Source organism: Pararge aegeria, assembly GCF_905163445.1.
Source record: "Pararge aegeria chromosome W unlocalized genomic scaffold, ilParAegt1.1 SUPER_W_unloc_2, whole genome shotgun sequence".
NCBI classification, from domain to species: domain Eukaryota; kingdom Metazoa; phylum Arthropoda; class Insecta; order Lepidoptera; family Nymphalidae; genus Pararge; species Pararge aegeria.
The window spans coordinates 1,823-73,911 of NW_024396988.1; the positions used below are offsets into that span (position 1 = coordinate 1,823).

Sequence of the window (72,089 nt, forward strand, 5' to 3'; positions counted from 1 at the left end):
CGCGCGACTTCGTCCGCGAATGAGTCGACTTAAAAAATTGTCGTAAGTTGTCGCGGACTGTTTTATAAAACTTTAAAGAAACAACAATTCCGACAATTCTGATGTATTTACTTCATACTTCCGTCGTTTGGCGTAACGTTTACCGTTCACGCATCGCACGCATGAGAATCTCTCGAAAAGGATGCAACATTTTTCATTAATGATATTAGCCATTGGTCGTAGCGTGATGTTGTATAGCCATAATTGTTACTACCAATCCAAAAAAAGAATAAAAATTGAAAAAGCATTTTCTGAGATTAGCGCGTTCAACCAAAAAAAATTGAAAAGCTTTGTAATATTTCAATTATGCCTATCCAAAAATCCACGTCAATCTAAAACTCCGTTGCGCGGATTTTGAAAGACAAAAGCGGAAAAAAATGTTATCCTGTAGAAGCTGTTTTCTTTTCCGGGATAAAAAGAAGTATATGAGCTATTCCAGAGTATATTGTAGGTATCTCATATTTTAGCCAAATCGGTTCATTCGTCGTGGCGTTAAAGCGTAACAAACATCCATCCATCTATCCATCCATCCATATTTAGAATTATCAAAATCGGTGCAAATTTAACGGTGATATGAAGTAAAATTGATAAAAATTTTCATCCCATTTCCCGGAGGAAGCTTACTGTTTATCGGTATAAAAAGTATCCTATATGTTGACCCGGGATATCAGCTACCACTATACCAAATTTGATTTAAATCCGTTCAGTAGTTTTTACGTGATGCCCGGACAGACAGACAGACAGACAGGCAGACAGACAGACAGACATACATACAGACGGTCAGACAGACAGACAGACAGACAGACAGACAGGCAGACAGACATACGGACGGGCAGACAGACAGACAGACAGACAGACAGACAGACAGACAGACAGACAGACAGACAGACAGACAGACAGACAGACAGACAGACAGACGGACGGACGGACGGACGGACGGACGGACGGACGGACGGACGGACGGACGGACGGACGGACGGACGGACGGACGGACGGACGGACGGACGGACGGACGGACGGACGGACGGACGGACGGATGGACAGACAGACAGACAGACAGACGGACAGACAGACAGACAGACGGACAAAAATTAAATAAAAATCAGTTTTGGACTCAGTATCGATTATAAAGCATCCCCCGATCAAAATTTTCAAAATATATTAAATGTACAGAAATCTTCCAGTTACAGTTTTATTATAAGTATAGATAGATTCCAGTTCACTATTGATCGATGCAAAATACACATAAACATAACAAAAGAATGGACATCGCAATTTTAAAACATTTGGCTGAAACGCCAAAGGGCGACCGCTTACACAAAATTTGCCTAGTTATTTTACAAATAATACAGTTCCCACAAACATCATCGTGGTCAGTGCTAAAAACTACAATTGAATTCCTAAAAACTATAGTATAGTATCTTCGCAACCATCCGTGACTTACTGCAGACCAGGCATACTAGACCGCGTGCTGTGTTCCTAGTAGAAAAAAAACTCTAAATCCGTCTCAATATCCTATATCCTATCTAAATTACGCGCAATCTTTGGACGAAAGAAGACGGGCCAGCGGCCGTTCGGTCGGTGTGGTTAGATGATTCAGGTGAGTAAAATCTGCTTGGATGATACTCGTAAATAAAATTACATTTGCTGATAGCGCACGCGCGATTCCGGTGGCAGCTAGAAAATTTTCAAGTCGTCTAACTGTAGTTTTACATATTGAACTGCGTCTCGATGAATAACAAACTGTGGATTCATTTTTGATTTCTGTGCTTCAGTGTATTTTAAATTACACCTTGTAGTTTTCGCAGGCAATCGATGAATGCAAATAGGCTTATAATATCTGCATCGCAGAGTTCAAACCACGTTAGGAAAAAAAAATAAAGTTATATTTTTCTCCGAAGTCTCCGCAGCTGCTGTAATATAGCTGTTATACTACTACTGACCTTCATATCCCAGGAAAAGAAAGACCTGTAACACAAATTAATTTAGTTTTTGTTACGAATAAAAATAAAATACCGTTTCCGAAGTACTTATACTTTAATTTAAAAATGTCACAATTTATACGGCGCAAAGATCAATTTAAAACAAAAAGGAAACTAATCAAGTTTTAAAATATTCGAATATATTAAGAAATAATTAATAATTGAATATTAGAAATAATAATTACCTTTTTAACGGGTTGATTAAAGAATAAAAATTTTCAAGCGCCGCTGTCCTGCTGATTCTTGAAGTAAATATGCCGCTGCAGTAAACAAGGGATTTCCAAAAAATGCGAAATTGTTCATTCCGATAACTGAGCATTTTCATTACTTATTGCTTGCAAAAGATACTGCAGATTTATTGTCCCGTTATGCTCTTCCGGTATTTTCTGTCTGTTTCCGATGTTCACTTATCGCACCGTGGTTCTTGAAAGTGAAGTTTTCCGATAGCAACGTATTCTGCAACATTATGCAGCGGTTAGCAAACAATTTAAACACAACCATTTTTTTGATCGAAATATAAATATAAAACTCAGCATTGTACAATAAAAGAAAAATAAATAACGTTAAAAGTGCATAAAATAAAAATAAAACTTTAAAAACAAAATTATCAAAATTAAAAATTAAAAAAAAAGTGCACATATACTTAAAAAAAAATAATAAAAACACTATAGTTTAATTAGAACATATATATTTATATAAACATACATAAATAGACATAGTAGTGTATATATAATATGTTGTACTTACCGCAGTCCTCTTGATGAAACACGAACTTAACTTTTAGAAACATCACTTATTAAAATTTTCTCAATTCATTAAAATTCTTGACTATTGATATTCATATAAATTATTTGCATAATATATATATTATATATAACTAGGTGAGCTAGTGTGCTTTTAGTTAGTGAGACGTGTTACTCGTTCGAAGCTCTCTTAACGACTGCTCTCGGCTGCTCTCCGGCTGGCTAGGTGGGCGGCACCCTATACGACTATCCGCCCAATGAAGGGGGGGGCGTTTTCCGGCACTTCATCTCGCTTCCCCTCGCTCTCCATCGCTTTCCCTCGCTTCCCCGAAGTTCCCCGCTTTTCCTGAAGTTCAACTAAACTTTTCTAGGCCAATTTGTCGATACGCCGCCGGATTCTTTTATGTGCGTTTTAATATATAGTAGTTTATTTTACACTGAACCCTTTTTTATTTAGTTGTCTTATTATACAAACAATTTTTTGCATTAAATAAATAATTTACTACGACAATACACACATCGCTATCTAGCCCCAAACTATATTCAACTTCAATAACAGAAAACATATAAAAAAATCCCCTTATTATTCTTATTTATTTTAGCACACAAAACGTTTGTTTGTTTATTTAAATATTTCACAATTTGTCATACTAAGTAATGCAAACAAAGAAACGTTTGTAATAAGAATTTGTTTTCGATAGCTCTACAAGGATCAAGAGATATAGAGTATCCGTTACAATACAATTTGGAAAGTGTTTTCAGGAACTATTTGCATCTACCCTGACCTTTCTAAGTTTCTACCACCGAACTCCTTAGGGCTAAAGGAAGTGTATGCGTTACAATATAATATGGAGGGTGTTGGGTAAGCTTAGGAACTATTTCGATTTATTCCTAAGGTAATTTTGGACCTACCAATGCATAAGTTTAAAGAATGTGTTAAAAAACATTTATTACAGCGAGGTTATTATACAACTGATGAGTTTCTTAATGACAAGGTTGCTTGGAAGCATCAGGCTCCGCTTTCATCACTCACAAGATAGAAAAATGAATGTTAAAATGTAAAATGTAAATTTTTGATGTTGGAAAAGAGCAACTGCTGAGTTTCTTGCCGGCTTCTTCTCGGTAGAAGCCTTCCAAACCGGTAGTAGAGTCACTACACACAGACAGACTTGACGTTTAAAAGGTGCTTATATTAGGCCTACTTGAAATAAATGAATTTTGAATTTGGAATTTTGTCTCAGAATTTCAAATTCCTAGGTTGAAGTTCCCTTTTTGTGTTGTAGGTTGTCTGTCTGTCAGTTAGGACACAGCCGTTTACAGTTATTGATAATATATACCCAATTTCTATATCGTTACTTTTGATCATCATCATATCAGTGCTGGGCATAATAATACGTTCTGTTTAACCCTACAGACGGGTATATGTGATATATTGATAATTTATACCTAATTTCAACATCAGCATCATCATCTCGGCTGCATGTCAGTGGACATAGTAAAACGTAGTAAAACTGTCTTCAAATTCAGTCAGATTGGGTAACTTTTCTTTGTACTTTGTCAATAAACAAAATATGGTTTTTAGTTATAAAGTATTCATTTATTTCTTAAGTGGATTATTTGGAAATACGTTTATTTCATACCGACGTGTACGGCAGTGTTTCAGGCCAAGTTTTGATTTCCTAATCGATTAGAAGTATGGCAGTTTTATTTATTCTACACCCCTAATCAATTACTACGCGGCATCGTGCCGGAACACTGTGATAACTTGCCACGGCCGAAGCCTCCCACCAAGACGAAACCTGAGAAAATACAGAAATTATAAATTCTCTGACTGCACTGGCCGGAGATAGAACCCAGAACTTCCCACTTATAACATCACAGCGCTCTCCTCTGCATCACAAAGGTTACACTTCATAGTCTAGTGTTGGTTGTGAACAGCGACTCCATGCGGCTCTTGATGTCCATCTACTGGGGTGGTTAACCAATGCTGGGATTCCCAGTCGTGGGCCACTCCTGCACCTTGGGATCCCAACGTTCATCACACTATAGTTGTTTAATGCTATTTTATCTACAGGCCGCCGTCGGTGCATAAGTTTACAAAACTTTAAAGACCTTAATTTAAGCAAAAGGGGCAATTTAAATGAACAGTTGTGTAATGTAGTCAATTTTTTATGTCGTGCCTTCGAATGCAGTCTATTTGGATAATTTTTCTTCCTTACACAAATTTCAACATATGTTATTCGTTAGTTCCTGAAATCCATCATCGTGAAATGCTTTTACCTCATACCAAAATCTCCACCACATGCGTGTATAAATGCAGGCAATAGCTGTGATTGGATACGATCTAGGATATTTTCTTTAAAAAATCAATTTACATATCATATCAAAGAATATAGTGTAAGATAATACAATATACTGTAACAGTGTCGAGTTAAATTATGAAAAAAATATTTTATTTCTTACATTTGTCAAGCAGAGTGCTACAACTTTGCAGAGATGTAAGTAAAGAAACAGATTTATGATTACAGATGGCAAGCTCGCATGAATTGTAAACATATTGGTTTGTTTTTTATTACTTTTTTTTTTTTTTTAGTTTTATTTGTTTAAGCCTACAAAAGTTATACGTAATATATTTCTCATACAGTCCACAGTTATCTGTCGGATATAGAGTGCGAGAAACTGCTTGCGAATTTGGAACATGACTTTCCACCCACTATGGTGGTGACCCAATGTTCGGCTTTTCAGTTATGCACCACTCCTGCACCTTTTGACCCGAACGTTTATCGCACTAGATGTAGGTCAATTTGTCTTCACGCCGCCGTCGGGAGATGAGTTCGCAAAACTTTAAAAGTTTTGCGAACTCATCTCTCTCTCTTAAATATAAGAAAACTGGGAAATTTAAGTGAAGAGCGGTGTAGCTAAACTTTTCCAGTAAAACTTTTCAATTAATCTTCAAATGCAGTCGGTTTGGGTAACTTTTCTTTGTATTACAACCTTATTTAATCAACAGGATAAGAGATTTCATTCATTATTTTCTGGAATACATCATCGGGGCATGCTTTTATCTCATAACGACGGCAGTGTTGCAGGCCAAGTTCTAACCTAGACCCTAATCTGTTAGAGGTATGGCAGTTGAATTAATTCTATACCCCTAATCAGTTTATACGTGAAGCATAACGGAACGCTTAGTCGGTTGGCGACACGATTTTGTTGGTAGGTTGACAAAATATAGCCACGACCGAAGCCTCCCACTCAGACAAAACCAGAGAAAATTCAGAGATCATAATAATTTTCCAGACATTTGCTTTTTAAGGTTGGTATCAAGTTTTGATTGATGGATACTTGAGAACTTTTTCTTAGTCCGATTCCGGTTTTTTAATACGGACCAAACCAAACCATTTCTGACATGATTGAAAATTCCGTATTTTTTTATATTTTATTTATTTATTTGTGAACAATAACATAACTTAACCGCTAATGAATGAAACGATGATCACTATAAAAGTATGAAACTGCGTAACTCACTGACTTAAAAGTAGAAATATTAAAATAATAATTATTATTTATTTATTTCATGTAGAAATCGCCTTATGGACTTGACATAGTGAAACTATTGATTTATGCTTTTTTGTGTAAGTATGAAGATATTATTTGGGACAGCAATAGATCTTACCTGCTGGCGCTAGACGCCTGCCCCTGCCAGAGATAAATCCCGGAACCCACCACTTATAAAACCACAGCGCTCACCTCTGACTCACAAAGTTTGCCCCATATGTTATATGCTACTCATATACTCCACAAACTCGTGCCGGTTGTGAACAGCGACTCTCTGCGACTATTGATATCCATTGTCCATCTACTAGATGTATTCTTAGTATGAGGATTTCCAGTCGAGCATTACTTCTGCACCTTGAGACCCAATAGTTTATCTCATTTTCTAGATGTGTGATATTGGTAGGCCAATTTACCTACACGCCGCCGTCGGAACATGATCTTAAAAAGTTTTATGACTTAAATTTAAGCGAAATGGGCAATTTAAGTGAAAAGTGGTGTAACTAAACATTTCCAGTTGCGTTACTAAAATTTTCTAGTGAATTTTTTTAATGAAACTTCAAATGCAGTCAGTTTGTATAACTTTTTTTCGTATAACTATGCAACTTTCAACTTTAATTTCTGGAATACATCATCGAAACATGCTTTCATCTCATACTGGCGTGGACGGCAGTATGTCGGGCAAAGTTTCAACCCAGAGAATGCAGTATGCAACCTTTCACGCTATTTTATGATCGGTATCCAGTTTTGATACCATACTGACCTAACTGAATAATTTCTCAGCTAATTAAAAATTCCATATAACTCAACAACAAAAATATTGAAAATAAGAACCATTTTCCGTTTTAGTGTTGGCACTGTATGCCTGCTCCTGCCGGAGGTAGAACCTGGAACCTGCCTTTTATAATACCACAGCGCTAATTTTGACACTGAGATGTCAAATATATATGCCACTCATACACTCCACAGTCTTATGTGGACTTTTAATGTCGTCTTTTGTCGTCACTACGGTGGTGAACCAATGCTGGGCTTTCCAGTTATTCACCACTCCTGCACCTTCGGAGCCCAACGGTTATCGCATTAGGTGTTTTAATATTGGTAGGCCAATTTATCTACACGCCGCCGTCGGTACAAGCGTTTTCAAAACTTTTAAAACTTAAATTTAACAAAAGTGGGCAATTTCAGTGAAGCGTGATGTAACTAAAAATCTCCAGTTAAAGTTTTCAATTTGCCTTCAAATGCAGTCTGTTTGGGTGTTAAATTTAATTCGTTATTTTCTGGAATACACCGGGCATGCGTTTATCTCCAACCAACGTACACGGCTGTGTTTCAGGCCAAGTTCCAACCTAGAGCCTAACCTCTTAGAGGTATGGCATTCATATTAATCCCATACTAGTAAGTTCCTAAGCGGCATCGTACTGGCGATGCCGGTTTATCGCTTAGTGGCACGGCTTTATCGGTAGCGCAAAGTCAGATAATCTTATAGTATCTTCAGTATATATGCTATTCATAGACTTCACTCTTGTGTTGGTTGTGAACAGCGACTTGAGAACACTCCCTGCAAATTTTAAACTCGCCTTTTCTTTTACTATGGTGGTAAACCTATGCTTTAAGCTTTCCAGTCATGCACCACTCTAGCACCTTGAGACCCCACCTGTTGTTTTTTAATTAGGTTACTCCTTAATTTGCATCCTAAGATCTATCGTACTATGGAATTTTGTCTTCGCGCTTGCACGGGAAGAGGTTTTAGTTTTCCATTACTAATTTAGAGAGCTCCAGGTTAAAAGCGAATTTCAATCGATTGCATCTCAAAAATGGATTAAATAAATCCGTATTAATAAGACTACATCGAACTTAAAACAGGTTCTCAAGTATCGGCCAATCTAAATTTAACTTGTAACTCTAAACTCTAGGCTGCTACTAGGCCTGCCACACAGCCGTGCACGTTGGCATGAGATGATGCAATCCAGATAATAACGATTAAACTTTCACATTATGTTGATTGACTGAGTTGTATTACGAAGAAATGTTACTCAAACTGGCTGCAAGTAAAGACACATTTAAAACATCCACTATAAATATTTAGTTACCCCACTTAAGGCTTAAATTGCCCATTTTTGCACAATTTAAATCTGATAGTTTTGAAAACTAAAGTTATAACATCTCATACTCCACAGTTTTGAGCTACTTGTCAAGAGAGACTCCTTGCGAGTCTTGATATCAACTAGGGCGTACTAACCTACTGGAGTGGTTAACCAATGCTGGAATTTCCAGTTATGCACCTCGAGACCCCGATATTTATCACGCCGCCGTCGGTACTAGAGATTTCAAAACTTTTAGATTTGAATTTAAATAAAAATGGGCAGTTTAAGTGTACAGTTTTTTAACTAAACTTTTCTAGTCAAAGCTGTAAATGTGTCTTCAAATGCAGTTTGGGTAACTTTTCTTCGTAATACAACTTTGTCGATCAACAGATTTTGAGATATTAGTTATTATTTTCTGGATGCATCATCGGATAATGCTTTAATCTTATACAAACGTGCGAACGAAAGGTAAAATTCAAGCTGCCGTGTGAACATTTTAAGATCGGTATTAAGTTTAGATTGACCGATACTTGAGCACCCATTCTCAGTTAGGTTTGTGTATATTATTATGGACCTAACCAACTCCACACTCACAAACTTAGCCGTGAATAAACCCAATCAAAAAAGTTTTAGGAATCGAAACCTCGTAATCGATTTAGTTAAACAACATACAGTGAGGTTTTGTATGAGACATATCGAGAACACTATTGATCTAAACCTTTACCCTTCATAAAAATACGAAACGATACATACAATTATAGATGTCTAGCTTTAATGAAATACTCATCGGCAGCCGGAGAGGGTGTATTATGTCAGTGGGCTAGGGCGGGCGAAGGGCGAAAAATAATCGAGAGACAGAACTCTTTTTAACCACCTCCCTGTTGTAAGCGCTGTGGATTTAAGTGGGAAGTCCAAGGTACGAACACCGGCGTGGCATTAAAAATTGAGAAATTATTAATTTACTGAATTTTCTAGGTCTTCCTAGGGTTTGGCGCTCGACTGGCGCAGTGGGCAGCGACCCTGCTTTCTGCTTCCAAGAACGTAAGTTCAATTCCCACGACTGTAAAATGTTTGTGTGACGAATAAGTATGCTTTTCAGTGTCTAGAAGAAGAAGTCTTTATTGCACATACAAATAAATAGAAAGCCAGGTCAACAAAATAATCGCTTAAAAAGATCTCCTCCAGACAACCTTTGTTTGAAGAAACATATAACATACGAGATAACGGGATAGTGCAAGGTATATTACACAAAAAAATATTCATCAGTTATCTTAGTACTTGTAACACAAGCTACCCTTACGTTGGAACTAATTGGCGAAGTGTGTTTTATCGCAGTATATTTATAACTTTCTATCATTTATTGATTTTAATTTTTTTTTTAATTCTAACAATGCTTGAAAAAAAAAGCACTTAAAAATTTATAAGAAAAAACATGTTTTTTTGAATGTCCAATCAACCGGCAATCAAGGCTCCAGAGTGAGGAACCTCCTCACAATACGTGCCGTTTCAAAGACTACTGCCTTCTGTATCCGACCCTTGATCCAACAACCATATATTAACCGTATATTTATTATTATTAAAGACGTGCCGACAGCGGATTATGTATTATACCGCCTAAGCGAAACGATGACTTCATAATCGATTAGGGATACAGCACAGAATGATGAACATACAGAAACAGTGTAAATAAACAATAGGTACTAAAAGACCCATGCAAATCAGTTTGTTTACGACTCTCATCACATCATGATCCTTAATAGACAGACACCCCATCCACCGCCGCGCTCGGACCTAATTGCATTTCACACACGCTGGATAATCTAATAAAAAAAATCCTCGTACACCGAGGAATTATTATGGTACTCCAAAAAGCCAAGCTAGACGTGAACGGGCTTAAATTTTTCTGTTTTTATTTCGTCCGCTTTCATTTTCCTTTTACCATCAGATTTCTGTCGAATGTAACAACCCATTTCAACCAAATATTTTAACAACGTAGCTAGATGGCGCTGTAGCTAGATGACACCGCTTCAGCAATGAATAATGAGTATTTCAATGAATTTGAAACTTTGTGCCGTGTGGTGAAGGTAGATCTGAATAAAGTTGTCACTACCCCTCTTGTTCCCGCTGGTCTCGTACGAGGCGACTAAAGGAATGTGACGGAGAGCAACGTCATCTCTGCTAATGCTACCATTTACTGCGGTTATCAACCCGACTGCCCAGCGTGATAATTGCTAAACCCTGTCGTTGCGACAGCCCTTTGGTCCAGCAGTGATTTGGTAGGTATAGGCGATAGCGCAGTTTCTAAGTTACGTGCATTTTAAGCAATTAAAATGTTACTTTCTTCAACGGTGAAGGAAAACATCTTGAGGAAACCTGCATAACTGAGAGTTCTGCATAATGTTACCTAAGGTGTGTGGAGTTCACCATTCTGCACTGGGCCAGCGTGGTGGACTACGGCCTTAACTTCTCAGTGTGGCAGGAGGTATATAAGATTTTATTTGTGTATTATTTTACTTTGAGCTATTTAAATACCACTTGACAGTGAAGGAATCAGCGTGAGGAAGCCTGAGCGTTCCGCATAACGTTCTCAAAGACGAGTGAAGTCGAACAACTCGACCTTGGGCAACGTGGTGGGCTACGGCCTAAACAATTCTCATGCTGAGAAAAGACCCGTGCCCTGTTAAAATAAACCGATAAAAAGTTGACTTTTAATAAAACTGCAATATTACGCAATAATAATGTGTTATTAAATTAAGCTTCATAAACAGCTCAGGTATTTTACGTGCACAATTTTGAGAGCTTGCGAGTTTCGTAATGCAGCGAATGTGAGGGGAACGGTTCAAATAATTTGAAAGCAATTTCTGTATTTCATACGGTTTCGCATTCATTTAAGCGCATTACAGAATGCTTTGTGATGACGGGAAAATAATATTTCCTATACAGGTGCGCGTTGGAAACCGCCGACGTGTAAGCACTAAGTCCGACTAAATTCCAACAAAACACTACTTACCTATATCTACTAATACTTTGTATAGGTGGTAACTACATTTTTCAGCAGATCTGTGTCTTCGCCAAATTCCGAGCATTACATTTCGCAGCATTGTATATATTAAGAAGCTTAGTACGCGTGTTTTCCCATCGGTCGGTCGGTTTATGCAGTTTTGAACACGCCCGTTCATACTTAGCTGTAAGCTCCTTCATGGATCCAAGCACAAACAAAAAATGAAACGTTTCCAAAATAAATTAACTATTTTAGATATAATAAAATATTTACATGTCTAATAAAAAGTGATAGCCTAGTTGTTAAGGCTTCAGGTATCCTCTCATCGAGCCAAGGAACATTAATATTTTTACGTATTTTGTCAAAGAAGAGTTACCGACACTATTTATAGAGTTATCGACATAGTTCAACGAGTCGTGGCAAGATAGCTCCGAGCATAGCCGATGGACGTTGGAGTCCAAAGGTGATGAAATGGCGATCCCGCACCGGTAAACGCAGCTTGACCGCCGACGAGGTGGACAGACGACATCAAGCGAGTTGTTGGGAGCCGCTGGAAACAAGCCGCACAGGACCGTGGGTTTTTTTCTAAAAGCCCTCAATTGGTTGATTGATGATTTCATTAAATAAAAAAAATCTAACAAAATTCAGATGTTCAGCGCGGCCACGCTTTTGCTACACATTTCTTTTCGGTGAATCAGGAAAAAAATACCGAGCAAAAAGAGGGAAAAAAAACAATAATCTGGACTCGAAATCAACCCGACTGCCCAGCGTGATAATTGCGAAATCCGCTCGTTGTGACAACCCTTTAGTTCAACAGTGATTCTTGTGGTTTGGGGACCGTCCGATTTTCCACCCGAGCTAATGATATTGTCACGAAAACACGGTTCATTTCCTGAAAACACGGGTAAAACGACGTATTACCTAGCAATATCGATTTATCGCCCGCGAAACCCCTGTATTATATTATGTAAAAACCCCTATATATATGTGTATATATATACATATATATATATATATATATATATATATTATACATAATATTACATATTTAATTCCAAGGCTGCTGGGTTTGATACCCACAAATGGAAGATGTGTGTGTGATGAATATGAATGTTTCTCATTGTCTGGGTGTTTATTTGTATATACCTAATAAGTATTTATGTAAATATAATATTCATAAAAATATTCATCTCTCCACTTAGTAGGTACGACAAGCGACGCTTACTTGAGGATAAGATGGCGACATGTGTATTGTTTTGGTATATCTTTATATATATATTTCTTGTGTGCGTGTGTATGTCACTGAACTCCTCCTAAACGGCTGGACCGATTTGAACGATTTTTTGGTATGGGCACCCTGGATGGTTTATATTCACAAATCAGCCCGGCAGTTTGCGCTGGGGTCCGCTAGTTTATTTCTATACATTTTGACGACCTCCCAACGCAGCGGTACCATTTCCCCTAACAGGTTAGCCCGTTAACGTCATTGCGATCAAGGGCTAACTAGTATTGGAACAAAGAAAAAAAAACATATATGTTTTTGATGTATACAAGAACTGTTTGCGTTTAAAGGTATTATATATATGTATCCTGTTTATAAACACGTCCGAACATGATACTGAAACAAGCTTCCGGTGCAAGTGGACGTTACGGACATATTGACAAGCGCCTGGGGCAGCATATTCGATATTGATTGAACGAGCCTGTCGACGGCAGACCTTTGATGTTGGTAGGTGCTGCTAATTGCATATGTAACCCTATGCGTTCTGAAATGAACATCTCGTAGCGATGCAGTAATTATTTTAATTTTAACGCGCCCTTCTAAATTTAGTACACTCAATTTTTTTTCTCTTGTCTCACAATGTAAATCAACTAGTCATACCTTTTTAGTAAAGTATGTATAGAAAATATATAGAAAGAACTTTAAAAAGAAACGTGTGTTTTTATAAATTTTATTTTATACTAGCTGTTGCCCGCCCGCGACTTCGTCTGCGTTTGATTTTGTTTTTTGATGTGGCATTCAATTTAGTTGTAGTTCTAAAAAAAATTAATGTATTCAGTAGCGCCTTAAATTTGCTGCTGTCCGCTGAGGAGTTCTGTCCTCTATCTCCAACCACATTCATCAGATCTACGCAGTTTAAGCAAAATTAAACACATATTATAACCTCTATAGTACAAAAATAATTATATAAATAGGTTATAATTTGTCGGAGGTATGGTGTAAAATCGTCAACCACTTTCAACAAAGGAACCGAGGTTAATGACGGGATAGAAAGTATCCTATATTATTTGTAACACTTCCAAAAATATGTGTACAAAGTTTCATGAAGATCGGTTAAGTAGTTTTGCGTGAACACGTAACAAACAAACTTACATTGACATTAATAATATTAGTAGGGATAAATTTAAATTATAACTTTTATAAATAAAAGTCGAACTAAAATGTTGCAGGAAGATTGGAGTTGTTATATATAGTAACACATACACACATACACATTTGACGGCCGATTGGCGCAGTGGGCAGCGACTCTGCTTTCTTAATCTAAGGTAAATTGGAAACAAAAAATCAATTGTTTGAATTTATAACGCTTAATAAATGAATAAATAATAAAATAAATATACTACGACAATACACACATCACCCTCTAGCCCCAAAGTAAGCGTAGCTTGTATTATGCGTTCTATGATAGCTGATGAATATTTTTTGTGAATATAATACACATAAATACTTATAAACACCTAGACACTGAAAAACATTCATGACAACATTCACACAAACATTTCTGGGAATCGAACCCACGGCCTTAGATGCAGACAGACAGACGTTGCCCACTGCGCCAACCGGCTGTCAATTCAATGTTGTGTTGCATACTGAAATCTTATCCGCTCATGTCAACGCTCATAATGGCGCTGCCATTGTTCTGTACCAAAGATATTGAAAGGGTAAAATATACATTGCAGTTGCTTTTGTCAGAGTTGTAATAGTACTCCTTTTATTTCTAACAAAGCTTATCGTGTTTCCCGAGAGAAATAGTAGTTCATGCCAATCTAACGTTGAGACGTAGTCCGATATTTTGCTTGGAAAAACTCTCTCGGCTTTCATGTTATTTTCGCGCAACAAAGGGGATCATATAAAGTCAGAACAAAGAGCTGGACGTCACGTTATCGACAGGCACTCTCGATCTAAGCACGTCATTCAATACGACGTCGCTGCCGTTAACACGTTTAACCCTGATAGTCCAGTCTCGACTACTTTTGTTACTTTGTCGGTCGAGTTGGGTCTTCGAAACCCTTTTTTGAATTATATATTACTAGCGTACCCAGATTTCGCTTTATTTTATTTAAACAATAAACTTACATCATTAAATTTTTAATTTATGTCTCTTAATATATTTAATCATTTATTTCTCCCCGTATTCATTCTCTTCTATTCTCTTCTCGAGCGGGTGAAGATCATTATCTACACTCATGTACACCCAACAATAGTTTTCATTATAGTAAATAAAAGCTGTATTTGACAGTTCAAAAATCGGAGTGCTCCGATCGTCACCAAACTTTACAGGATTACTCGCCAGGTCAATCCGGAGATTCCCTGAAAGTTTCATTGAAATCGGTTCAGCCGTTTCGGAGCCTATACGGAACATACCCACACACTTTCTCTTTTATATATATATATATGTAGATAGATAGATACAACGTGTAAATGAAAACCGAAATGCAAGTTGTTAAAATTTAAGATTATGAATTGAGAATATGAATTCAGAGAAACATTCTAGCTGTGCGAGGCTAACCGTTTTTTTTACAAATATCTGCAGTCCTACTGCACGGCTGGACTGTGGGTTCTAGGCCCTTTTATAACTGAGACAGAATGACTAACTAATAAGTGACTTTGTTAATCAAACTTTCACGTCTTACTTAACTACTACGCCCATCGTCATGAATTCTTGTTTACACGTTTTAACTTAGAAAAGGACTAGATAAATCATAAATTGACAAAAAACTGTAGTTACGCAAGCGAAGTCATCGGTAAAAGCTAGTATTCAACTCTTAGATCTCACTACTGATAACGACTAAGAGACATGGAGGTATCTTTGTATGGTTCGAGTCCATGCAGAACTGACGGTGTATCGATAATGTCGTATTTATATCAAAATACCCACCAACTCATTACTCAATGTCATGATTTTTTATTGTACAACATAAATTCATGACATACAGACAAATATAATTTTAATTGTTTCTTGAATACTATTTTTTTACTAAATAATAATAATAATAGCGTATTTATAAAAAAACCTAAAAAAAATTATAAAAAATCTGGCCAATATGAATTTAAAGTTATCAAAAGTTACCCACTTTATAAAATTACTGTAACAGTACCTAAATTTTATTATTTGCTACTCCACTCGAAACTAGCTCGTGACTTTCATCTCATCTTAAATGATGATCTTTGCCTTTTGGTTTCTACAAGACATCGTACCGGAACGCTTAACGCTCACTTGGCGACACGTCATGGTCGGTACGGTGGAGACCAAAATTTAAAAAAAGATCCAAATACCCCACCGGGAATCAAACCCGGGATCTCCCACTTATAAGGCCATATCCTACCGCACTCACCAGCGCGCCAAGGAGGTCGACCAATTAAAGGAGTAAATAATTAGATCCAATCCATGTCAACATAATTAATTACCAAACAAATAGACGTCTTTTATTTCCATTACAATTTTCCCGAGAATTTTCCTCAATTACGTAACCTTTGATACCTGCCCTTCGAAAGGTATAAAAACAACTCATTATAATGACAATAGGAGCTTGGCGTTAAAAACGTAAGAGGTGTATTTGTAAAGCTAAACACGAAAAACAAGTTGTATTTTCTCGATCATTCTGTAATTAATCTATTTTATGCGTTAATCAGGTAAGTAAGAAAAAAGTAAGGAAAGTCATTAAAAGCTTTTTTAGAAAGTCGTAATAATATATGAATCCCTGAAAAGTCACGGTAATCTAAGCAAGCCTCATATTATGGGCTTAATCAATAGCATACTAACGTCCCACTGCTGGGACGTTAATTATTCGTACCGGCACGCTAAGTCATAGCGTTCCGGTACTATGTCGTGCAGAAACGAAAACGTGAGACGTTGATAAAAAAAAGATCGTCAGGCGAAGTTTATGAGAGCTTTTTATTAAGTAAGAACACGTTTTGTATACGTTAAAGTTAGTTTTAAGTATACGAACGCAGTTTACGCCGTCGCTACCATGAACAAATATACAGATTTAAAAGATTGTAGGGATGGACGATGTGCACACGTATAATATAATTACACGCAAATAGTACAAGTGGGTTAATACGCGCACCATTCGTAGCGGATAAACAAACATTACAGACATAAGACATTCGCATTAAAGCAGTAAGCAGGGTTATATCGGTCTTTAATTTTTTTAATTCATGAATATTCAGCTCTTCACTGCAATCTCACCTGGTGATGCTATCTAAAATGTTAGCGGCCTACCTGTCAAGAGTACATACAGCGATTTGTCAGCTTCCCTGTTGAGGCGGTCGCCGCCGCTTGTATAGTGACGGGTAGCTACCTTTCATTATAAAAGCTTTTCTACTGCCTCAGGCAGAGTTCAAGCTATCCCAATCCCCATCTCGTTAGAGTGGGAGCACTTTGTTTCTACGCGATTTCGTACTGGAAAGAGAAATCGGTTTATCATATGTCTTGGCCAGAATAGAGTACAGTAATTATAAATTCCCAACTTGCCCCTGCTTGAACCTAGGACCTTCACTTATTATGCCATAGCACACCTTGTGTTCTGAAGGTTCGTCAAAGGTATGTCAGTCTGTTTTAATTAAATTCTGTGGTATCAAACATGTTTACGTAAATTACATAGCATAAAACGCAAATTCACTGCCCCCGATTCGATAGGGGGACTCACCCCTTCTTGCTCGATGTCCGGTAGAAATGGTTTATTTTTTTCAATGATTTTTCGAGTACCTCGTTGGTATAGTGGTTATAATTTTTAACAATTTATAACGACTAAGGCACCATGATGTATCTTTTCATCGTCCGAATCTCACATAAGACTGAAGCGTATCGAAAATGTACCCGTTATTAAAATACCCACCGACACTAAGTGATGATAATTGCCTGTGAATCAAATATAATTTTAATGATTTCTTGATATTACAATTCACCAATTAAAATATAATATTTAGCACATTTGTCATCAATTTATTAAAATATCTGGAAGTTATAAAGCATTTTCTGATCCACGCACCGTAATTAAAAACTTATATTAAACTTATATTATTAATATTATCGTTATTATTTATATATAAGGGTTTAAAGCAGATCCACCAAGCCGTATCAATGCGCGTTGGTGGGTTTTAGCTTGAGGTCGGTTTAGGAATATGCGGCTAGTTATGCAGTGTTTTCTTATACTTCAATTGGGAAAACCTTTTGATGTCAGAGCGTGGAAAAGCACTGTGTAACTATTTCAACGTGATGCCACGTTTAGTAATAGATATTTGGGTTTATGTTTTAAGCTCTATGTCGGTTTATTTTTTTCTCGTGCCTTCCTGAATTTGCTGAGTGTTGGAGTGAAAATTAGAAAAGCCCGGAGATAGACATTGGTTAATTTCATTTCAGAGCCTTTGCTCTTATTTACACTGCCATAGACCTAGATACTTGAAAACTTGTTTTAGCTTGATATCGGTTTTTTAGGGTCGCGCCAAAAGTTGTTTGGTATTTGTTCGAAAGTTTTCAGTAGCAGCCCGGAGGTACGAAGTTCCCTTCTTCCTTCACAATTTACGCTTACTTAAACTGCCAAAGAGCGCACGATCCTTCATTCATTATTTCATAAAATTATTTAAATCAATTAGGCTTACTTTATAAACAATTTTAAAACGCCAAATATACTTACAGGCTTTACTCTACCACCGATTCGGACGGCAGATTCTACAAAGAAGGCTGCAAAAGCTTTACTCTTTATTAAAAAAAACCTTTGTTAAACAACCACGGCTTCGCAGCTAAACTGATGTTATGACGTCGAAAAAAAGTCGCGGGCAAATTTTTTAACGAATGCATGCTTTAAATTTATGGAAAGGTTTGCATTGTGAGCAATTGTTTACAGGGTTTTCTTGTATGGTAACGGAACCCTGAAAAAACATGGGTGGGTGTTAACCAGTTTATAAATCAATACGAACTATACCTACCAATCGGAAGCAAGATACTTGATGTAGCCACGCCTCTTACTGATAATTATCAGTGCTGACTGCCGTAGTATATACCTGAAATACGTAGAGCATTCAGCCATCCGCAGGTACACGGAACAATGTAAATCACACAAAGCCGAAAATCAATACCTGATGTTACCGAAATACATTCACCGACGGCCGAAATATTCACGGTTTTGGTGTTCATACATTGTGCCTACATATTTTGGGTTTCGTCATTCAAATGTAATACTAAAATGAATTCACCAACGAATTTATTAGGGGTTCATTATTAAAATGAGCCATCATATTATAAGAAGCAGGTGTTTTCTATTTTGCTTAGACCGTGGTTTAATATCACCTCACAATTAATTACAGGCTTTTGAGGTTTAACACTCACGCCTCAGGTTTATGGGCACTGGGCGGCACGTTGCAAGACGTGTTCCCAGCATGCCCTACGAAGTCTTGCTATGTTTATGGGCGATGGTATTCCACCAACCATCATGGTCCGCCAATAAATAAATAAATAAATATACTATGACAATACACACACCGCCATCTAGTCCCAAAGTAAGCGTAGCTTGTGTTGTGTGGGTACTAAGATAACTGATGAATATTTTAATGAATACTCATCAGTTATCTTAGTACCCACACATACTATATACATAAATACTTATAATATACATATAAACACCCAGACACTGAAAAACATTCATGTTATTTATGACTACTACTTACTACTACTTCGGACTTCGTCCGCGAATGAGTCGACTTAAAAAAATAGTCATATGTCCAATATAAATGATTCCGAGATTCCAATATAAATAAATCCTAGCTAGATCGATTTATCGCCCCCGAAACCCCCTGTATACTAAATTTCATGAAAATCGTAGGAGCTGATTCCAAGATTCCTATTATATATATGGGCAGGACCCTTGGGCAGGACGGAGGTTATGTGGGACCTCTGAAAGGGGTATACCCAAACTAAACCCACTACGGCATGCCCCTCTTGTTGGGTTTAAACCTAAATAGATAACTGGCTACTAAATTTAAACCGACACCAATTCCCGATTATAAAGGGACTGCCTTGTTCTTCGTGAGTGAAAACGGCCACAAAGCATCCCCAGGAGATGTTGACTTTACAACACAATATTAAAAAGTCATTTGGCTATAAAATATACTTCGGGTGTTAGCGTTTTGGCAACTTCCCTGGTGCAGTGGAGAGTACATCACTTTCCACCAGCAATTACAGACAAAGGGTTAAACTAGTAGTAAAATAAGAAAAAAATATGTCTAATTTTGAACAATCACATTCTTTTTTATATGAATATCTTACTTCGTTATTATTTTTTGGAGTATGGTAGTCATGCTAATCTCTAATCGTGGTAGTGATCTCTAATCGTTTTCCACGCCACATCGCACCGGAAAACTAAATCGCTCAGCGGCAAGTCTTTGTCGGTAGGGTGGTAACTAGCCACGGCCAAAGCCTGCCACCAGACCAGAGAAAATTCAGAAATTATAAATACTTACTTTTAAAACTATGAATTTACCTATTTAGTTTTTTAGTTGACCCTAAAAAAGGAAACGAATGAAGTTTGATCGTTTTTCTTTGTTTGTTCGATAATTAATGTGTACCACTTTTAAAGAAACCTAATGATACCTCAGAAATTATGAGCAGTGAATCGAGCTCTGCCATGTTTCCCAGTATCTGTACGAAAGTGAAGCCGAAGTCCTAACCTAATGGGCTAGCATCGCTTATAACATTAATCGCTATACCTATTTACGTTGCCCTCATCTTGATTAGGACTATGTCAAAATCAATTGTATGCGTATTTATTGTTACATAGTAAAATAAAGGGGTTTTATTGTAACTGAGTCTACACAGGACTAGCCTGCTGACGAAAACAAACGTGGCATAAGGTCGGAATAATTAAGATGTGTTATTTCACGCTGCGCGCTGTGACCTTTTAATCAATTTTTCAGTTGAAGTGTTTAAAAATGCTTCATAACTACTCCGACTTTTTTTATAATATTTTATAGGTTTTAATACGGACGTGCTAGCGCGGTCGTTTTGGTTTGTGTGTGTTGAGTTTTTGTTCTCCTTTAACTACGAGTATTTCAATTCTATATTCACGTTACTTGGTTAGTTGAAAAAAACACCAAGGATTTGTTTTAAATTGTTCTAGATTATTATCCGTAGTCTGTACCTACTAAAAGTGAAATATGAAGAATATGAAATATTACTCGATATTGGTGCACCAAGAAAAATATACAAATCATTTTTACAGTAGTTTAATATGATACAGACTTTGAGATTCCAACATGTATATTTAATATCCAGACAATAAACATAAATATATTGAAATGAAAGTTATCAATTTTGCAATCCAATTTCTTTATTGGTCTAGGTTAACAATGTTATAGATGTGGAGAAAATTGAATTTTGCTCAAGATTGAACTGCCAGAGCGGACATATTAGTAAGACTTGCGGACTGCGGGCCGAGGGGCAAGGATTCCGTCTGAAAGTATTTCAAAACGAATGCGAATTGTTGAAGTACGGATGCAATGTTGACGAGGCGAACGGTAAACATATTTTATCAATTTTCATCCAACTTTTATGCAATTTTTATGCCTTAGGGCTGCGTGGATTTTCATAAAATCCTTTCTTATGATGTTCTCTTTGATCCAGCTGAAGTTCTAGGTTTGAATGCCGGGTCGGAACAAAATTTTTGAGGTATTGTTTATTTTCTGAGAACATTAAGTTAGAAAATTAGCTGCGTTAACCACCGTGCCACGAAGAGCACATTAAACCGTCGGTCCCGGTTAACATCACTTGCGATAATATTCGTGAACCCACCAACTCGCATTGGTTCAGCGTGGTGGGTCCTGTGCCCAGCATTGGGACAAAAAAATCTAAAAATCTACCGCTAAACAATGAATTAAGCTTAATTTGCTATAATACGATAAAACCAAACATATCTGACGGCTTAATTAATAACATCTACACCACACCACACTGAAAGCCCAAAATTCCGTTCCTTTAACGCCTCGAACGACACCCGCCGGAGAAGTGGGGTGGTGACAAACGTATTTTGATCTGCCGCTATCGCACGGCATATTGTTTAAAAAAAATCTGCAGGTTTTTTTGTCCACGAGCGTCGGTGTCTTTTGACGCTTACTTTTTCACTGAACACCCTAAAACGAACTTAATTATTAAGTCACAAATTCGTAGACTTATTCGCTTCTGGGATTTCGTGAATAGTAGGTCGGTATGTCAATGAATCAGTGAGTAAATCTCTTTGTCTCTCATAAATTATCGATACGATATTGGGAAGTCGCAGGTTTTTCTCGTAGGAACAAAAACATAGGTAGGTACCTATGTTCGTGTAAGCATAGTGTTCAAGACATTAATACTGCTTGAAACCAATCAAATATTAAAAAAACAAATTATAAAAGAAAGTATAACTATAGTAATTGCACGTTTCCAGGTAGGATAAATCTGGGATAGACATTCGGTATTCAGAGTGATCCGCCAGCCCTAACTAAAATGGAGGGTAAAAATGTAACGTACACCACCCTCTGCCTCGATGCACTTCATTACGCCCCACGCTCAAGTACACTGATTTACACACACTGCACCGAAATATTCAATATTTATTCGTGATTTTATGATTGGTAAAATTTCATATTGCATAGTCAGTGCACCTAATAATTGATACGTATTCATTTTCGAGCGAACTCCTTTGACCAGTGAGGTGTAATGTTTTAATTATGTTTTTCGCGTTATTAAATTCAGCGTTTATTGGATTTTTAATTTTAATAGGTGCCATTGTTTGTTTGTTTTCGCAGCAAGAGAGTTAAATACACCCTTTGAAAAACAACGTCAATGTTTTAAAAACTGCCTCGTTAAGGTAGTAATTTATTAACATTTATTTTTAGTAACGCTTGTAGGTATACAACGCGTTAATTTCGCACAGTTGGCGAAAATTTAATTTTAAGCGTCAACGCATGGGCAGATTATAAAATATAATTATATACTGACAGCCGTTAATGTAACAAGCTGGGAATCAATTAATCGTCGTCATTTAGATTATGATTAAAAACGGTATCGTAATTATGACTGTGATTAAAATGCACCTTTCTTTCAGCTTACGGATTAATTAATACGGAATACTGTGATCAATTATTTGGAACAGATTACAATATATCTGATGATTACATGAAAATTAGTGAAGGAAATATAAATGCTCTCGTTGAATTAAAAAAAGCAGATCAATGTGGTGTTATATGTGATTACACTGAGATATGTGGATTAAGGCATGATGGTATTGGCTATAAGATAAGACTTTTTGAAAATAATTGCGAATTGACTAAGTACAATTGTAACAATGATCTGCCATTTACAATAACAGATCTTTTTTTATGTAAAGCTGAGTTTAATAATAGTAAAGAAGATATAAAAAGTAAAAAAGCGTTTACCAAAAATGTGTTTGAACTCAGCAAGACTATAGCCGTTAGAGAAGAAAACCAAACCTATAAGCAAAGTAGTGAAGGGAATAAAGAAGGAATCAAAGAAAGTTTGGTTGTAGTAAACAGTAAAATGTTCGGACATTACGACAATATAAACGATTCCATAGATACATTCTTTGCTGCGTCGCACGTATTTGATTTGCCTTTAAAGGAAGTTCCTTTGAATACTAGAAGGAAGTTGCTGAAATATGCGGGGCCGGTACAAGTATTTGTACCCTGGATTTCAAAGCCGGAAAACATCAGCAACGATACTTTTTGCAGGCCAACTCTTTCTTCGTGCTACCATAAATGTCCTTTTGTAAGTTTTTGATCCGTTTAATTTTATTAATCTCTTGTTATAATTAGCAGTTTTCATTATCCCATTGCTGGGCGAAGGCCTTACGAGATAACCATGACGTGCATAGAGGGTATGCCCAGGGTATTCAGATGATATAAAATGAAAGAAAATCAGAGAGAGTTATAAAAACTTAATGGTAGGCTTTTTATAACTCTTACTATTTCCATTTATATTATCCGCTTAGTGCATTAACTGCGTATACTCTGTATGCATGCCACTGGGCGAGGAGAAGGTTTTCAGAACATGATCTCTCAAAATTACTTTCTCTTGTAGCTAGTTACTGTCCTAACTAACTAGCCTACCGCCAAGCGATCGGTACGATGCCGCGTAGAGATCAATTAAAGGTAACGAGCAGTGGCGTGCATAGAGGGTATGCACAGAGTATGCAGATGATATAAAATGAAAAGAATCTCCAGTACGAGTTGTAAAAAACTTAAGGATAGGCATTGTAAGAGTTATAAAAAGCCTACCCTTAAGCTTTTATAACTCATTCTGGAGATTTTCTTTATTTTATATCGTCTGCATACCCTGTGCATACCCTCTATGCATGCCACTGGGTACGAGCTAGATATATCTGCCCCTACCCTAATAGGCAATTCCTCCACTATCTCGGACTGCATCATAACTTACACCATTGTTTTGGTAAGATTACAGATATGAGATATTGGCTGACTTGTAGTGGAATCAATGTCAAAATTCCGGACAAATACCTCCTCTGTCATGGGATTAAAGGATAAGAGGGTAGACTCTCAAGAATTGGGGGTTGCGGGGGTTGTAGCGTTCTAACTAAAAATAACAACCGGGACCGACAGATTAAAGGTATCAACTATCGCGGAGTACGAATAAGTACGTGTTGGAGAACGTAGGGATAAGACTTGAATAATACTCGTTTTCACTTATTACATTTGATCTATTACCGCCAGAGATTCCCCATAAAGTACGTGATACAGAATGAATGTTTGACAATGCAATGCTTCTACTTTTATACGGCTCAGTCACCGGTTAAACAACAATATTTTACGATATTAGTTAAACATAAAATAATTAGATAGTGTTGTTACGAATTATAAAAAGCAAGTTATTACTAGTTAAGTAATTCTATAAGAATGAATTTTGTTATGATGCATGACGTCACAACTTGTAATATGGCGGAGCGTAGGTAGGTGGCAAATGGTAACATTCGTTTAAAGCAAAAAAATTCGTTAATAGCCTTGGTAGTTAGAAATTTAGACTCCCTTACAGGGGGGACGGATTTCAATCTCCAGCTCTACTTTTCTGAGTTAAGCGCGTTTTACACAATTCAATATCAATTGCATTAACCGTGAAGGAAAATATCATGATAAAAACTGAGAGTTCTCCATGATGTTTTTTTTTTTAATTATAGTTACCGAACCAAGCAGATGTGTTGTGGTACACCATCTCATATAAACAAGGCAACAGCAAGGAATGCCACTCTTTCTTTCTGTGCCTCGCCCTCATGTAATTAAAACGATAACCACGCTCTACAGACCAGATCACAGCATTGCAATAATGCGGCTTAGCGGCAGACATAAGCTCGGCGGTAGTACTTCAACGACGAGCTCTGTCACAAAAAGCTTTCTACTACTACTAAACATGTTCAAAGGGTTGTGAAGTCTACAAACCCACACTTGGCGGGCGCGATGGACTTCGGCCTAAACCTAATTCTGATACTGAGGATGCTCTGTTGTTACCGATAGTGGGTTGATAATGGCCATGATGAAGCTAAATATGCATTTATTATACAGAAATGTCCAGACACTTACGCCCCTGTCTGCGGTGTTCCTGGTGTGGTAGCTCGAGAGCCGTCGCTAATGTTCCAGAACCATTGCTTCATGGACGTGGCACAGTGCAAGATGTTCTGGGAAAATAAGAGCAGTACCTCACATAGCTCCTGTAAGTTTTTTACAAAGGGTTCCTGTAAGTTTCTTACATATTAAGTAGATAGGAACAACGGCCTTAATTGGGGTCTCGTTTAACGTCCGTTTTCTACATTCAATCTATCTGACCGCCGTTTGGCGCAGTGGGCAGCGACCCTGCTTTCTGAGTCCAAGGCCGTGGGTTCGATTCCCACTGAACAATATTTGTGTGATGAACATGAATGTTTTTCAGTGTCTAGGTGTTTATCTATATATTATAAGTATTTATGCATATCATTCATAAAAAATATTCATCAGTTATCTTAGTACCCATAACACAAGCTGCGCTTACTTTGGCGCTAGATGGCGATGTGTGTATTGTCGTAGTATATTTATATTTTTTTTTTATTTATCTGTAATATGATGATAAGTTGCTTAGCCAAGTAGTTATTTGTTAAAAAAATTTAATATACTTATATATTTTTTGAAAATAACAACGTTCATGATCACCATCACATCAACCCATTACCGGCCCACTACACTGGTCACTGGTCTCCTCCCACAATGAGAACGGGGTAAGGCCGTAGTCCACCACGCTGGCCCAGTAGGAATTGGTGGAATCCACACACCTTTGAGAACATTATGTAGAACTCTCAGGCATGCAGGTTTCCTCACGCTGTTTCCCTTTACCGTTGATGCAAGTGCTATTTTAATTAGGTACTTAAAACGCACATAACTTATAAAAGTTAGACGTGCTGGGATTCGAACTCGAATTCCCGTGCCCAATGCGCTATCACCGCTAACAACAACGTTGCTAAGTAATAAATCGGATCACGGATAGATTAAATATTGAAAATTTACTTAAGGCAGATTGAAATCGTACCTCATAAAAGGCTTGAGACGGGCTTCAATCTTGCGATTATTGCTGCCATACATCAATTTTGCATACAATTAATATGCAAAAGTAACGTTTGACAGCAAAGATGGCAACATTTACGCCTATCGCAAGCATGTGTCGTAATCACCCTGGCGTGATTAAATCAGCTTTTAAATCTTTTCTCCTATGAAAGGTCTGTATCTAGAAGTGGAATCATTAATTATTCGCTGAGAATGATGAGATGATGAAAATTTTCGAAACGATTTTTATTTTCTTTTCTAGCTTACGTGGAATCCTCGTTCCTATTCTGTATGGGTGACGAGATGAACGCAGTGTATCGCTTTATGCCCGCAATCAGGACTCTGCAGCACATGGGCCGTTTGAAGAAAAAGGGGAAATTCAGGGCCATACTGAAGAACTTCAGATTTGTTAGCGAGTTCCGATATGGCCGTCCCAAGTTTATGGGAAGGAAATAGTAAAAAAACTCTTGTGCTTTCTTGAACTCGATAGTGAAGACCGTCGCTAGAGTTGAAGATAGAGTTGAAGTTTCAAATTGCTTTTATAAATATAAATATATACTATGACAATACACGCATCGCCAACTAGTCCCAAAGTAAGCGTAGCTTGTGACTTATGAATATTTTTATAAATAATATAGTTAAATACTTCATCATCAAATCAACTGATTGACGTCCACTGGACATAGGTGTTTTGAAGGCCGCTTGTATCCAGCGGCTACCTACTCGCTTGATGTCGACCTGGTTGGGGGTCGACCAACGCTGCGTTTACCAACTCCAACGTTCATCGGCTCTCCGACCTATGTGCCCCGCCCATTGCCACTGCAGCTAAGCGACTTATTGAGCTGTGTCGGTAACTTTGGTTGTTCTACGGATCTCCTCATTTCTGATTTGATCACGTAGAAATACTCCTAACATAGCTCTTTTCATCGCTCTCTGAGTGACTTTGAGCCTTCTTATGAGGCCCATAGTTTGCGACCAAGTTTCTGGACCGTAAGTCATCACTGATAAATACTTATAATATACTAATAAGCACCCAGACACTGAAAACATTCATCGCACATACATTTTCCAGTTGTGGAAATCGAACCCACAGCTTTTGACGGTAACGGGTTAACCTGTTTCAATTAACCTGTTAACCTGTTATAATTGGTTTAGTATAAAGGTATGTCAGTTATACTAAACCAATATCCCTATGGTTTCCACACGGTATTGTAACCTATGGCAAATCACATGGCGGCACGTCTTTTATGGTAAAATGGTAACTAGTAACCAACCATGCCTTAGCCTTCCACCAGACCTGACGAGCTTTGCGCAACAGTGAGCGCTATGGATTTAAGTACGAGGTTCGATTACCGCAACTTGGGAATTTATAATATCTGAATTTTCTCTGATCTGGTCCGGTGGGAAGCTTCGGCCGTGGCCAGTTACCACCCTACCGACAAAGACGTGCCATTAAGCGATTTAGTGTTCCGGTACGATGTCGCGTAGAAACTGCATCATCACTTACGAGTACTATCAGGTGAGATTGTAGGCAAGGGCAAACTTTTTTAGTTGCAGTGTAATGCATTAATATTTTCTCCGCTAGTTTCCCAACTTCTTACTACCAGACGAACTCCACACTCTCTTATCCTCCCACATAGGACACTGCCCCATGTGGAAGGGGAATTAGGCTATGGTGTTTATTGACCCACCACCCTAATCCAATGCTGATTTGCGGACTTTATCTATTGTAGTCAACTAGCTCTTACTGGGAAGAATACAGTATAATTAGTAAATTCAATCATCAAGATTAATTTAGGAGGTTAGGTTCTACAGACAAGTCAACGTTGTCGGTAAAATATTTGGAAATCCCCAACCGTCGGCAAGGTTTAATAGGTACGATAGGTAGGTAAGTACAATTAATAGCTCATGTTACTGTCACTGTATTATTTATTATTACGAGAATTCGAAACAAGCCTATTACGTGCATCATGTTTAGCAATGTACTAGTCAAAGAGAATATAAACACAACAGTGTAAGGAGGCAAATTAATAGTAGGTATACCAAACAAAATTTACTGTGCAAATAACAGTATTGATACGATATTTTAACATATCGAGTCTCTTTAAAAATAAAGAGTGGTTATTACTTAAAACCAAAAATAGGTACTTATTAAATATGCGTAACTGAAAATATAAATACAACTTGAAAATACAAAATAGGAACCTAACCTAGTCCTGAATATTATGAGATGACTTATTTGAAACGCTTTTTATTGTCTGTTTAAAATCTAGGTCTTAGTCTGAATTATATGTAGGCTTATTTGAAACGTTTTTATAGTCTGTAAGTAATTGAGAGCTAAAAGAGCAAGAATGTACCTACAGCCTTGGTTCTAGTTTAAAAATATAGTTTATTTTATCTGTAGTCTGGCTATCAAAAATAATATTTGTCAAATAGCAAGCTTTTCACGAACAACTACTATAGCAGCAGACATTTTTTTTTTTTTACTGACCTCTCTAGTTTGTGTCTATTCCAAGCTACTTGATACTGGCAAAGTACATTGTGCTGTTTTGGCACTACGAAAATCCATAAATCAAAACAAGAAGAGCAAGCTTTTTACATGTACTCGATATCTTTCATTCTTTTTTTTCTTCTGGCTTTACACAGATTAGCCAATGTCAGCTAGTGTCTTTCATTCTCGATATCAATGGCTTAGATCACTGCCATTTGGTATGGCCAAACTGTCATGTTTGCAGATACCTACCTAATCGATGTTGTCAACTTGACAATTCTTTTGAGATGGCAGACAGCAACCAAGTAGCAACTGTCCAGCAACTGTCAAAAGATTTGACAGAAGAACTGACAAAACCTAAAGTCAGCCGACTGATTAATGTAGGTAAATGGTTAGGTTTGACTTCTTTTTTTACAAAATGTGCTTAGTTTTATAAAGCTTAGTAATAAAATACATATTACACAACAATTTTTAATAACCCTCTGAGTTCTGACTTATACAGTATAGGAATCTGAAGTCCGCCATGTGATATTAGAATACAGTGTGCTTACATTATTAAATAACATATAAAATCAAATTTGGAATATCTTTTAAGAGTTACGTGTTTGGCATTATCGTATATTTCTAAAATAAGTAGTAGAAGCTTATTTCGCAATGTCACCGAAAACGGATGTAGTTAAAACGAACATGGTGAGAGTGTATGATTTAAATGAATATGAAAAGTTGCTTAGAGGCATAAGGGTGGCTGCTTGTATGATAACTGAATCACATCAAATTGGTAAGTTATGCTCACTTGTTTTTCATCCATATTGGTGTATGGTAAAATTAGTAAGAATTTATGATTGCACCATATTAACCACTACTTGTACAATTTTGGTTAATAAATTAATGTACAATAATAATAATAATGTTGGATATATTCAATTTTAAGATTTACTAAAAAAAAGTGTAATGAAAAAAGTTGAATATACTCACAACTTGTTTAGAAACACTTGCCCAATTTACAAAGCAACACCCTACCATTTAACTTTGTATGTAGACAATTCTATCTAATGGGATTAATGCAAAAGTGTGTTTGTTTGTCCTTCACACCACAAGTTAAAAGGATGGAGAGTTACATTGTAGAGTAACAGTTAGGTTGCTAACAGCCATGCATGTACTTGGGTAACACTGAAAGTTTTGAGGATAGACAAAATTTCAACAACTGGGTGTGTGGCTCGCTTTACAATTCCATGCCACTGTTCCCTAACCGTAGCTTTTCATGAGAATTCATGTAGAGGAGCCTCGATTGAGGCCTTCACTTGGCCTGTCCATCTAATCGCTGACCTATCACATGCTCTGGTGCCTTTTACTCTACCTTGAACCACCAGGCACTCAATGGACATCTCATTACGCCTGGACATGTGTCCAAAGAAACTGTGAATTCAGGCTTGAACTGAACAAGGTAGGGGCTTTTTGATGCTAAGTTTTTTCACTCCCAACTTTCTCCTCTCCTTTTCTTCTCAGGCACTCTCAGGGTCCATGTCTCAGAGGAGGAAAAGTTTAGTTGAATATAATATAATTTTACATTAACTATTTTCAGTGGATGAAGCCAGTGTATTAAAACGTCTAAACACTTTGACAATCAATGGTGCTACAGATGGCAACTGCTGCTCATGTTGTGGAATTGGCCCATTTACGTCTAGATCCCAGCAAACCGCCCATTATAAACACCACTGGCACACCCATAACTTGAAAAGGAAACTCTTTGGAAAAGCTGCTCTGACTTTAGGACAGTTTAGTTCTAGAAATGGTACGTACAATATTATTTAATTAGGAGAAAGAATCTCTCTACATCTGCTCACCTTAAACTCTCAGTATTTTACATTTTTTTGTATTACTACACAGCACTATTCTACAATTTTCCTTCATGTTGTATCACATTCTTATCTAATAATTCTTAACAGCTGCAAAGCTTGAAACTAGTTTATTAATAATCAATATACAGTAAAATACAGTCAGTGTCATCATCATATCAACCCATTACCGGCCCACTACAGGGCATGGGTCTCCTCAGACGATGAGAAGGGATTAAGGCTGTAATCCACCATGCTTGTCCAGTGCGGATTGGTGGACTCTTCACATCTTTGAGAACATTATGGAAAGATCTCAGGCATGCAGGTTTCCTCACAATGTTTTCCTTTACCATTGAAGCAGGTTATATCTTAATTATTTAAAAAACCACACACTTTGAAAGGTTAGATGTGTGTGGTGGGATTCGAATTTGGCCCACCAAAAGTGAAGTCAAGCTCTTGACCACTGGGTTATCACCGATTCTCCTGTGTGAAATTACAGTGTGATTTGAAAACCACTCTGTTACAAGGCCTGAATTGGGAATCAAACCTGTAAAGTGACATTTCTTGCTAGCTAACAACTGGGCCAGCAAGGCACTAAAATTAAATCCTTAATAAACTGTTAGTTGACATTGCCTATTTCACAACACTAGCAAATTTCTCAGCTTTACATTTAGTTCCTGATATATTAAAATTAGTCTAAGAGTGTGTAACATTTTCTTAAATTTGCATGTTCTGAAGGCGCAAAGCTCATGACTGAGACATATGACTGTCTGAGTGGACTGGTTTCTGTTTCCTTTAAGAAACTAGATCATTCTACTGTCTACAATTGTTTATCACTAAATAAATATAAATAAATTAAAAAAAAAAGAAACCATAGCTTGTGTTATTTGTACTAAGATATCTGATGAATATTTATTTATGAACTAGTGTACCCAGCCAGCTTCGCCGGGCTAGATTTTGCTTTATATTATTTAAACAATAAACTTACATCATTCATTTTTTAATTTAAGTCTCATAATATATTAAATCATTTATTTCTCTCAGTATTCATTCTCTTCTATTCTCTTCTCGAGCGGGTGAAGATCATTATCTACACCCATGTACACCCAACAATAGAATATCATCATAGTAAATAAAAGCTTTATTTGACAGTGTGACAGTTCAAAAATAGGAGTGCTCCGATCGTCACCAAACTTTACAGGATTACTCGCCAAGAGATTCAATCCGGAGATTCCCTGAAAGTTTCATTGAAATCGGTCGAGCCGTTTCGGAGCCTATACGGAACATACCCACACACTTTCTCTTTTATAAATATAGAAGATAGATGATATAAACAAATAGAAGCGGCGATAGCCTAGTGGGTAACTGTGGGCTTCAACTTTTCTTTCGTGGAGACAGAGTTCGAGCTCTGGCATGCACCACTAACTTTTTGAAGTTATTTGCTTTCTTAATTTCTTTTCCTTTGAACGGGGAAGGAAAACATCGTGAAGAAACCTGCATGTCTGAGCCCTTTCCATAACGTTCTCAAGGGTATGTGAAGTCTACCAATCCGCACTTGGCCAGCATAGACTACGGTCTAAACCGTTCTTATTCTGTACCTGTGGGTACTTATTATATACAATGAACCCAAACACTGAAAAACATTCATGTTCACCGCAAAAACACTCTCCAGCTGTACATTTGTACATTGTCATAATGCATTTCGGTTCCTATATTACACAAAAGGTTTTTAATTTATACCAACAGATTTCCTCAAGATTTGCACAAATTTGTAGGAGGAGCTGTCAACAGATGGAGGTGATGCGTGGGTTGAGCGTTGCCAACGTCTCGCGATCGGTGGCTATCAACGCTGGGCGATCTTGATGGTTTCCGGTGGCCACTTTGCTGGGGCCATCTTCTCCGGAGGAGTTCCTGTTGTTCATAAGACCCATCATTCGTATGTGACTCGGAGGGGACAAGGCCAGGCTCAAGTTAATAGAGATCAGCACGGCAATGCCCCAAGGTCTTCTGGTGCAAGTTTAAGGAGGTACAATCAGGCGCAATTTTTACAAGTAAGTTGTTTATTTTTCTAAACATTATGACTCCTTTTTGACGACCTGCCTAGCGCAACGGCCTGTGAATTTAAGTTGGAGATCCCGGATTCGGTTAATAATTCTGAAATTTTTCTGGTCTGGTCTGGTTGGAGACTTTGGTCGTGACTAGTTACCACCCTACCGACAAAGACGTGCCGCTAAGCGTGCAGATGTGATGTCTCGTAGAGACCAAGTAGGAGTATGTCTACCATACTCCCTAACAGGCTAGCACGCTACCATCTTATCCTGCAAATTCACTTACCACCATGTGCGATTGCAAGAAAGGGCTAAGGTGTAGTCCGGGGTATGGTCTCAGAAGAAGCCCACAACAAACGGGTGTTCTTTTTTGTTATCACCATCTCACATTGTCATTTAAAATTATTAGAAGAGCAAACTAGTTAGAGCTATAAACTACATATTAATGCATCCCACAGTGTCACATCGCCTTTAACATTAATTGACATCTTGGAGATGTCTCTTAAAAAGTTCAGTTTGTATTAAACGTAAGCTTATAGAAAAGTCCTATTATAGTATAAAGGACTACGTAAACGATAAAAAAGCTTGGGTGTAAATTATTGCTCTAACTACGTTGCTCTTCTAATAATACAAAATGAATTTTAATTGTGAGATGGTGATAACAAAAAAAAAACACCCGGCTAAGTTTGTTGTGGGCTTCTTCTTAGACCAGGACGCGTTTGGAACCCTCGTAGCTTTAGTTTTAAGTTTACGAATGTGGTTATCGCCATCATCTCACTACCGTGTAATCCTTATGTACGCATCAAAAGTGCCACCTATGGGCCTACTTGAATAAAGATACTTTTGACTTTGACTTTGACTTTATAACTAAGCGTTTCTAACTTTTCTTATTTTAGCTCGGCTTTGTTGCAACGTGATTTTAAATAGCCCACAATCTTTTGAATTCGCCCAAGAATTGAGATATGAAATACAATTAAGATTTTACAAATCAGATTGTTAGTTCCAGAGACTACGCGATAATAGATAAGATATAGAAATAACTAGATTATTAGTAAAGATTAACTGTACCGAATCTAGCGGCCTACTTCCATTGCTTAACGCAGTATTATTTTTAAATGACAGTTAATTTGGGAGATCTCGGAACGTGGTCGCTTATTTGGGCCACATAAGATGGCTCAGAGTCACTTAGCGGGCTATGGAGAGAGTTATGCTAGGAGTATCTCTACGTGAATCAGAAATGAGGAGATCTGTAGAAGAACTAGCCAGCGAGTCGCGAAGCTGAAGTGGCAATGGGCACATAGCTCGGAAAACCGATGGACGTTGGGGCCTTAAGGTGCTGGAATTTCGAATTAAGGTCGAAATTCCAGCCCCTTTTGTGTAACGCAGGTCGGCCTCCAACGAGGTGGACAGACGATATCAGGCGAGTCCTTGGATTGTGGAACTACCTACAGAAGACCTATGTCCAGTCAATTGGTTAAAATAATTATTATAAATAGAATAGAATAGAATAGAAAAATTGTATTGCTTTAACTGTGTACATTTTTTTGTACGCATCAATATGTCCTATATTACATGAGAAATATGTACACTGTTGGTGGCGACAGACTACAGATTATAATTCCCACAGACTAAAAAAACTTTATTAATATTGGAATAATGTTACTTTAACCGGTGGCAATAAGGGGGCTGTCAGAAGTAGCAAATATTAATCATATTTTTATCTCTCATATTTCATATTCCATTTTCAGCATGTCCAAGACATTATGGCCAGTTGGATAGAAGACCTGAGGGGTTGTTACCTAATACTCTACCGCGCTTCCGGCTCGCTTAACCAATCTGCTTTATTCGGCAAGAATTCCCCATTGACCCGGGAGGACCCTCGTGTGAGGGCGCTACCTTTTCCAACCCGTAAACCTACTTATAAAGAAGTGAAGAGGGTCCATGAAACAGTTGCCAGCGTGGAGGTGTACGGTGAGATATTAACAAGAATTATTTGTACTTACTGGATGCTTGGAGTTCTACACCAGAGGCTTTTAATCGAATTAAAAACAAAACTTTATTCACAAAAAAGTTACAGCCTGTTTTGCTTTGCCATTGGTCTAAACCTCTGGTTCGGAGAAAAACAATATCCGGACGACTAGGCGGTTTAGGTTAAGAATAACAAATAAGTGTTAGTAGTAAAAACTGAAAATATTAAAAATATTAAGCTTCATTGTGACAAAAGCTTCATGGCCTGAGAGTTTTGCATAATGGGCCAGCGTGGTGAACTACGGCCTAAACCCTCTCATTGTGAGAGGAGACCCGTGACCTGCATCGGGCCGGTAATGGGTTGACATGATGAAACTAAACTTTTATTTGATTATTAATTTTAATTATATTAGACGTAGGACCTATTCGCTGTAAGTTTATCTTCTGCGTCACTGTTTAGTCTTCAGTTCCACAAAACAAAAATGTAATAATATATATATATACTCGTAAATATATAATATCGCTAATTTGCGACAAGGATGACATAACTTTTAAGTAGACAAAAAATCTAGTTTAAACTAAAATGAGGACCTTTTTTTAAATAAAAAACGGGTAACCGAATTATGAAATCCATTTAAAGGATGCAAGTGTATTTCTTAAGGATTCATCCTGTACAATTATTAAATCTAAAGAAGCACATTTATTTTTCCATACAAACTAATTCATAAAAAACAGTAAGTGTTTACTTATGACAACCCTATTGAACATAAAAGATCGACCCACGCATAGTACCTAAGCTACGCGACGCGTACCTTATAAAGTGATAGGAGTCGCATGATTTTAATTTGGCATGTAATGTTAGGACTGTACCTGATTTCTTTCAGTAAAAACTAAAGTAGTGCTCTAAAACTATTAGCGGTGCGGCTTCACAGATACGTCTCAGAGACAGTAAATAATATATTTATTGTATCTGTCTCAGAGACAGTATATAATATACCTCTAAGGCACGTGAAGTTTTATTTAGTTTTTCATTAACACGTTGTATAAGATAAGGGCGGGAGCTATACTTTTCGATTTGAAAAAAAAAATTGTCAAAGTAAAATATGTTTTAAAGTTTGTTGGCCTTTTAATAGTGAAGCTCATGTTTGTATTTTTTTTAATGTGAAAAAAAAACATGAAATTTTATGTTTGTAAATATGTGTGCTTAGATACCATGGAGCTATTCCAAAAAGCATTGATCGCTTCGACCAGCAAGCCAGCTACTAAAACGGGCTCTGAAACATCAAGTGCATTGATCGTAACAAGAAAACGCAGAAGGGTCAGAGCAAACCGATCGATAGAGCTAAATCAAGGTAAGTAACCTAAACCATCTACTTCTAACCTGAGTACCTTAAAGCAATAGCAATCAAGTTTAATTAAAACTAAAATGTAATTTATTTTTAGTTGGTATACCATTTAAACCGAAGTCGGTTTTTTTGTATGTAATTTTTTTTACTACAGTTTAACAGTAACATAGCAAATATTGGTAACTCGACATATTAGGACTATCCGAAACGAGAAAAGCAGGATGCCATATTGAAGAACATAGAGATTACATACTATGCTACTCAGGCTTAAAGAAAGGAATACATGGAGTCGGCTTCCTCATAAATAAAAAATTTAAAAACCACATAGTAAACTTTCAAGGGTTATCTGACAGAGTCGCTATCTTACAATTACTCAACAATAGCAAATTACTCTCCATAATTCAAGTCTACGCTCCAACAAAAGGCGCTAACGAGGAAGATATCACGACGTTCTACGACACCCTAAGGGCAGCTCAAACCACAGCAGGCAAGAACTGTATAGTAATGGGCGACTTCAACTCAAAGATAGGAGCTCCAACGCCTAACGAAAAACGTATAATGGGAAAATTTGGCGTAGGTACAAGAAACAACAGAGGAGAACAACTAATACAATATGCTAACGAAAACAACCTTTCAATAATGAATACCTATTATAAGATGAAATCCAACTCGAGATGGACTTGGCGTTCACCTGATGGCAAGACACTAAATGAAATCGACTTTATACTAACCGATACACGAAAAGTTTTTAACAACGTAGAAATACTTCACAAGATTTATTTCTCCTCGGATCACAGGCTGGTCCGAGCAAAAATATGCCTACAAAAAATTAAAAAGAGTCGAGCGAGCTTCAGCAAGAAATTACCACAACTAAACTGCGAAGTTGAGATAGAGATGTACAGAAAACACCTGATAGAGCACCAGAAAGAAGTGTGTTGTCAGGAGGGCGACACCGTCCAGACCTATTACAATAAATTAGAACGTTACATAACTCTAGGCCTTCAAGCTACAAAACCTACCCTTAAAAAGGAACCTAAGAAAGGTATAATTACCGATAGCACTAAAAAGCTCATTGCAAGACGATACCAACTTCAAAACACAAAACCTAAAACCCCCGAAATTAAAAGGGAACTAAGCGCTTTGTATAAAAGGGTGCCTCGGGCAATAAAGTCAGACTACAAAAAACATAGACACGCAATAATAGAAAAAAATCTCATTGAAAGAGGCAGCATAAAACGCGCCAACAGAGAGTTAAAACAACATAGGATGTGGATACCTAGCTTGACAGAACAGAAAATAGTATCCAAAGACAGATTGAGTATTCTTGAAGTGGCCACGACATTTTATAAACAGCTCTACAGCGACACACAAACTGACAGACATAACACATATACCACCAGCCAACGCCCCACAATCAATACAACAGATATCGAAGACTGGAGTGAGTATGAAATAATAAAAGAAATTAAACGGTTAAAAATGGAAAAAAGCCCCGGTCCTGACAACATTCCCAATGCTGCTCTTAAAACAGCTACGGACCTGTTAATTAATCCCATTAATAACCTTTTTAAACTTATAAAGTGCAGTCAAAAGGTCCCCAATCAATGGGCTGAGTCGCACATAACCCTACTCTACAAAAAAGGTGATCCAAAGGATATAAGAAATTACAGACCCATTAGTCTGTTAAACAGCCTCTACAAGCTATTCTCTTCCTGCCTCCTCAACAGAATAACCCCACAAATAGATAACCAACAACCGATAGAGCAAGCTGGCTTTCGTTCCGGGTTCTCTACCACTGACCACATACACACCATCGAACAAATTCTTGAAAAGTATTGCGAATACCAGAAACCCCTATATTTAGCTTTCATCGATTACAAAAAAGCTTTCGACACAATATTTTACGACTCTATATGGGAAGCACTAGCTCAGAATAATATACACAGTGTCTACATTAACATTATCAAAGACGTGTACGTTAAAAGCGTAAGCAAAGTGAAGCTAGAGACGCTCGGATCATTATTTCCAGTCAAAAGAGGAGCTAAACAAGGCGACCCACTCTCACCTAAGATTTTCATAGCAGTACTAGAGACAGTTTTCAAAACACTGAAATGGGATAACTTTGGAATTAGCGTTGATAACAAAAGGTTACAACACCTTCGATTTGCCGATGACGTGGTCTTGCTTACTGAAAATTGTACCGAACTGCAATACATGTTAAAAACCCTACAAGCTGCTAGCAGGAAAGTAGGCCTAGAGATCAACCTAGAGAAAACAAAGCTGATTACCAATACGACCCATATCTCTATATATATCGACGATGTAGAAATAGAATATGTAGAAGATTTTGTCTATCTAGGAAAACAAATCTCCTTCAAACCGCAAAATACTCTTGAAGAAGTGGAAAGAAGAGTATCAAAAACATGGAATAGATATTGGTCACTCCGAGAGGTATTTAAGGGCCAGTTACCTTTACGACTTAAGAAACTGGCTATGGATTCCTGTTTACTCCCATGCCTAACTTATGGTGCCCAAACCTGGACCCACACCAATAAAACAAAAAATAAATTGACAACCTGCCAAAGAGCAATGGAGCGTAGCTTATTGAACATTAGAAAAATTCAAAAGTTTAACTCACTTGATATCAGAGCAGAAACGAAAGTCATAGACTTCTTGTCACACGCGCTGAAACTAAAATGGCAATGGGCCGGACACATAGCCAGGCTGACTGACGACAGGTGGACCAAGAAAGTTACAACATGGACTGGCCCTAAAGGAAAAAGAAAACGAGGCAGACCCAAATCTAAATGGGCAGACGACATCTGCAGGATAGCCGGGACAGACTGGGTAAAGAAAGCCTCGCAACGAGGATCCTGGAAAGCTCTGGAGGAGGCCTATACCCGTAAGGGGTTCTCATCCACACATGACAAATAACACAATAAATGAAACATTATAATAATATCAATAATAAGTTACAATAACAATAAAAACCAAATGACCAAACTAATAAGAAAATACTATGACAAAAACAAAAAAAAAAAAAAAAAAAACATATACATATAACTGCGACAATATAAAGATACTAAGTATACAAAAAAAGTACATATATACACTGACATGAAAACATGAAACTTATGCTGAGTAAATGCACGGTAATAAAAATTAACTCTGGTCAAGACTTATCTGTAAAATTTTGTATAAAATAGAATTTAAAAATCAATGTAAACTTTATATATTTGGAATGAGAAATAAATGGCTTTTTTATTTTTTTATTTTTTATTTATTTTTATATACCATTTAAACCGAAGTCGGTTTTTTTGTATGTAATTTTTTTTACTACAGTTTAACAGTAACATAGCAAATATTGGTAATAAAGTAATCTAAAGTATACTTTAGATTATATTTTGGTAACCCCAATAGTCATGATAACAGTAACAAAGAATCTCTTAAATATTGTATTTATCTAATGATATATCAAGACTCATCAAACCGAGGCAAAAAAAAAAAAAGAATGTATTGTTATATTCGAAGTGAGATTGGTATTTATTTTCAGTAAATAAAACTGCAAAATCTGACGAGCCGTTGTCGTGACAGGCTAAACGCTGAATTCAAAATTATGACGTCACGTCTATATAATCATAATTTTACACCGCTTGGGTTTAGAACATCTCTTCGTATATCAAGTATTTTGTGATTTCGAACTATAAGTTGCGAAGTTTTTGTTGCTAATACCAAAATTTATAATCTTTAGCTTTGGAACACGGACTAAGTCAACGTCTAATTTGTCTATGGCGTCACGAGTGCGGCCGTGACAGCGTTTTGACAGCAAATACGTTTTTAAATATAATTTGCAATTTGTATCAAGAAAACCTTTAATTTCTGCAAAAATAAGATACTTTTTGGATAGTTGGTTGGTTAGTGGCCGACTGGCGCAGTGGGCAGCGACCCTGCTTTCTGAGTCCAAAGCCGTGGGTTCGATTACCACAGCTGGAAAATATTTATGTGATGAACATGAAAGTTTTTCAGTGTCTGGGTGTTTATCTGTATATTATAAGTATGTATGTATATTATTCATAGAAATATTCATCAGTCATCTTAGTACCCATAACACAAGCTACGCTTACTTTGGGGCTAGATGGACATGTGTGTATTGTCGTATTATATTTATTTATTTATAGTGTAGATACTTCCGTACATCATAGGGCAGTTTTTCAAAAATTAGTCATTATGTATAATATAGTCTAGAAAGCTTGCTTAAGAGTCATCAATTTTATTTACTTATTGCAGTAAAATGTTTAGTACCTTGTGGATATTTTAGTTACATATATTCAAATCTAAAATTCTTTATTTAAATAGGCCTATCACGGCCACCAATAAGCCTTCATATTACCAGTAACAGTAATCTACGATTAGTAACATTATTCCAGTAACAAATATTTCAGTAAAAGTTATTTTTTTCAGGGAACGCACACCCCGTGAACTCCCCACGCAAATCGTATCAAGCGAAGTCGAAGAATCTTGTTTCATTGACTCTGAGACTCCAGTGGGTTGGATAAAGACCCTTTCAGAGCAAAGCACCAACGGGGTGATCACTGACTCTCGAAAAGACCTCCTAAATGACTGCGCGATTGACAACTCCTCCGATAGTGAGCAGACTAACGTGGCTGTGAAAAAAGAAAATAATGTAAAAGTGCAAAAGAAAAAGAAGGTAGAAGTTAAACAGACGGTCAAGAAGCCGCCGTTGAAAATATCAGCGAATGTTAAACAGGTTTGTCAGTAGCATTCGTACTATATTTTGATGACCTACCGGTGAGCGCCATAGTTTTAAGTTGGAGGTCACCGGTTCGATTCCTGGCCAGGGTAATTTGGGAATTTATAATTTCTAAATTTCCTCTGGGCTGGTCTAGTAATTCTATCGACAAAGACGTGCCGCTAAGCGATTTAGCGTTCCGGTACGATGTTGCGTAGAAACTGATAAGGGTTGTGGGTTTTTATAAAACTGCCATACTCACTAATATGTTAGGCCGCTACCATCTTAGATTGCATCATCACTTTTAGCGCGGTGTGCATGCGTTGGTTTTAAATACGTGGTAGGGTGTGTTTTTTTATTGATTTAATGCATTAATTAACCGTAATAAAAAAAAAAAAGTATTTTCTCCATAACCTATAAGTGTGGCAAAATGTCGCACTTCTCCGTCCGCGCAATTTTCATAAAAAGTTTTACAAAGTTTTTGCTTAAAATGAAAATCGTAATAATACTTCACAGGCTTTAGAGGTACATTATAGAAACCGAAAACCTAATAGTTTTTGAGTAAACCACTGCCATAGTTTTTACTGAAATAAAGAAATAAGATAGAGCCCTAACATCACATGCAAAATTAAAATAATGTGACTCCTATCACTTTATTAGGTACGCGTCAACGTAGGTACTATGCGCGTGTCAGTCTTTTATCTTCAATAGGGTTGTCATAAACACTTAGAATGTTTTGAGTTCGTTTGTATGTAAAAATAAATATGCTCCTTTCGATTCGATTTTACAGGGTGATTCCTTATGAAATATACTTATGCATCCTTCAAATTTATTTCGCAGTTCGGTTACACGTTGTATAGATTGTTTATAAATTATCTTAGGACCCATAATACAAGGTTGGTTTAGATGGCGATGTGTGCATTGATGTAATATATTTATTTAATGAAGGTGTGATTGTTAGGGTTTTATTATGTTTTAAAGAATACGATACGATTCTCCACAGATGTGGAAAATAATATCGGGCAAGGATCTAAACTCCTTGGAGACTATACTGGAAGATTTCGAGGCAGCTGAACTCGAAGCGGCTTGCAACACTCAAGACCCAGTGGATGGCAACACCGCACTGCACAAAGCGGCTATTGCGGAGAAACCTGAAATGGTGACGTGAGTATATAATTTTTTTTTTTTTTACTACGACAATACACACATCGCCATCTAGCCCCAAAGTAAGCGTAGCTTGTGTTATGGGTACTAAGATGACTGATCAATATTTTTATGAATATAATACATATAAATACTTATAATATACAGATAAACACCCAGACACTGAAAAACAATCATGTTTATCACACAAAACATTTTCCAGTTGTGGGAATCGAACCCACGGCCTAGGACTCAGAAAGCAGTGTCGCTGCCCACTGCGCCAGTCGGCCGTCAAATATAACTGTTTTATTAAAGCTCTCATTCCACGCTAAGTTGGGCCAGAACATAGAAATCTTAATAACAATACACTAGAAATGGCATTTAGTATTTTATTATTTTATTGACTCTATAATTTATCCTTTTTCTTTATTTTTTTAAAATTATTAACAATGCTTAAATATTAAATAAAAAAACTTCCACCTTCCGCTTGCGGGGCTTTTGAATGCCCAAGCAACCGGCGCGGCGGTCAGGGCTCCAGAGTGAGGAACCTCGTCACAATACGCGCCGTTTCAAGGACTACTGCCTTCTGTATCCGACCCTAGATCCAACAACCAAGCGAAAGCTTCTTAAGATGTCGGTCGAAGCTTTTCGCGAGAAGACCATTGACCTGAAATGACGATCGGAACAATATCGGTCGACTCAACATTCCACATGGCGGTAATCTCGTGAGCAAGGTCCAAGTATTTAGATAATTTTCCTGTTCAGCTTTCACCAGATTATCGTCATGTGGAATAGTTATGTCAACAACGATTGCACGGCGCACTGATCGATATACTAGCACTATATCACAACATCACTATATTATTATTTTTATTATTAAACTCTTTATTTGTATACCAAAACATTAACATATACAAAATATAACAAAAACAGAAACATACAGAAAGAAGTAGATTTTAAGTATTCAATACTTAAAATCTTGCACTTGTTTTTCACAACGTCGTGCATAAGTTATTTGTTTATTTGGCAATGTGGTTTAAAAACTACTATAAGTTCTGTTGGGAGGCTTCGACCGTAGCTAGTTACAACCCTACCGAGACAGACGTGCCGCTAAGTGATTTAGCGTTCCGGTACTATGTCGCGCGGAAACCGATTAGGGGTATGGCAATACAACTGCTATACCCCTTACATAATGGTAACTGCCCGTTACCATCTTAAATTGCATCATAATTGGCCAGCTGGTGAGATTGCGGTCAAGGGCTAACTTGAGGAATTAAAAAAAAGTCGCCAGTGTAAAGATTTTAAACTAAAATTTTTGGTAAAAATAGTCTACTAAAACAGTCATGCGACTAGGTGGAATTACCCGTTTTGACTATTTTTAAGAGATATTACAAATGTTTTGTTTAACACGACAAGGTGACGCGTACATAACACGTCACCATTAAGTTATTAAGATTTCTATCGGCCGGAACAATATCGTCGTCGCCTTCCACTCACTTCAATTAACCTTTGGGTACTCGTACTGTACTTAACTCGCCTTAAGTCGCAGGTGTAAGTTTACATAAGTCTACCTATTTGATCGCGTGAAAGCTATCTAAGATTTGTGTGGAATCTAAACAGCGCCATCTAGTTCAAAATTCAAAATTCATTTATTTAAAGTAGGCCTAATATAAGCACTTTGCTTGCTTGAATGCTTCTTTTTCTGGAAGCTGCGGTGATGTTCTCTTTCTACGGAAAGCTACGACAAAATTTCTCGTTTTTTACAGTCAAATCCTCACCGCCGGTGGTGACCCGTGCATACGTAACCACGCGCTTCAAACTCCATACGCCGCATCTCCCCACCAGGACACGCGTATTGCCTTCCGTTTGTTTCAGGCTCAGTTTCCGGATAAATACAATTACAATAAGGTAAGTTATATGTAATTAATATATATGTATCAAATTCAAATTCAAAAATGTTTGATTCATGTAGACTTTATCACAGGCACTTATGAAGCGTTCATACATTTAACATGTTACACTAATGTTAGTGTATTAAAAAACTAAATAAAAACAAAAGCGGACAAAGTCGCGGGCACCAGCTTGTGATGATATAATATTGGTATAGATTTCTCCACTCTCGCACAGAAACATCTTGAGCAAGAGAAAGAGCGGAAACTTTCTCTTACCACAGACATATACTACGTTTAATAAACTTCTCTTTCTTTCTCCCTCTCTTTTTTAGTCTCACATCCCCGGCCCTGTCACACCGGAACAGCTTGAGCAAGAGAAAGAGCGGAAAGCGCAGCAGAAGAAAGCAAAGAGACAGCGGGACAAGGAAAAACAAGCTGAGAAGAACAAGATAAATAATTTCCTGAACATGACTGATGTTCAGAAGGTAAACCTAAAATGCTTTATTTACTCGAATTCTCGATTCTTCTACAAATAATTTATAAATACTTCTATAGAAACTATACACACATAACGTGTACATGAAAACCGAAATATTACTTCAAAGTATTTTAGAGGTACATTATTTACTATCTCTGAGACTTATCTGTAAAACCGAAACGCTAATAATATTTGAGTTTTTACTGAAAGAAAGAAAATCATTACAAATATACTACGCAAATACACACATACATACATCCTTTCCATCACATGCAAAATTAAAATCAAGTCACTCGCGTATCGAAGTATCGTAGTATCGCGTAGCGTAGATACTATGCGCGTGTCGGTTTTGTATCTTCAATAGGGTTGTCAAAAGTAAATATTTTAACTAGTTTGTATGGAAAAATAAACATGCTTCTTTTGATTTAATATTTTTACAGAGTCATTCCTTATGAAATATACTAATGCAACCTTCAACAGGTATTTTGTTTACTGCCATCATACTAGCGATACCATCTTTTGCGAAAAATTATCCATCTCTGCTCAGCGTGGTGATAATGAGCTAACCCTCCCGGTGGGAGAGGTCTTTTGTCCAGCAGTTGACTATTATATGATATTGATGAGTCTCAACACCTCAGAAAAGATGACCCCATCTTTTTATATAATCCACATCGGATATAGATATCGGGACGGAGTGGATGAAAGCTGCCCAAGACAGAAAAGTGTGGAAAGATATGGAGGAGGCTTTCACCCATCCTTTGGGATTCATCTAACATAAGGACTAACATACACTAACTTAGGATTTATTAAAAATCACACTAACAAAGAACTAACACATGTAGTTTGGAAGAATTGAAACATTTTGTAAATTTAAATGGAATAAGCGTATGAAGTAAGGGGCGATAGCGCAGGAGTGTAGGAGCAGATAGTGCGTAGGAGCTTGTGCGAGTTCGAACCCCATCACGCACCTCCAAGTTTTCTAAGTTATGTGCGTTTTTTTAAGAAATTAAAATATCACTTGCTTCAACGGTGAAGGAATAAACTGTGTGGAAATCTGCATGCCTCAGAGTTACTGTTCTCAAATGTGTTTGGAGTCCACCAAACCGCGCTGGGCCAGCGTGGTGGACTACGGCCTTAACCCCTTTTCATTGTGGGAGGAGTCCCGTGCCTCGTAGTGGGCCGGTAATGATGAAATGCAGCTTTATTACTATTTTACCTATCATTTATTTATATATGTACTTCTTTTCTTTAATTTTCAACAGTGAAATAATAAAAACACCTGCCCTGCGATGTGTTTCAATTTTCTGACCAATCTGAATACGGATCAATAATAACTTACTTTTTTATGATACAAAAAAAAATTATTTTACAGGTAAGAGCTGATCTCATAATGAGATGCTTCCTATGCGGGTCGAAGCTCCCAAGGCCTCCGTTTGAGTACAACAACTATTCATTTTGCTCCATCAAGTGTTTACAGAACCATCGGAATTTACGACCTTTGCATAATAGCGCGTAAAAAAAAAAGTTAATTCATTTTATTAACCCCCGACGCAAAACGACGAGTTGTTATGATTTTGAGGTGTCTGTGCGTGAGTCTGTTTGTGGCATGGTGTTTCCAGAACGGTGGAATCGATTTTGGTTTTGTTTTATTTGTTACAATGGTGAATTGGTCGAAACTGTCCTAAGATGCAAATCGGTCCAAGATGGCGGATAATATATTGTTTTACAACTGTCAAAATATGGGTATCAATTTAAAGAGCTTAACTAGTACGATACTGTGCACTGTGACAAATTTCAAATCCAAGATGGCCGCCACCGTAAAATAGCAAATTACTATTGTTTTCTCAACTTCCTCAATATGTGAATCAAACATAAGGGCCTGTAGAATAATGTACAAATTCAAATTCAAAATTATTTTATTCATGTAGACCTTATTACAGGCACTTATGAAGCGTTCATACATTTAACATCTTAATGTTAGTGATGGTGATAACTGCATTTGTTAAATTAAAACTAAAGCTAGGAGGGTTCCAAACGCGCCCTGGTCTAAGAAGAGCCCACAACAAACTTAGCCAGGTTTTTTTTTTGTTATCACCATCTCAGAGTCTAAAATCACATATTGAAAGTCGGGGGTTGTTAAGTTTCTAATTTATATATTAATAAATATTAAAATATAGTTACGACAACTTGCTGTAGTAGCCTGTGGTCTTAAGCTATAATGCCTAACCATAAAATGAAAGTCAAATATTTTTAAAAGTACTTACAGAGGGGTTGTTGGGTCCGTCGTAAAATTACGGCTTTTTGACACAAATTTTTAAATAAGTACTGGTTAGTGACTACCTTTAAAGACTTTATTTTTCCTGGTTTTACAATCGTAACTTGGAACAAGATTTCGGTGAATAACGGCATTATAGCTTAAGACGCTTCTAATAGTTACAAATTAAAATATTAAGTGTTAGAGGAGTAGTATAAATAATGAGTTGACGGCTGATAGAAGTTAGTGGAATCAGACGTTTTCTGCTGACCGTGTGAGATAAGGGTAGGGACCAGAAAAGAAGGTTAAGATTTTTCTGGTTACTTAGAAAGATGTATAAAACTTTAACTGAACAATTGCAATAGCGAGTGACATGTTTGGTTTACTGAGAAGTTCCGTCCACCATCTCCGAAGATCTTCATCCATCTTCGCCTTCATTAAAAGGGACCACTTTAAAGTACTGCCCCTAGATTAGGATTAAGACTTCGAAGTTTAAAACTAAGATATAGTGAAGATCAAACAATAAAAAGAACGCGTGTCATTCAACTTTGCTTAATGTCTAAGATCAATCTCAAATAACTAAAATCACGCTATTATTGAGGTCACGCAACAATTAAGTTTCGCGTAGTTTTTAGTGCGCTATGATCCGCAATTTTAAGTGCAGTAAATGAAGGCAGGAAATTCTATTACTGGTCGGATACTTCCAATCATTGCAAGCAACTTTTTTTTTTTGATTATCCCACTTCTGAAAACAAAACTTTACGGACGGACGACATGCGTACGCGTTGGCGTGCAGGCTGGCGTGCAGAAACGCATCATGCATCTGTTCATTGTTAGTCATCGATGTTAAAAACTGTCCCATTGGTTTACTGATTATTTACCATGTTTTACTGCCAAGATAAGTATTGGTGGAAATTTGAATATAGGTGTCACTCAGCCCCCGTGCCTTGTCCCGATTATCACTAACGTCTTGAAGTAATTGTTTTGCGTTCATATAGGATGGTTGAAGACAATTTTCCCAGAGCGACTTTCATCAACGTATTTGTGTGAATCGCGTAATCGCCACCTTTGACATAAAATTAATTTTTTCATACTCATATCTGAGCTCAGAATCACCAGACGGCTGGGATTTGTATTGCGCAAATCCGGTGATTTTCTTGATCAGCGCACAATAAAACACCTATTTGTTTTCATTCCGTGGAGCAAATTGGAAGGCAGCTCTTTTATTTGGAATTCTTACAAAAGTACTGGACCATTCAATAAATATTCTAATTCACTCTCTTATGAGAGAGATCCTGACTATTGACCTGGGTCAACACAAAAAACGCTAATTCGACAAGTTAGCCGTCCCTTAGCAATATTTGGTGTTACAAGTGGGATATTTCGAAAACTCGGAAATTTAAGGAGACACAATGGGGGAAAATCAACGAACTAGCACGCACTGCAAAACCGTGCATATTTTTTCTGCAATTCTATATTTTACTATCACACAAAGATACCCATACAATATACTATTTTATAACTCTGTATATGCCGTGAACTTTTTAAATACTGTCAAAAATCTCAAATTAAATTAAATTTATTCGCAGCAGTATAAATCGTGAGGTAAAATATCGCACGTATTCTTTTGCAGTGCGGGCTTGTCCCAATGCTATGTCTTCCCACTTATAGGAGAGTTACATAAAAATAGATAAGGTCTTTTTCAATAGGAAAAATATTTGAACACGCATCAAAAGTGCCTTTTATAGAAAAGTTTTGACTTTGACATTGGCCACACTGATATGATCTTGGTTTTTCATTTACAATTAATCACATAAAGTAATGAAAAAGTCCGCGGCTTTAGGTAAAAGCCTTAATTGAACCTTCACAGTCGTACATTCTACAGTTGTCTGTAATTTAAAGTGCATAATGTTTTATTGTATACAATAAGTAACTTATTTGAGGGATAATAATATGATTTACAATGTAACTGTAATAGCAATACATTTTTATCATGATATATATGTGTTTTATTGAGCGAAGGAAGTTTTTGTGAGATTTAAAACTTGAAGTTAGATTTACATATGAAAGGTACAGGGCTAGAATGATGTAGGTCCTATCTTAAAGTTTTTAAAATAAACTAAATAAATAAATCTACTACGACAAAACAAAACGCCATCTAGCCCCAAAAAAAGCGTAGCTTGTGCATATGGATACTAAGATAGCTGATAACTATCTTTATGAATATAATACACATAAATACTTATAATATGCAGATAAACACCCAGACACGGAAAAACATGAATGTTCATCACACACACATTTTCCACGGCCTTTGACTCAGAAAGCATGGTCGATTCCCACTGCGCCAGACGGCCGTCAAAAAAGGGAAAGTGAAAAAGTAACAGCAAATAACTGTAGTAGGACTGTGATATATTTACTAGTGCTCTTCATATGTAAACCTTGGTTCATCATCATCGTCATAACAATAATCCCTCCCATAATTGAGGAGGGTTTCAGGTAGTCACCACCCTGGAGCGGATTGGTGGAGTAAACAAAACCTTGGCTAAAAGCTACACGTTTTTTCAAGTAGGCCAGGACTATTTGAAAACTTACAACGCTCTCCGAGTACAGTATATTAATGCATTCTTAATGTTGATGAAGCTGCCCAGCTTTTGTAGCGCATCAGGGATGTTTGCGGAAGCGAGAGTCGACTGCTTCTATGCCACAATGCGCAAAGGATGTGGCTCCCTGGTGAGAAGGTTGCGTGGGTACACCAACAGCATCCTGGAGATGATAGCTGGACAGCAGGTATATGAGTTACTGCTGCAGCTGTGTGCTATATTAAATGGATTGGAGCGGCACTGATTCGCATATTCAAATAATATTATTTTGTTTGCTCTATTCTTTTCCCATTATTTTGGGTCGGCGCTTTTCGAATAATATTATGCATTTTTTTATTATCTTTTAGTTCTACAGAAATAATGTATTTTTACTAACAAAAAAATGATGACTGAAATAAAGATTATTACTATTAGCACACTACTTAACCGATCCTCATGAAACTTTGTTCACATATTCTTGAAAGTATTAGAAGTAATATAGGATATTTTATCCCGACATTAAGAGATAGAGGACAGAACTCCTCAGCGGTCAGCAGCAAACCCCCTCATTTAAGGCTTAGCGATACTGAATACATAATTGCTGCCACTTTTATGAGGATTTCAGTGCTAGGACTAAATAAAAAATGTTAAAAATGTTCTTCGTGAACCTTTAGCATATGAATCAACTAACACATCGATTTCGATTCTTTCTTTAACGATTACTATTCTTTGTAAGTGAAAGAAGGAGCTAAGACTGATCAGACAGTTGTTTAAGGTATTGTTACTGTGGAGAAATTGAAAAATTACTTTTTAAAACGGGCAACAGCTAGTACTTCTATAAATATCTACAGAGTAAGGACAGTCGGTAAGATGCCGTGTGTAGACGGCAGATCAGAGTATAATTGTCACCACCGCGGTTATCGTACAGGGAGACTAAGGAATGTGTCGGTGAACGGGCATCAAAATCCTACTAATACTATCTAAGTACTGTGATCACCAGTGACGTACATAGAGGGTATGCACAGGGTATGCAGATGATATATAATACGAGTTATAAAAAACTCAAGGATAGGCATTGTAAAAGTTATAAAAAGCTTTACCCTTAAGTATTTATAGCTCGTGCAAGAGATTTTCTTCATGTTAAAAACATACAGAATCCTCATTCAGACATTATTGTGTGCAGTGCATTGTGTCCGAAAACAGTGAAAACGCCCCGCGCACGTCTTACTTTACACCCGCGGAATGTGGCTAGCTTACAAACTTTTTCACATTTTCATATTTTATGGTGAACGCTTAGAAAATTAATGGTATAAAAATAACTCATCTTCTGCTCAATGGTATGAAGTGACTAACCTTTTGTTCAAGAAACCATCCTAAAATGGAGTGGTTTTCGATGCTTCAATGTATGTTCTCGATTCTGTGGGCAAACCCTCCCGTTGGGAGCTATGGCGGTAATACCATAGAAGCCGAAAAGCCGGGCAAGTTACAATAAATATCTCTTAATATTCTGCTCGACTACTTATTTCAGAATGCAATTCATGAAATAATTCACACTATAGCAATGAGGAAAAGTACACGTTTTATAATCAATAACGTATGAACAAAGAGTATTGTATAGCACTACGTACTCCGGCAGGTAGACTGTTACGTTGATTTAATATGTTACTATCATCTCTGTGGTAGCAACCAGAACGCGATAGAATGACATTAAGCGCCGCGCCGAAATAAAGAAAGAAAAATCGTCTTTATTGTCACACATTTGTGTAAAATGTTACATTTGTATCATAAAAACATCACCTTTCTACCATCGAACTGCGAGGTACCGAAAGAATCTGCACCGTTACGTTGTTGAAATACCATCAACACGTACGAAGCGTTTTGCTTCTTCCTTTCTCATCCGCACCGCAAAGGCCTGGAATGCCCTCCCATCTTCCGTCTTCCCCGATACCTATAATCTGGGTGCCTTCAAATCAAGAGTGAATAGGCATCTTCTAGGCAAGCGCGCTTTATCGAAGGCTGCATCATCACTTACCATCAGGTGTGATTGCAGTCAAGCACTTGTCTATATAATAAAAAAAAAAAATTGTTAAAGAATAAAAATAAAAATAAATGTGTGACAAAGGAGCTGGCTCAGTATAGCTGCATACTATAGCGCGCAGCACTGGTTTTCAGCCAGCCCCATTATCACTGAATCCTCGCGACTAAAAAATAACAAAATATTCATAAAAAAGGACAATAACATATAAACAAACAAAAGATATTTTTACATTAACACAAGCTTATTTACCCCTGAAGGGCATCGTGAAATACAAAAGCATCAAAGAGGTAAATAATAAACAAAAATCTAAAATTATTAAACATGAAAAACTAAAATCAAAAATAGAATATAATGTGAGTGTCTTTGGTGTGCATAAAGGAAAAATTATATAAAAGTACTAAAAGGTGTGAACAGTAATAAGTTTTTTTAAATTTTTTTTTTGTTTACTGGTGGTCATTGACTACTAACAGTAGTCGACTGCCAAAACACGATCATGTTTTCTCGCATTGTCTCGCTCACACTCATTGGACTTATACGTGGCTTATATAAATATATATGCTTTAACTATATATATGTAGTATTAGTATGCATTGTACAAGTAATGTATATAATTAGCAAATTCGGGTATTGCAATATTCCGTTTTATGTAATGTTTCTTAAACCAAAGGTTGTCTGGAGGACATCGCTTCTAGCGATAAGGCCGCCTTTGTGCCTGGCTTTCTATTTGTATGTGCAATAAAGACTTCTTTTTCTTCTTCTTCTTCTTCTATTTAACTAAACGGTATCTGCTTTAAACAAAGTTCAGGTAACTTTGTAATTTTTAACGGCAATTTGCAAAGTGCAATAATAATGTAAGCTAATCATAAAGTCAAAACTTAGATAGGTACTTACTATCAGAAAAAGAGTTACTATTCGTTACATATATTCACCCTATTAATAAGCAAACATTTTATTCTAAGGTCTATGCAACAACATGCCAGATTGGTTTGGGTACATTTACGGCAGTGACCTCTATTATACGATAGTACGCTCATAGAGGTCAGTGTTTTACGGCTATCCTCAAAGTAGGAAGAACCTATTTCCCTAGGGACACTAATAAGGTGAGCATTTGGTAATGATGAAGTTCATGGGTCAATGTTACTTTCGTTTAGAGGTCATAGTATTAACCCAAGTAAACTTTCAAGTCAAGAAACAACAGGAAGAAGGTCTTGAGTAAAAGATTAAATTCCTAACAATGAACGACTTTAAAACTAATCTTATTTGTTTTCTTCGTGATTTTCACTTTCTCGACTTCCTGTGTCGGCTGTTATAAATTATTGTTATACATTATTGCGTCCCGCAACTCGCAGGAAAAACGATATCTATATCCCAATTCTATGTAACTATATTATGGTGTTCTGTACTTCTTCTTCTCCTCCCTCTGCCTATCTGTCGTCGTCTATTGTGATGAGTCTGTGTATGATTTGGGTAAGATCTATTTATTCCGCTTGATTCCGCGTGTTTTGTGTTTAATTAATGTTAGAGTAATTGATGGTTGTTGTGTGTTTTGTACGCGCTGGTCTGGTTGAGTATTGTGTAAAAACACAGTGTCACCTAGAACTTTGCTGAGAATGATTGACGTATGTATGACTGCTTGTTTTTGAAGAATGCTGATGTGAATGTTCGTGCCTAACTTATCTATATATTTTGTAATACTCTTAGCGATTAAACCTGTTGCACCTACAACAATTGAAATAACAGTCGTTTTAGTATCCCACAAACGGCTGACTTCAGTTTTCAATAAATGATACTTACTCAACTTTTCAATCTCTTTTGGCCCTATATTGTAATCAGATGGTACTGCTATCTATTAAAAATGTTTTTTTTTGTCGATTTATATTATAAAACTAATCTTTATTATAATCCATATTACAATATAAGTATATTGATATATTGCATGGAATATCCGACGGCTATTATCGCTCATAGAAGAACCCCACTTTCTAAGCTGTGTGTGTGTGTGTGTGTGCGGACAGTTGTTAGACATCCCTGGCGCAGTGGTGTGCTATGCGGCCTTATGAAAGGGAAGTCACGGGTTCTATGCCCGGGAAAATTCGGAATGGTAAATTTTTGAATTTTCTTCGGTCTGATCTGGTGATAAGAAGGATTCGGTCCTAGCTAGTTACCATGCTACCCACGAATGCGTTCCACCACGCGGTTTAGTGTCCCAGTTCAATGTATTATTCAATATAAATGCCTCTAGCCAGTGGCGTGCACTTCATACATGCACATAAGCACTGCATACCCAAATTATTTTATATAACTCGTATTGGAGGGGATTTTTTCCATTTCATGCCATGTACCTGCTTTATGCATACCCTGGTCGAAAACCCTGTGCACGCCACTGCCTCTAGCATGTTAGGTCGCTATCATCTGAGACTGCATTATCACTTTCCGCGATGACCGATGGATGTAGGCGTCACAAGGTGCTGAAGTAGCGATCCTACGTGAAAACGTGGCTAAGGTACAGTCACGGGGAACCCCCTAGAAATGACCTATGTCTAGCAGTGCTTGCCTTACACAGTTTCATCATCATCATCATCATCATCACATAAATCATCAATCGGTCTATGTGATGATGAAGATAAGACTCTATAAGCCAAGAAATATATTAAGAGTCTGCTATGAGAAAATGGTAGAAATAGTTAACAATGGAAAACTTTAAAGCAAAATCTATCACACGGAACGTTGCATCGAATTCGCGACGGGCATATCGCTCGGCGGAAATAGGAAAATATGAAAACCCGACGTACTTTCCACTCTCGGTACATCGGTCGCGTGATTGTTGAAGCATGTTTTGTTAAAAACGAATATGTATTCGGGGTTCCGATCCATAGATTTTTCCCTAAAACCAACCTATAAAAGCCTATAACAGTCCACAGCTGGGAATTGCCTAACGGAAGGGTTGGTGATCGAAATAAAAGGTGCTAGTTATTTATTTATTTAGTAACAAAAATTAAAAAATTAACGCAAACAGGACAGGACGTACACAAGGACAACTTATCTCTAAAGAGTGTTCTTCCAGAAGCCCTCGATTGTGAGCAAAATTCAAGTAGAGCTGGCGACTGTACGACGGCCGACTGGCGCAACGGGCGTACCTTCTTTCTGAGTCCAAGTCCGTGGGTTCGATTCCCACAACTAGAAAATGTTTGTGTGATTAACATAAATGTTTTTCAGTGTCTGTATATTATATTTATTACGTATTATATTCATAAAAATGTTCTTCAGCTAAATATATTTAAAAAAAAAAGGAGCACTTAAAGAAATTACTGATACGAAGAGTAACAATGCATAGACATGCACCGATATACCTCGTATAAATACCAAATGTAAACTATACTGTATTAATACATTCAATAATATATGAAATACAGAATGAAAGGTTTATGCTAATAAAGTAATTATATAGAGAAGCCTAATAGTGCTGCTTCAGCCTAATCTGAACACTCATGATGATGTAGTAAAAAATAGTAGCAGGTTTGTTATGAGAATGGCAGTTACTTTTAACTCACATCTTCCTTTTGAGTCTCTCTTTTTCTTTGCTTTCACTCAGTTTACAAAATGAAACGAGTTTCCTTGGCACCAGTGCTGCAGAAACGGCTCGAAGGACTAATGTAATAAGTTTGACGGCGGTGTAGCAACAGAAAACACAGTGCGTTTTTGGTTCTAACGTTTTCGTTCTGGAAAGGAGAATGACCAGCATAGTATGGATCTTGGGCCACTTTCTAATATTTCTGTATCTGGATAAATGTTATCATAAAATATCTTGATTATCCTTATTTCAATTTTTTTTTTTTTAATGGAACCCCAGATTCAGAGGAAAATTAAGGTTATCTTCAATGAGAGTCACAGGGCTCCAAAACACAACACTGCATTCGTTTATGCTTATACGTAGGAAATATAATTATTATCTCAACTCGACGTAAAAAACACAAACCTGCATGAGAGTGAAACTAATTAAATTCAATGCAGGCAATAATGACAGTGATATAAATACGGGTGCATTTTCGATACATCTCGGTCTTGGATAAGACTCAGACGATGCAAAGATACCTCCGGGTGTCTTAGATGTGACCGATTTTTTTTTTTTTAGATTATATAAATATAGATTTTTTAGATTTTTTTTTTTATTCTTATTGATTAAAGGGCTTTTATTTTACAAAAATATGTCAGCCCTATCGTAACTTTCTATTCTTGTACAACTTATTAATAACTACTTCTATAAAAATCATATATCATTTTGGCTTCCCCAGAAGTTGGGGAAGACAAGATGGTATGAAACACACCTATATCACTAAGGTTTAATTTTAAATCCCTTATTAATGTCCTTCTACCTTGATCATTACGGGCACATTCGATCAACAAATGGTGTACATCTTCCACTACCCCACATACATCACAATTTGGAGAATCCGATTTCCGCATTAAAAATGAAAATTTATTGGATGGAACGTGCCCAGAACGCAACCTATGCGCTATCTTGATCATAGACCTATTTAACTTACCAACTTCGAACCAAGGCTTTCGAGGAGGCTGACTCTGTATGGTTCGATACCAAATTCCGTTTTCTTTAGGACGTCTATCAAAATATTCTTTCCACATATCATAAATTTTACTTTTATATTTCACGGTTACCTCTGCGTAGTTTGGCATTACAAAAACCTCACTTCCCTCCAAACATGCAGTTTTTGCTAACAGGTCAGCCTTCTCGTTTCCTCTTAAACCTATATGCGATGGTATCCATTGCAGTCTCAGTTCGACAAAACTTTGCAAAACGTTATTAATCCTTGCCAAAATGGCATACGCTACCGGAACACCTCTGAGCCCAGAGGCGCACCGAGCTAAATGCTGCAAGGCACTTTTACTGTCAGTAAATATCACAACATTTTTGTATCTCGACGCTTCCACATATGCCAAAGCCTCTGAGATTGCAAATAATTCCACTGACATAATACAAACATTTGAAGTTATTTTAAATAAAATGTTATTAGAGCCGGAGTCATGAAACGCTGCTCCCGAAATTTCGTCTGATTTAGAACCATCCGTATATAATATATGATAATCACCATATTTGCTATTTAATTCCTGTACAATACAATTTCTTAACGAATTTATTTCATAAAACCTTTTAGCCTGTTTAATACTATCCAAGTCTGTACTTATGACCTTATTAATGTCAATATTTGTGACCTAAGTATTCAATGTGAACATTTGCAGAGAACTACATGAATGTAACTTCTCATGCTTAATTTCATTATAAATTATAGGCACTAATGGAGTCTTTCTTCTCCGCCAATACCTACTATTTTGACGGAGTGTATAACAGTTATTTAACAGTTCAATAGTCGTATTTTTAGAAAAGCTTAGAGTTCTAAAGCAGTACTTAGTTGCTAAATAATATCTTCTCAGATACAGCGGCGGTAGGCATAACTCCGACTCCATTACATGAATGGGTGTGGTCTTAATAAAACCCCCAATTATTCGCAATGCCTGGTTTTGTATTCTGTCTAACTTTTGTATGTGACTTTTTGCACTATTGTCATATAAAAAACACCCGTAGTCAAGTCTACTACGGAGCAAAGATATATAAAGTTTTCTTGAATGCTTCGGGTGGACCCCCCAAGACGGACCAGTTAAAATTTTTAGTAAATTCAAAATTTTCATTGTTTTTTGACTTAACTCATTAATATGTTTGCTCCACAATAACGACCGATCCAACCATATACCTAAGTACTTAACACGGTGCTGTTTAAAAAAGAAGGACACTGCACCAGGGGACGATGGGGTTACATATTCTATGATTTATAATCTTCCTGTATGTGCTAAAGAATATTTACTTAAAATGTATAATTTCATCTTCAGGACAGGTTATATTCCTAGCCAGTGGCGTAGAATACAGGTGGTTGCTATCCCTAAAGCAGGAAACTCGAATAAATTTAGACCTATTTCGCTTATATCATGTTTGTGCAAAATAAAAGCCCTTTAATCAATAAGAATAAAAAAAAAAAAACTCTAAAAAATCTATATTTATATAATCTAAAAAAAAAAAATCGGTCACATCTAAGACACCCGGAGGTATCTTTGCATCGTCTGAGTCTTATCCAAGACCGAGATGTATCGAAAATGCACCCGTATTTATATCACTGTCATTATTGCCTGCATTGAATTTAATTAGTTTCACTCTCATGCAGGTTTGTGTTTTTTACGTCGAGTTGAGATAATAATTATATTTCCTACGTATAAGCATAAACGAATGCAGTGTTGTGTTTTGGAGCCCTGTGACTCTCATTGAAGATAACCTTAATTTTCCTCTGAATCTGGGGTTCCATTAAAAAAAAAAATTGAAATAAGGATAATCAAGATATTTTATGATAACATTTATCCAGATACAGAAATATTAGAAAGTGGCCCAAGATCCATACTATGCTGGTCATTCTCCTTTCCAGAACGAAAACGTTAGAACCAAAAACGCACTGTGTTTTCTGTTGCTACACCGCCGTCAAACTTATTACATTAGTCCTTCGAGCCGTTTCTGCAGCACTGGTGCCAAGGAAACTCGTTTCATTTTGTAAACTGAGTGAAAGCAAAGAAAAAGAGAAAAAAACCAATGAAGTAAAGGGGTTTCAAAACACCAAAGATTGAGTAAATAGTTGTATAAATTTTAAATTAGAATTCGTAACCAAAGCGTTTACGTAACCACTTGAGGTCAAAGTGGCCGTTACGACAAAATGCCAATATCATAAGTAACAACCGAATATTATTGACGTTTTGTTTCATAATTATAATACATAGGGAAGCCAAGGTAAGTCAAATAAAACTGACATTTACAAATAAAGTTTTAAGCGATGGTAGTGAGCAAGTATCTACCTAAATAAATATTATTACTTGTAAATTAACACACAAGATGAGTAAACTTTATAAAAATTTACTTACCTCAACAGTTTCTTGGAAATTATTATCAAGAGCCATAAGCAGTTCAGATAAGATGTCATAAGAAACGTCCTGGAATAGGTTATATAATTTTTCCTTTGTCAATCTGGCGGCTAGGTCATCTGGCAGATTGTTACGCCACTCTTCTAATTTTTTATTTTTAAAATCCAAATCCATAAATTTCTTGAAATCAGGTACTTCGGGTTCTTTGCCTGCTTTTGTCATTTCTGCTTGTTTTTTTGCTAATTGACTGTGGAAAATCGTTAAAAAATTATTATTAGACAAATATCTTTATTTTTAATTATTATATACGAGGGGGGAAGTTCGTGGAATAGAGGGGATGGAGTGAGGATAGGTGCACTCGCTTAGTGTCATACTAAATAGGGTCTTAAATGATAAATTGAGTTTCAGCTATATTGCGTTATTCGTTTACGAACACTCGACTGCTTTACAAGTCAATCCGGAAGAAAAGTGAAACTATGGAGAAAATTGAACCTGCTGTGATAAAAGTCAGTGAAAGATAGGTACCGAGAATGCTCACACCACTTCAGGAACGGCAACGCGTCGATACGTCAAACCAATTCTTTTAGTTCTGTGGAGACGAACCTGCGCAGATTTTGGAGCGGATTGTTACCGGCCATGAGACATGGGTTCATCACTTAGAGCCTGAGTCCAAACAAGAGCAAGTCTATGCAATGGCAAAAAAAGGGAAAACCACCGCTAAAGAAATTCAAAGTGTCGGAGTCGGCGGAAAAGTCGATGGTTATTGCATTGGGATTGTAAGCGGATAATACTGATTGATAACAAGGAAAAAGGAAGGGCCATAACCGGAGAATACTACGCAACAATACTAGAAAAATAGAAGGAGGCCATCCGGCCCCATGTGATTTTTATTGGTTCTTCAATTAAAAAAATACTTAAGGGGTAAAAAATTTGGCTCATTTGGATAAAAAATATTTTTACGATGTTTTAGAAAAAATCATTCATAGATCTATTGAGCTTAAGGGTGATTATATCGAACAGAATTTCTACAAACAAAATAAAGTATCTACAAACTACAAAATCGGAAATAGATAACTAATTATTAGTCAATTAAGTTTTGTATAAAATGAATTTTAATACCCGGTTTTTACTGTTTTAGGCTTGATAAAATATAGATAAAGGTGTGTTCACTAGGCGCTTAAATTTTAGTCAAATAAGATTTCGCCATTGTTCTTTAAGAAACGTCTTCTTGAATCACAAACAACAACAACAATTTTTTAAGAAACTTCAGCTCTTTCAAAGATACTCACAAAGACAGGACAACAGTCAAAAATTAAGAAATAAAGCTTCATTCATGCATTCATGCTATTAATTGTTATGTTACTAAGCTATATTGTAATTAAAGAAGTATTAAATGCTAGCAGAGGGTCCACCCAATGGTAAACGGTAAACCATCAGGTGAATGCAGGGCATGGCAGGTGTAGGCACACATCCTGCTATGTGGCGCCCTCTGACCATCGAGCTATATATATATGATCATTAAGAGTGGTGCAGTAACTATAACAAAAATAGGTAACATCATCATCATCATCATCATCATCAATTTAGCCCACTGAATACCACTGCTGAAATAGGTGTTTTGAAGGGAGTTCCAAAGCAACTTGCTTTATGTCATCTGATGCATAAAGATGGGGTTAATGATGACAGAAGTACGAGGGGAATGCTGCTGGTCAATCCCTGTTATATTCCCTTGGACGCCCCGTAAAACATCCGAAGGCAGAGGACAACAAATGTATTCTGATCTACCGTAACCCCACGGTTTATTATACTAGATTTGACGTCCGCGAAAAATACAAGATGCAGCATACTGCTATATACTCTATACCTACATCAGTAAATCAGATACCAAACAAATTTCTTGTTCAATTGTACTGGAAGGATCTAATATTCAAAACTATGATATTAAGTACAGATACTATTTCAACATATTTAAAGAAATTCGCAGTTGCTCTTGGAGCTTTAGGCACCCACTATTTTAAATCGCAAATGCCCGGCCTGAGGATTATTAAAATGATTAAATTATACATTGAATACTTTGAATTCCCCATAACAAATGACTGCATTAATAATGTTTGGCATAAAAGCAGCACTACATATTAGTCGATAGCAGTTGGTAAGCTATGATGACCCAAGTCAGTAAATGGATGGGTGCCCGTCTTTGGAAGTATGAAAGATAATTTGTTATCCATTAGTCTCAGCTCCTATCAATTACAAGGAATAGTAATCGTTAAAAGAAACAAACTCGCATTGTTAGTTGATTTGTATGCTAATAGTTTACCATGAAAATTTCTAACAGTTTTTATTTAGTCCTAGCGCTGAAGTCATCGTAAATGTGGTTACACTTCATGTATTCAGTATTGTTATGCCTTAAATGAGGGGTTTTCTGCTGCCCGCTGAGGAGATCTGTCCTGTATCTCTAATCATATTCATCATATCTACACAAAATTTGAGCAAAACTAAACTGATTAACCTATCCAATACAAAAGAAATATTTAAATTGATTTACATTTTACAGAGTTATGGTGACAAATTGTCAAACAATTTCACTATCAAAGTTGAATGTCAACCTATCCTATACAAAACAATTATTTAAATTGATTTACATTTGACAGAGTTATGGTTATAAAATTGTAAAAAGCTTTCACTTTCAGATTTGAGTTTTAGGATAAAAAAGTATCCTATGTCCTACTTTGTAGTATGAACTCAAAATGTGCAGTTCCATTTGAATTCATTCAGTAGTTACAGCATGATGCGCGGCACAGATACAGAAAAATATTACAGTTTAGGGTTCAATATAGGTTATAGAGTACCCTCCAAAAAAAAATTACAGAATGTGCAGTACAGTGTACAGAATTCGACCCATTACAGTTTTATTATAAGTGCAGATATTTATATATATATATATATATACTAGCGGACCCCAGCGCCATCTGTCAGGCTAATTTGTGAATCTAAACCATCCAAGGTGCCACCCAAACGTAGGTATACCAAAAAATTCATTCAAATTGGTCCAGCCATCTAGGAGTTCAGTGACATACACACACACTCAAGAAATAGCTGCAGATATTTATATATATATATATACTAGCGGACCCCAGCGCCATCTGTCAGGCTAATTTGTGAATCTAAACCATCCAAGGTGCCACCCAAACATAAGTATACCAAAAAATTCATTCAAATTGGTCCAGCCATCTAGGAGTTCAGTGACATACACACACACTCAAGAAATAGCCATATAATAAGATTTTGATTTTCATAATTTTTGGTGCATTAGGTGTAAAGAACTATAACTTTAAAAATATTCAGATTACAGTGGCAAAGAAGAAGAAATAATGAAAGAAACATACCCTAACATACTACAATAGGATAGCAGCATCACTTTACACTTAAGACATATCAATAATTATGGTACCATCTAAATCAAGTTTAACTGTATAACTAAACTAACACAGATCAAAAGCAAGGCCTTACATTGAAAACAAAAATAGCAGATATTCAACAAACATCATTACCTTTAAATCAATCAATATTGTATAAAAGACACTAACATTCTAAAACACTGCAGTACATAATAGATCATAATAGATTGTAAAATACATTAAATGTGGGTTAAATCACATACCTAAATGTAACTTCAGATTCAAACTAAGGCAGAACCACAGAACAATATTACTCCAAGGAGAAGAAGTACAACTACATACAAAAATGTGCAGAATATTCGCCGCCACGCCATCTATTAATAGTTTGACGGCCGATTGGCGCAGTGGGCAGCGACCCTGCTTTCTGAGTCCAAGGCCGTGGGTTCGATTCCCACAACTGGTAAATGTTTGTGTGAAGAACATGAATGCTTTTCAGTGTCTGGGTGTTTATATGTATATTATAAATATTTATGTATATTATTCATAAAAATATTCATCAGTTATCTTAGTACCCATAACACAAGCTACGCTTACTTTGGGACTGGATGGCGGTGTGTGTATTGTCGTAGTATATTTATTTATTTATTATTTATTTAATAGTTCCACACAACGAAAATTGTGGCGGGAAATTATTGAATGAAATTTTGGAAGTTTGTGAACTGTGATGGCTGAAATAAAAATATTTAAAACACCGTAGAATAATAATTCGGTGTTTTACATATTTTTATTCCAGCCATCGTAGTTTGCAAAATAGTTCTTTTTACTTATTTTTTCGTATGCAGATAGAGTGAAGAAAAAACAACATAGGATTTGGTTATATCTATTATTATTTTTATTAGATTAGATTAGATTAGCCCAAAGAAGTACTATTAAAAAGGAAAGAATTAAAGAATAAACTAAAAGAAGAACTAGAAAAAGGCAAAGAAGGGTTTATCTCCTACGATCGACTAATAATAAAAGAAAACAAAGAAAAACGGAAAAGGTCACCTACAACATCGCCAAACTTACCTAATGAAGAGAAACTGAACATCAACAAGACTAAAATGGGCAGAGTTCACTATTTTGACAAAGCGAGATCGCTCTCATTTAGTGGAACCAGCAGCAAGAATTAGCAACTAAGTAACACCAACCGCAAACGGAAAACTAAAAAGTCAGAAACAGAAGAAAAAAACAAAACAACAATAAATGATCCCAATCAGGCTGGTCACCTTGGGATTTCCGACCAACACCCTCTGGAATGCTTACAAAAATTAGGAAAATTTGAAAATTCATTTAAACCTAAACTTTTACCCAAATTTATATTGAACGCCATAAAAGGAAAAGATAAAACTAAGCTAATTATAGCAACTTTAAATACAAGAACTCTTCGAACAGATCACAAACTTGCAGAACTAGAGAATGCACTAGAAAAAATAAACTGGGATATATTAGGATTGAGCGAAATTCGACGGTTAGGAGAAGAAGTGCGAGAGTATAAGGATTATATATTTTACTATAAAGGGGAAACTAAAGGACTACATGGAGTAGGTTTTATGGTCAAAAAGGAACTAAAAGAATCAATTATACAATTTAGAAGTAAATCAGAAAGAATTGCCGTTTTAGATCTGGCTTTACAAGAAGGAAAAGATCCATGGTCTATTATACAAGTGTATGCACCCACAGAACAAGCCAAGGAAGAAGATAAAGATTTATTTTATGCATCGCTACTGGACACCATTGAAGAAAGCAACAAAAACAAAATTGTAATGGGAGATTTCAACAGCCAAATAGGTTGCCAGCAAGAAGGAGAAAAAAATGTCATTGGTCTCTATAGCCAAGGCAAACGTAATAAAAACGGACAAAAATTAATCGATCTTTCTCTGGAATCAAATCTAAGAATAATGAACACCTACTACAAGAAAAAATAAACAGGAAATGGACATGGATCTCACCGGATGGAAAACATAAAAATGAAATAGATTTTATATTAACTAACAAGCCTAATTTATTTAATGATGTTAGCATTATAAATCAACTCAATTTTAGTACAAATCATAGGATGGTTAGAGCCACCTTAAAAATTACTAACAAGCGGAAAACAAGAAAACACATAAAAAACATATCGGATCAAATACCTATTCCAATCCCAGAAAATATACGAAATAAAGCTAAAGAACAACTAGACAACCTTAAATCGAACTATTCCATACAAGAAAAATACAATGAACTTGAAAAAATACTAACCAAACTAAGAACCGAATTAACACATAACATGAAACGGACAAATAAGGACAGAATAGGACATAACGCAAAGATATTAATAAACGAAAGAACAAAATTGTTAACAGATAGAAAAAAGAACATCAAAAAGATAGAAGAAATTAGTAAAAAGATCACATCAAGTATAAGACACCATAAAAAAAAGACACGTCTCAACAGAATTCATTTTGAAATCGAAAAAACAGGAGGAATCAAGAGAGCAATGAATAAACTTAAAAATCATTCGTCTTGGATACCAAAAATGAAGGGTAAAGACAAAGGAAACAAGGAAATGGAAACGTCAAAAAGAGCATTGATCTGCAAAATCGCCACCGACTTCTTCAGGGATCTTTATAACTCAACAGAGTTATCAATATCGGCCCAAGGCCCAAACGTGGAGGAAGTCCCACACATATTAGAAGGCGAAACCATGAAAGCCATTCTATCTCAAAAAAACTATAAAGCCCCTGGTGAGGACGGAGTGACCGGCGAGCTGCTAAAGGGGATATTAGACATTTTGCTTGGCCCACTGACTAACCTATTCAATAACATCTTGGACAAGGAAGTTGTTCCAGAACAATGGACCAGGTCAACTATAGTGCTAATTCACAAAAAAGGGGACAGAGACAATATGGACAACTATAGACCAATAAGCCTAATGACAACAATTTATAAAATATTTTCTAAAATCATCTTAGACCGGCTCACTAAAAGGTTAGACGAAGAACAGCCTAGAGAACAGGCGGGTTTTAGAGCTGATTTTTCAACAGTAGACCACATACATGTAGTGAAACAAGTTGTTGAAAAATATAATGAGTATGGTAAATCATACTATATATCATTTATAGACTACAATAAGGCATTCGATTCCCTTTCTCACAACTACATATATAAAGCCCTTGCCAGTCAAGGAATAGAAAATAAATATATCAGACTCATTAGAAATATATACAGCAACAGCACAGCAAAAGTGAAGTTGGAAAGAATTGGAGAGGAGTTCAAAATAAAGAAAGGAGTAAGGCAAGGAGATCCTTTGTCTCCTAAACTCTTCTTAGCTGTGCTAGAAGAAATTTTTAGAAATCTACAGTGGGACGAGTTAGGAATTAATATAAATGGATGCAAACTGACACACCTGAGATTCGCAGACGACTTAGTGCTATTTACCGATGACCCAGACACTCTACAAGAAATGCTAAACCAACTAGCATCAGAAAGCCGGAAAGCAGGTCTCACCATCAACACTTCCAAAACGAAGGTTATGACAAATAGGCATAAACAAACTATAAAAGTAAACAACCAAGAGATAGAATATGTGGACGAATATGTCTATTTAGGACAAATAATCTCACCAAACATGCAGATGGACAAGGAATTGCAAAGGCGAGTGAACAACAGCTGGGCTCGATACTGGTCACTCAAAGAAGTACTAAAAAGCAAAGATATTCCAATGTCAACCAAATCCAAGGTATATAACATGTGTATTCTCCCAATCCTCACTTATGGATGTCAAACCTGGGGATTAACGAAAGCTCACCAACAGAAGCTCAAAGTATGCCAACATAGAATGGAAAGGAGCATGTTGAATATTAAGCTGAAAGACAAGTGGAGCATAAGGAAAATTAGGAAGGCCACAGGAGTAACGGATGTCCCCAGAAAGATTAAGAGGCTAAAATGGCGCTGGACTGGCCATGTAGTTAGATCCTCGAAAGAAAAATGGACTAAAGAAATTATATCTTGGTACCCTAGAGATGGCAAGAGAAAAAAAGGACGGCCACAAAAAAGGTGGGAAGATGACCTGCCAAAAGGATGGCGCAGAATAGCCAGAGACAGAGCACACTGGAGTATTCTAGAGGAGGCCTATGTCCAAGGACAGCCTGACTAAGCGCGCTGGTGTTACAATTTTTTTAGGAATAAATATAACTTAATTAAATAATAGATTTAGTAACTAGTAGTGTATAAGCAAAAATGTATTTAGTCAGAGAATAAAGGCTATTTTTATTTTATTTTATTTTATTTTATTTTATTATTATTTTTATACATGTTTTAAAATAGTTATTTTTCTTAGTAATGAATTTTTACTAGCTTCTGCCGCAAAAGTTCTGTTTTTTAAAATACAAAACCTTTTAATGCATATTGCTAACACACTATTAAGAATATGAGTAGTGTTTTCAACTTTATGAGTCATGCATCCATCTAACCAGCTGAAGGATATTCTGTCCTTTAATTTTATATTTAATGTTTTTTTTAACTCTCCCGTATGTGAATTCATATTCAAAAATTCATTAATGTAAGTTGCACATAACTCAACGCATTGTATGAACTCAGCAGTAACATAGTTCAAGCTAGACTTTCTTTCATTATATGCCTTAAAACTATTAAATATGTGCACTGGTTCTATAGAATTCGATAGCATAATTTCTTTGCAACTAATACATGTATTATTTTTAAGTTTTTTAAATACAAATCCACATACATAGGCACATGCCTAGTTCTCCGCATTATCCTCTGTGTCCTCATTAATGTCAGTAACATCAATATCATACAACTGATTAGGTGATGACACTGGTACAGGCGTTCTAGTTTTTAAATATGTGGTCATATTAGTTAATAGTGTGTTAGCATCATCTTCACAATTTTTACTATTACATTTATATTTTAAACTATTTACAATGCTGGTTTTCAAACCAGCAATAAATTGTTGCACATTTGGGTTAGGATTGGAACCACAGTGGCCCCGTATACAACCAAAGAGATTTTCTAAAGGGTCTTGGTTTAGTCTTCGGGTAGAAATTGCCAGTATTTTTAATTTTTGCAAATTATGCCAAAGCCTTTCTACAGCCCCAATTGTTCGTATCCACCCATTGGCCGAAGGAGGGGTACACACAAGCCCCAATAAATTTAACATTCTTAAAAAATGTTTTTAATTCTGAGAATAGCTCTAAATGTCCACTTGATTTACTGAGATTTGATGAAAATTTCTTCCCTCTTTTTAAATCTGGACTTTCAGCATTTAATGCATCAAAAATAGAATCTATTTTGCTGATGAGTGTTGCTGTAACTACAACATCAGGGGAAATGTGATCTGAAAGATACAAAATGAAATAAAATATCAAACTAACCATAATTTAATTTTAATAAGCATAAATTAATCTGAACAAAGGAAAAGTAAATTTCTATGCCTGCTTATTTCCTTTACTAAATTGTCATACAATTTTCGGTTGTTATAAATATCTGATAAACTAAAGTAACTACTGAATATATAAGTTCAAAATCTATAATAATGTAGACACTGCTGCTGCTCACTGTTGCTTTACCATGCTAAAGGGTGTGCATTTATGGTTTTTTTTAATTCAAGGTCTTTTGTTATGATATGTAGGACTTGTCCTATTTGTAGCAACTCAAGATACACATTAATATATAAGCAACTTACTTGAAGACACTTTAGCAAACAATCCTGCAGCAACCGAATGACTTAAAACTTGTGCTGCTAACTTCACTTTCATTTTTTGCTTCCCATTTGGATTAATATGTTGTTCTGTGAGTGCAGGTGCGAATACGAAATTGGGATTTTTATTGTCCACTTTAAAAAAAGTCTTGGATATGCTTCCATTTTGCCAGTCCTGAAATCGTAAAACAACATTGCAGTACCTACCAATTTACTTTTTATTGTCTTATTTACTATTGCAGAATACAATTTTATCATAATATATAAATTTAGATAGTACCTGTTGTTCCATGTATTGAAAAATTTTCTGGACATTCAATATTGTGTTTTAAAAAGTTGTTCCTAAAACACTTGAGGAGATGTGGGGGATCCATAATAGTCACAATTTCATTTCCTTGAAGTTGAAAATAAGGTGTCCCTAGTGTGGACCCTAGGGAATTTATGGCTCTTACATTTACTCCATCCATGTCACACACTGTTGCTACAACTTTTAAATTGTTTAAGTAACATTCTGCCAATACCTAAAATAAAAAAAAATGTGATTAAATAAATATAAAACAGGTATCTGCATAGAATAATACAAAGGTACTTTCCACCATCTGTTCCTCTGCTTATAGGTAGGGTTATTATGTATAGGTTTAATATTATTTAAAGTTAATATGTTAAAATATTACAGTAATTGTTCAAGGTATCTTTTAGAAGGTAATTGAAATTTTGCTGATCATACTTCTCACCCCTACTTCTACTGTATATGGAATAACTACAAAGTTTAGTAAAGGGAGTAGTTATAAAATATTAGTGTTTATCTACGCAAGTCTTTAATAATTGCTTGAAGTCTATCAGCTGTTACCGATTCTCCTGAGAAATAGTGGGCTATTGGTTGCTTCCACCTTTTTCTTAATCCTACCAACATAAAAACCAATGCATGTGATGCTATTTGTTGGCTTCTACCTTGGGAACCATGATCCTGGTATCCTTCAATCTTGTCTGTTCTTGGATTATATAACAAATTTTTTCGAATTGCCATCTCGTCAAACATTAATGTACACAAATTATCAGTTTTTGACTGTGTTAGTGTAATTTCCTTTAAATTTGCCATAACTTTACTGTCAATTCCACAAGGTAAATTTACTTTATTTAAAAGACTTTTTAAAGTACCAGGGTTTGGCAAGCAAAACAATCTTCTGAGCAATCTATAGCATGCACTGGATTTTTTATACATAGCCAGTGCTATGATTTTTTCATTTAAAGTCCAGCAACGACCATTTAATTTTCTAGGTGTATTAACCATTTGGCTTTGTAAAAGCACACCAAATGCAGGTTTTAAATTTTCATTTAATTTTTCTAAGTACTTACTCTTTGAGAGAGTCTAATAGTGATTTTCTACTTGCTGCAGAATTTTTGCCTTTTTTTAACATCTTCTTCAGTCTGTATATTTTATTAATATACTTCTTGCACCTTTTAAAATGTTTGTTAATTTTTGTGTTCTTCAAATTGACAGGTTGAGTCACAAAAGTAATCTGGAATACAGAAATATCCATTTAATTTATATTACAGTTTGTATATTTTACTTTGTTTAGCAATTACATGTCACTTGCGTTGATGGTGAAGAGTAACATTGTGAAGGAACCCACATGCCTGAAAGTTGCATGCATGATGATGTTGGTGAAGATTATGACAGATTGATTGTTACACTTTCACACTCACTGTTCAAGTGATCATCATGAAAATTTTGAATGCAAATTGTCACAAATGAAGAAAACAAGATTTCTTCCAGTAGAAAAAAAACCTGAATTTTATTTACATTTATCTATTTGAATGTGAGTGAAGCTGCGGGCAAAACTATTCGTAGTAATGCAATCACTAACCCGTCTGCCCAGCATGGTGATTATAGACATACCCTTCCCTCTTGAGGGCTTTAGTCCAGCAGTGTACTGTTTTAGTCTATAGATGATGCATGATACTTATGTCCAATTGCTGTGCTTGAACTTTTAGAGGCGAGTTAGGCAGATATTGTATAAAAGATGAAGACACAGTAGACACTGAAGTTGTCTGAAATAAAAAATGCAGAAAAAATTACAACCCTTTTTTAAATAAAAAATTTATAAAATTAACAAAAAAGTTTTAAATATCATACCGTTGAATCTTCCATTTGTGACAATTCAGCTAATAATGGTGGGAACAACAAATTTGGAACAGCATTAGGATTTAACCTTTTCATCGTCTCATTTGTGAAGGCACTGCGATCAAAATGCTTACTACACAATAACTTATGGCCTCTATAATTAACCTATGGTCTTTCAACTCCACTTCAGCAATATTTTCAAAACAATATTCAGCCCAAAGCCGAACCCTGAAACAAAATAACAACACTAGTAAGTAATATAGCAAAACCACTTTAGAAGTTAAAGAAATTAATGGTGTTTTTAGGAAATATTTTAGTCATTTAATAAAACGGCGAAGTGATAATTACATAAACTATATTACCTATCTTGCTAAATTAGATGCCTTTCCAGCTCTCGAGAAAGAATGAAAAGTAAGTGTAGGGTCTTGCGCAGCAGATACACCACACTTCACACACTTTCTATATTTATCTGCCATGTTAAACAACAATAGAATAGAGTCCTTTCTCACAATAATAAAAGAGTCCTGTCTCACAATAAAATTAGTCCGTCGTCTTGTTCTATTAGGCTCAATCGCACTGCTGCGAGTTTCCTCAAGCAAACAGGGAGAGAAAAGTAGAAACACTTCGGAACAGAAAAACTTTTTACAAAGAAAATATGAAAAATTGCCGTTCGCTCCAAACGAAAACTTTTCATGTAAACTTGTGAACATAATATCCGGTTCCGACATTCACTTGTTTTATTGCCACTACTCTAAATTCCAGTACCGATTGCTGGCAATACGAGAAAACATCGATTGAAATTGATTATGTAAAAAAGATTTTTAACTATTTTAAACAAATTAACACATGACGTTTATCAAACTATAGTTTTGAAATTAGTAAAATTTTGAAATATGATTGTTTTACTATTATTTTTAACAAAAATATATTCACTGAAGTCGATAATGATGATTAATGAAATCGATTATTAAATTTCCATCGACTTTTTTTCTAATGGTAGCACCACTGTTTTTTTTCTCTTTTCCTCTTGTATATCTACCATTTCATTCTAAATGTTTCCACATACAGTCTGTCATAGCTTCATACAAAGTTGTTACCCCCTGGGTATGGAGGGTAGAGGTAAGGAGAGTCATCTTATATGGGAGAAAAGTTGAAAAAGTGTCCAGTTGTTGCGCTAAATAACAGTTCAAAAATCCTCCACAATGGCGCTGGTGGATGCACAGGGTATGGTATGAATGTAGCAATCGTAGATGAATTGAAGTATGCCGAGTTAAAAAATTTAATGTCATTATCGACTAAAGTAGTTAATTATTGAGAATTTCAACAACTTACGTTGTACAAAATATTGTGGTAAATATAACCTTACTTCCTTGTATCTCCATACTTCCTTGTTTATTTTTCAAGCCTACTCTAACAATATTTATATTTGGCGCTTCTTTTAAGAGTTACCCTGATGCAAATGTGGCGCCATCCTAATTTAATACATTTGACGACACTTTTTCATATACACAGATGACTCTCCTTACCTCTACCCTCCATACCCCTGGGCAGAACAAAGGATGTTTGTGTTTCGGTCTGACCGGCAATAATCAATACTGCGCAGTCGCCAAATAAATCAATGCAGGGTTTGCATCCCGGGAAAATATTAGTAAGAGCTTACAATTTACCTGCAAATTAAACTGAACCTTTTAAGCATACACATAAGGCTTGTTTTAAGCAGATTTTTAGCTTTGCGCCCTAACGATAGCCTTATAGAAAGAGGCGCGCAATATGTATCATATACAGTACTGTACACAAATACGTATACAAACACATGCACACCTACAAACACACAGATGGATGCGTCCAAATGAGTTTGATGTAATTCACGAGTGTGTGTATCACAATACGTTTTTAAAATATGGCAAATAAATTTTACTTACGGTCTCCCCCAAAGTTTTCAACGATGTTGTATAATAACATCTCTCATAACGTCTCTGCTTAAAACTTCGCCAAAGGTGCTTATTATTTATCAATAATATTATTGTAATCTGCCTGGTCTTGGTACTCCATGTTGTTAACACAATATAATTTCACAAGCAAACTAATAAGGTATACTACTAATCGATTTTAATGTCTGCTTTTGATTCACTACGGAATAAATAGAAAATAGAACATTAACGTGTTTATTACGAAACTCATATTTTTACCACTGCAGTATCCATAGATTGTACACTATACTAGGGATGGCGATCTGAGATCGATTAATCGAAGAATCGAAAAATCGATTCTTCGATTATTATAATGCAGAAAATATCGTTTTTTTAAATCGATATGAAGTACTGTGTCGATTCACTGAATCGATATATCACCCTTGTAAATCGACATTCGATTTTTTCTGTTTTGGTATAAACCATACAATTATTTGCATTTAGTTGAATGTGCTTGAATTATAAGAGTGCTGCCGGTTAAAGAGTTAACTACTAATAAACTCGCGAGATGGCTGTATGTTTAGTATCCTTTACTCGCCTCTCTTTAATAAAAAAGTTACGTTTGTAGTCTTTGACTTTATGTATCTATAATCTGTGACGATTGCTATTGCATTATTCATTTGTTGTATGGAGGGCATGGAGTATAGAGGTACTCCATGATGGAGGGTAAAGGTAAGGAGAGTCATCTTATATGGGAGAAAAGTTGAAAAAGTGTCCAGTTGTTGCGCTAAATAACAGTTCAAAAATCCTCCACAATGGCGCTGGTGGATGCACAGGGTATGGTATGAATGTAGCAATCGT

The 72,089-nt window shown here is 36.3% G+C and overlaps 3 protein-coding genes across 3 annotated transcripts; 2 read left to right on the forward strand and 1 right to left on the reverse strand.

Annotated features, from left to right (window-relative positions):
* Positions 1-14,305: 14,305 nt before the first annotated feature.
* Positions 14,306-26,744, forward strand: LOC120636806. Its single transcript, XM_039908370.1, has 6 exons — positions 14,306-14,344; positions 21,023-21,197; positions 22,763-23,048; positions 23,115-23,442; positions 25,248-25,395; positions 26,518-26,744. The coding sequence occupies exons 1-6, from the start codon at positions 14,306-14,308 to the stop codon at positions 26,709-26,711; spliced, it is 1,170 nt and encodes a 389-aa protein (XP_039764304.1). The 3' UTR covers positions 26,712-26,744.
* A 2,314-nt stretch (positions 26,745-29,058) lies between these two features.
* LOC120636809 (protein vms-1-like) lies at positions 29,059-45,722 on the forward strand. Its single transcript, XM_039908373.1, is given in 11 exon segments — positions 29,059-29,524; positions 30,329-30,699; positions 32,357-32,632; positions 34,378-34,600; positions 35,806-35,894; positions 35,897-35,949; positions 40,405-40,711; positions 41,697-41,857; positions 43,603-43,744; positions 44,061-44,213; positions 45,579-45,722. Coding segments are annotated over 11 exon segments (2,043 nt in total). The 5' UTR covers positions 29,059-29,400.
* A 20,798-nt stretch (positions 45,723-66,520) lies between these two features.
* LOC120636805 lies at positions 66,521-67,553 on the reverse strand. The gene is made up of 3 exons (XM_039908369.1): positions 67,474-67,553; positions 67,179-67,368; positions 66,521-66,830 (listed from the first exon to the last, which is right to left on the reverse strand). The coding sequence occupies exons 1-3, from the start codon at positions 67,483-67,485 to the stop codon at positions 66,565-66,567; spliced, it is 468 nt and encodes a 155-aa protein (XP_039764303.1). The 5' UTR covers positions 67,486-67,553; the 3' UTR covers positions 66,521-66,564.
* Positions 67,554-72,089: the final 4,536 nt, after the last annotated feature.

Coding starts and splice junctions, on each gene's coding strand:
- LOC120636805 (XM_039908369.1), bottom strand. Junction 66,831..67,178: donor GTTTGCTAAAGTGTCTTCAA/GTAAGTTGCTTA, acceptor TGTATCTTTCAG/ATCACATTTCCCCTGATGTT.
- LOC120636806 (XM_039908370.1), top strand. CDS start 14,306: ATGGCGCTGCCATTGTTCTGTACCAAAGATATTGAAAGG. Junction 21,198..22,762: donor CAATGTTGACGAGGCGAACG/GTAAACATATTT, acceptor CCTTTCTTTCAG/CTTACGGATTAATTAATACG. Junction 23,049..23,114: donor CTTTTTTTATGTAAAGCTGA/GTTTAATAATAG, acceptor GTTTGAACTCAG/CAAGACTATAGCCGTTAGAG.